Source organism: Marmota flaviventris, chromosome 6 (assembly GCF_047511675.1).
Source record: "Marmota flaviventris isolate mMarFla1 chromosome 6, mMarFla1.hap1, whole genome shotgun sequence".
In the NCBI taxonomy this organism is placed as follows: domain Eukaryota; kingdom Metazoa; phylum Chordata; class Mammalia; order Rodentia; family Sciuridae; genus Marmota; species Marmota flaviventris.
Genome location: NC_092503.1, coordinates 132,488,557 through 132,560,645, shown reverse-complemented (window position 1 = coordinate 132,560,645; position 72,089 = coordinate 132,488,557). Strand labels below are relative to the sequence as shown.

General features: G+C 40.1%; 4 pseudogenes; 1 reads left to right on the top strand and 3 right to left on the bottom strand.

Moving 5' to 3' along the window:
- Window positions 1–28,942: 28,942 nt before the first annotated feature.
- On the bottom strand, window positions 28,943–30,123 carry LOC139706171 (short coiled-coil protein B pseudogene; annotated as a pseudogene).
- A 16,999-nt stretch (window positions 30,124–47,122) lies between these two features.
- Window positions 47,123–50,183, bottom strand: LOC114079481 (protein lin-54 homolog pseudogene; annotated as a pseudogene).
- Window positions 50,184–56,436: 6,253 nt separating this feature from the next.
- Window positions 56,437–63,467, bottom strand: LOC114079482 (melanoma inhibitory activity protein 2-like; annotated as a pseudogene).
- A 1,139-nt stretch (window positions 63,468–64,606) lies between these two features.
- On the top strand, window positions 64,607–66,206 carry LOC114084170 (E3 ubiquitin-protein ligase SH3RF1 pseudogene; annotated as a pseudogene).
- The last annotated feature ends 5,883 nt before the right edge of the window (window positions 66,207–72,089 follow it).

The following is a 72,089-nucleotide window of genomic DNA, read 5'->3' as shown; positions in this document are numbered from 1 at the left end:
CAACCTCAGCCCAGGTCAGCCTTGCTGACAGGCATGGGAGCCTGGTCAAAGGTAGGCCTGGCTCTGTCCCACAACTGGCCGAGCCCCACCAGAGCTAAGGCCAGACCCAGGACTGCCTCTGCCCACAGGGAACACCATCTGGAGCTCAGGCTCATGCCTGATCAGACAAGGCCAGCTGTGCGGGAGCCTGGGCAAGGGTAAATCAAGTTCCATCCCACCACCTGCATAACCCTGTGGAGGTCAGGCTCAGGCCTGGTCAGTCCAGCTGAACTGCATGCCACCCCATTCTCAGGGTAAGCCCTGGTTCAACCAACCACTGGCTGACCCCCTTGGGAGCTGAGACACTGCCCAGATTCACATGGCTAGAAGTGCACAGGAGCCTGGGAACAGAGTAGGTCAGAGTTTATCCTGTCCCTGCCAGATTGCCACTGTAGCTGGGGCTCAGCTCAGGACCGTCTTGCTCACCTGTCTGGCAACAATGCTCAGGGTACACCCGGTTCCATCCCACCACCGGCCGATCCCTGCTCTGACCAGGAGCTGGGCTCCAAGAAAGGCCCAGGTTCTACCCAAGACATGCTGAAATCTGTAGGTCCTTAGGCTTGGCCCAGGACTGCCTCCACTCATCATCAGACAACCTTGGGATCTCAAGATCCATCCAGATCTGCCACATCTACCTGGGGCAGAAGCCTGGCACAGGAGAGCCACAGGTCCTCCTGCCACCAGCTGACCACTGCCTGAGCTCAGGCTTGGCCCAGATCCACCTTGTCAACCTTCAGTGGAGCTGGGGCTCAGTACAGGCCTGGGTTCATCTTACCACCATGGAACCCAGCCTGAGTCCAGGCTCTGCCCAGGACTGCTTCTGTTCACAGGCAGACACCCACTGGAGCCTTGGAAAATTTTGACTTTCATTTCAAATTGAAAAGAAGAACCAGAGTTCTCTAGCTCCCAAAGAGCTCTCTACAAGAGGCAAAACTGTTGTCAGTTGCTAGAAAATAGTATTTTGTTGATGTTCTTGTGGGTGTCTGCACAGCTCACCAGAGCTTAATCACATACCTAGCTCATACAAGTCAAAAAGGAGAAACAAACAGCTGATAAAAATGGGAAAACCCAACAGTGGCTGTTTATAAAAGATGACATACCAAAAACTTAGGTGACTTTCCATGTCACAATATAGTAATACAAAGGAAAACATAGAGTTCTTGGGTGATTTTGCCTATCAAAAACAAAGAATAAAGAGAGTGAGAAAATATAATGTCTACAGTGTTGGAAAATGGAATTGCCAAGCTCTGATAACTGCAATACAAAATTGCCATAACTCTTCTGCAGAGACGTTTCAGAAAATATGCCAAAATTTAAAGTGCATGCTTACCATTAGCACAAGGATTTCAATTTAAATAAGTTATTCATTGTGACTGTGTCAAATTTTTAAATTTTATCCTGAAGTAGTCCATTGCATTCATTTTACATGCATATATAAAATATATTTTCCTAGTTTTTTTTGGGGAGGGGTTGTATTTTGACACAATGCCCTTATTTTATTGATTTATTTTTATATGGTGCTGAGAATCAAATCCAGGGCCTCTCCTATGCTAAACGAGCACTCTACCACTGAGCTACAACAACAGCCCCTCTAGTGTTTTATTTCTTAAAAGTACTTTTACATATCTGTATTTATTTTCCTATATAATTATATCTCAGACACATTTTTAAAAAAGGTACCACATGGGCTGGGACTGTAGGTCAGCCATAGCACACTTGCTTGGCATGTCTGGGCCCTGTGTTCCATTCTCAGCATAAATAAATAAGATAAATTCTATTTATTTTAACAACTAAGAAAAAAAATAACATTTAAAAAATATAGATGGTGCTTTAAAAAAAAGGCTAACATAGCTGCATTTGTACATATTCATTTTATGAGACAATTAACATGTTAATAATGTAAAAAGGAGTATGGTTCTATGGCATCAAAGAGAATCACGTTATTATACAGCCATCACCATCATTTGTCCATCCCCAGGACTTTTCTACTCCTGAATTCAATCTGTCCTCATTCAACACTATCTTGCCACTTTTTCCTGTACCTCATCCCAGATACCACCTTTCTACTTCCTGTCTGTATGAATTTGATCATTTGAAAGGTTTATTTTAACACCACCAAAGTACAAGAGCAATGTGTGCTGGTGTATGTGTGTACATGTTCACACACATGTACAACTCCATATACATACAAAACATGCATTAGTAACCAAATTTGCCTTCTTGCTTTCCACATTTATGTTTAGAAATCCTCCTGTATTGTGTAAACATTCATTTGTTTTCTTCCTTGACTTTGATGATTTATAAATTTAACTCATAAGAGCATCTGGAGTTTATTTTGATGTACATCATCAGACAGGGATTGGATTTCATGTTCTTACCGACATCATTAGGCATCTTAAAAATGGTCCCACTATCTTTTATGGAATCATTTGTCTCTCTCCAAATAATGGAAATGTGACCTTTGTGACATTATAAAGTGTTTTATCTGTGCCCCAGGTTTTCCTGATCTCTCTTTTGCATTCTGTCTCTCTGTTCCCAGTTCCCACCCTTTAGATATTACAATTATCTATGTGAAGATACCTCTTGGTGCTAAATCCATGACTTACTTTATTTTTCCAAAATGATACTTTTGTGTTGGGCATAATGGCCTATGCCTGTGATCTCAGTGGCTTGGGGGACTGAGGCAGGAGGATTGCAAGTTCAAAACCAGCCTCAGGAACTGTGAGGCACTAAGAAACTCAGTGAGACCCTGGATACAAATAAAATACAAAATAGGGATGGGGATATGGCTCAGTGACTGAGTGCCTCTGAGTTTCAATCCCTGGTACCAAAAAAAAAAAAAAAAAAAAAAAAAACACATCTCACACATGTATACTTTTGTGACTTAATTTTTCAAAATAACTTTAGACCTTGTTTCCTCTCATTAAACTTTCTGGAAGGAAGATTTTATACAGATTGAAAGGAGGAAAGTAGATAGCTGGTCAATACTGGTCTCTCTCTAAAATGGTATATTTTACCTATCATGATGTGATTCTTTATTTTTGTAGTTTTATTCATTTGAACCCCAAAGACTTAGGAGAACAACATCTGAGTGCTGCATATAGCTATTTCAGTGGATTTCAATGGGATCTTCCTCTATGGGTTCAACCACATTGTTTATTTTTATTGTATTGGGGATGGAACCCTGGGGAGCTTAAACACTAAGCCCCATCCCCAGCCCTTTTTTGTATTTTATTTACAGTCAGGGCCTCACTGAATTGCTTATGGCCTTGCTAATTTGCTAATGCCGGCTTGGAACTTGTAATACTTCTGTCTCAGTCTCAATGGGACAGGACACCAGCTCAAGCACTTTCTTCTTCACCCACAAGACACATTGATGTGTGCATCCATGTGCTCCTGTCATCTTTGTCTTCTTTCCAGAATGAACACCAATCTGGTGGAGTGAGCTTTTCGTAAATGTCCTGCCTTTCCTTGACCTCCTAGGATTCCTTTACAGTCCTCCTGTTCATTAGGCTTTTTTTTCCTGGTGGATTGAGCCCAAGCATACCTGCGGGCTTCTGCATACCATTCCAAGATCCCAGTACAGTAATGATCTGGTTTTCTGAATGTGGTTATTATCTGCTGATTCTCTGTCATGACCTCTAGCTGGAATCTCGAGTTTGGTCCTCCTGGTTGCAGAACCCTTGTCATTCTTCCTGTGCTAAGGAATCTTCAGGGATATCTAATAGGGGAAAAGAGATGAGTGGCCAAACAATTGACTAATTACACCACAGTGAAGAGGACCTCAAACACCATGATGAGAACTGTGGGACTGCCACAATTCTGGGTTATGGGGACACTGAGCATAATCCCTACCTCCATGGAATTCAGATGACCCCCTTGGAGAGGAAATGGCAGGCACTAGAGCCCTAATGCAGCAAGGGGGCTACTATGGCCCTGCAGGCTCCCAAGTTGAGCTGTGAAATGAGTAGTTTCTGGTGGTCCTTGTGGGCCAGCATAGGGGTTTGGGTTTGATATGGAGCATAATGGAAAATCACTGGAAAATTTCACATTGTGGGTGACATGATCTGTCTACTTTTTTCCATGGTATTGAAGATTATTTTATTCTGGCCACATGTGGACCAAAGTCCTTATTGCTGATGTACATTTTAAAATTTTTTATTTGCTTTAATTAGTTATACATGACAGTAGAATACACTGATGCACTTGGATAGATCATATATAAATTGGGTTTGTTTTTAAAAGGCCCCTTGTCCTGCTGGTTCAGGAGCAAAGTGAAGAGGCCTAGTAAGGCCTGGGGAGTGCCAGGAGCAGGTTCCTCACACCATGCTGGAGGCGGGATGGAGCCAGGTCTACCTTGGGCTTTAGCTCTGCCCAGGAGCCAGGCCCCAGTGAAGGCCCAGATTCTACCCACCACAGCCTGATGCCCCATAGATCCTTGAGCTCGGCCAAGGACTGCCTCAGCTCATCAGCAAACATCCTTGGAGCTCAGGATCAGCCCAGATCTCCCCTGACAACATGAGGCTGCAGCTTGGGCAGAGGGTAGTCACAGGTCCATCACACCTCAGGCTGACCCCTGTCAGAGCTCAGACTCAGCCCAGGAATGACTCCACCAACTGTCAGATGGCCAGCAGAGCTCAGGCTCCTTCCTGCACTGACCCTGCCTACTGGAAGACACCTGCCAGAGTTCAGCCCCAGCTCAGGTCACCTCGGTGACAGGTGTGGGAGCCTGGCCCAAGGTAGGCCTGGCTCTGTCCTGCCACCAGCCAATCCCCACCAGAGCTCATGCCAGACACAGGACAGCCACTGTCCACAGGACAGCCACTGTGAACACCTTCTGGAGCTCAGCCTTTTCCATGATCAGCCAAGTCCAGCTGTGCACAAGCCTGGGCAAGGGTAAGCCAAGTTCCATCCAACAACCTGCAGACCCCTGTAGAGGTCAGGTTCAGGCACAATCCATCCTGCTGAACTGCAGGCAAGCCCAGGCAGAGGGGAGTCACAGGGCCATCCATTCTTGGGCTGATGCCCACAGCTGGGGACCAGGGATATGTATGTGCTCATGCCAAGTCAAGACGTTCAGTTCCTATCTGACCTCTCCCTCTGCTGAAACTCTCTCAACAGCAGGTCTGTCTGGGTTGTCCCATCTGCAAAAGAGTCACATGGACTCCACAGTGTTATGTTACCAGTAGTTGTAAAGGCGAGACACAAGAACACACCCACATGAATGCCACATAATGCACGTATGGGAAATGCTAATGGTATGTTTTCTTTTTATTTTTGCTTAAAGAGGAAATACACAAGAACAGTGGTGGCATTCAGAATGCTTCATAATGGTGGCACAGGCTTGGACCAGCTGGAATAGCTGGATGCTAGCTTCGAAGTACACAGCAAGTGCCCCCATCACCCACACTTGCCTGGCTCATGGCAGAGCCCAGAGAACAAATTTCTAATTTTCAGTGGTCAAGATAATGAGATGTTTTTTTTTTTTTTTTTTTTTTTTTCTGCTTTGATTTTTTCTTTTCCCAGGAGGGATTCATGGATGAGTGTTTCTAATGTAACCACTAGATGGCAATAAAATACCAGGTTGTGGCCACAGATGTGCCCTTTTCCCCTCTCCCAGAGGGCTCCAGAACACCTTTGGCAGACTGGATTTGTCTAGTCTCCCCTGAGAGTGAGAAGGGAGGCTCCCTTCTGTCACCCACCTGGTCCAGCTGGCACCTGTCACCTGGCAGGTTGGAAAGGCACCGCCTCCCTCCTCCATACCACTGCAGGCCCCACAGTTAGATGGATACCTAGTGGTCTTTTCCCCTCAAAAGGTTTTACTATTTTTATTTCTAATGATTGGTGCTCATTATAAAAATTTTAAGCAACATATGGATAAATCAAAATCCCAGCACCCTCAGTATGACTCCCATTCCAAATAGCTCATCTAAGTCATTGTTGTGTAGAGAGAGCTGGCTGGAAAAAGAGATGGGTGTGGACATTACACCTTGTAGCTGTGAGCTTCTGCTCTGCATGCTAGGATTTAAAGAGATATCAAGTCCCCCATTCATTTCTACTTAAGAGGAGAACCATCAACCACCACAAGGAACTGGTTTTAAAACATCTTGCCATGTTTAGGGGGATGATTTTATGGTAAAAACAGATTAGTGATTGGAGCCATTACTTTGTTACTATTACTAACATCACTAGTACCATGACAGCTGCATCCACTCTGTAAGTGGCGCCAGTTAATTGTAGTGTAGCACCTGCACTATCCAATATGAATATTGCAGCCACTAGTTATCTGTGGCTATTACAATAGGAATCAATTAAAGTTAAATAAAATTTAAGTTAGGGGGCTGGGGATGTGGCTCAAGCAGTAGCATGCTCACCTGGCATGCGTGCGGCCTGGGTTTGATCCTCAGCTCCACATACAAAGATGTTGTGTCCACTGAAAAACTTTAAAAACAGTATGAAAAATTCTCTCTCTCTCTCTCTCTCTCTCTCTCTCTCTCTCTCTCTCTCTCTCTCTCTCTCTCTTTAAAAAAATAAAAACTAAGTTAGTTCCTCAGTGGCATTAGCCACATTTTGAGTGCTCTGCAGCCCCCTGGGGTGAGTGGCTGTCACATTTCCCTGGAGATTAGGACATTATACCCGTGAATGCAGGGTGTTGGTTGGTGTGAGTGTTGACTAGCCCCTCACAGATAGGAACAAGCAGCACCTCAGGCTCCCGCACCTTGCATGGATAAGTATTAGTTATGAATAAAGTTAACAAGATACATCCCGAGTGGCATGTGTAATACCTAATCATGTGCATGTGTCTGCACGTTATAGGGATATGGCACTCACAGTCTCTTCTGGAGCAGGGCCTCCACTTCAGCAGCAGTACATTGTTCAGAGTCTTGCTTCCAAAACCAGTTCCTATTGATCCAGGAAGGACTTTTCTCTTTGTCACCGGGGGCTCCTTTTGGTCAAGAGCTTTCTACTTTTCCATACCTTTAGTCTCACACCAATGAGATCTTGAGGGAGGATGAGGAAGTTCATCAGGTGGTCAGCCTGCGATGTTGAACAGGAAGACACCTCTGCCTCCTGTGCTTGGTGAGCATGAAATGCTGAGATTTCAGGGCAATTGGTCAGTCCCTCCTTCACACATGTTGATGAGGGGCTGTGTGCCCCTGGGCTGGGGCCTGGGATGTAAGAGGCTCAATTCTTGACCTCAGAGACATCACCAGGCTCTCTGCCCAGGAACAGAATTCTACATTTTAGTAAAATCTCCTAAGTGATGGAGGATGGGTGCTACCCCAGGACTCAGGATAGAGCTCTGAACACTAATGTCCTGAGGCAGAATGAAGGAGCCATGGTTTCTTAGGACAAAACTGGAGAATCTTCTGGATTCTTTTATGAGGAAAGGAATGAGAACATTTAGAGCAGGCTGAGAGAATTTGCCCTGGACTTGGGGCAGACTTGCCTACCTTTCCCACCTTCCCCCAAACTGCTGCGAGCCTGGGAAGTTCTGCCCTTGGCTGGTGATGACTGTGAGGTGAGTCTTCCCTGCAGGAAGGGGCACTGTGGGTGGAGACATCAGGGTATGGAGGGGCGCAACACAATCTGCCCTCCTGAGTGGGCTGTGTCTCCACCAGATTTTCCTGTGAGCTTCCCTTTGTCCATTTCCAGGTCCCATTGTGAAGCAATTACGAAAAGCCAGGCTGGTTTCCACTGGAGGCAGAAGGAGCCCCCTTTTCCACATGCATCTTGGCAGGCTGGGCCTGACCTTGTCATGCCTCTGAACTCTGAGGATAGAGGACATGGGTGTTGAGGGCCTCATCCTCTGAGGTGCTTCTGACACCTTGCATGTCTTCCTTGCAGAGTGACAAAGTGTAGTCACAAGTCACGGCCCAGCAGGAGCTGCTGTAGTTAAGAGGGACCATTCCCCAGGGACCATGCTATCTGTCTGAATTTCTCCAATGTGGAGTGTCATAGGGAAGCAGAGCAGGTTGGCAGCTATAGCCGCCCCATGGCTGGTCCTTTGGCCTTTCACAAGCTGCCTGAGATGGGGCCAGCGTCAGAGGCTCGGTGAAATGCTGGGCAAGTCAAGACTCATGCACTGCAATCTCTGGGGAAGCCAGTTCACATGTGAGCGAGACCTGAGTCCAGAAGAAAGGAGGTGATGAAGGCAGGGGCCCGAGGGCTCTCTCCTGCCTAAGGAAGGTGTCAATCAGCCCATCCCCTCTTGTTGCAGGAGGCAGAGTCCAGGGCTGCCGGAGCCTCTGGATGTTCATGACAGGCCAAGAGGCTGGAAGGAGATGAGCTCTTTCCACTTTTAATTGCTCAGGTTCAAGAAGGTAATAAAGACATATGTGCGCAGGTGGTGGCAGGTGTGGGGTGGAGTGGAGGGGAGTGGCATCTTCTGGGGCAGGGCCTCCCCACCACTTATTCTGTCCTCCGCAGAACCCAGGGTGAGCAACAGAGGGAAATGCTCATGTCCCAGGGCTGGCTGGCTGCTCTTGAGATCAGTGAGCATTCTTGGACTGTGCTCACAGTGCAGCCAGCATGGCTGGGCAGTGAGGGTCTGATGCCCTTGCTGCCTCAAAAAATTGGGAGCAGAGCAGCTGAGTTAGCCCAAGCAGGCTGAAAGGGTGGTCCCAAATGGACCCTAAGTAACCACCACTGTAGGTGATCCCAGGGCTGGGCAATGTGACACGCTGTGAGGAGCCTCCTTCCTGCCTGCAGCTGCCATGCTCCGCTTTGAGGTAGGGAGGGGGCAACCCCACAGGGAGCCCCAGGCCGCATACATGGGCAAATGTGATGCCTGGGGCTGCCCAGCATGCTTGATGATCACACCCTCCCAGTAGTAGCCAGGAGGCACTGTGTCTAGCCACACTGAGCATCTTGCTGGATGCACTAGTCTCAGTTGTTTTCTTCAACAAAAACTTATTTTGAGGAAACTCGCACACCCTGAAATTCACCCATTTAAAGTCCATGGTTCAGTGGGTTTAGAGCATTCATAGGGTGAGGAAAGCACCACTGAAATTGATATGATCACCTGAAAGAGACCCCATATTCACACACAGTCACTCTCTAATCCCTCCCACCACCAAGCCCCCTCATACTAGCTCACCTCTGTCCTCCTCTGTGTGAACTGGTGTGTCCTCAACTCTTCATGTAAGAGGACTTGTGTGATGTGTGGTCCTGGGGTCTGGCTTCTTGCACACAGTGTGATGTTTTTCAGACTCATCCATGAAATGTGTAGCAACATGTGTCATGATGCCCCCCTTCATGGCTGATAATCTCTGTTACTGCTGCTCAGATGTGTGGCGCTGGCCTTGTCCACTCAGCTGACATCAGCTGGGGGACATCTGGGTTGTCTCTAATTTTTGGCTCTTGTGAATAATGTGATCATTCAGATTCATAAATGAGTGTTGGTATGGACATGTGTTTTTCTTTTTAATGGAATAAACCAGAATAGTGAATTCTTGTTGCCTCACACTTATTTCTAAGAGAACATTTCCATGGTAACTTTTAGGAGCCTTTGGAGCAATCTATACTGCTTTCCATTAGTGTTCAGAATGAAATATTTTTTGCTAGACACTTGTGACTCAAAAGCACACAGGAGCTAGGCATGGCTGAGTGACTGGTGGGGCACCAGGAGTGGCGTCCTGTGCCGCATGGTTGGAGCCTTTGCCATCCACGCAGGCAGCAGCTGCCTTGGAGGATCCTGGGCTCTGTGTGGCAGGTGTTTGGATTTTTCATTCTCTGAGGGAAATTAGAAATGTGGATTTTTATGGAGATCCATCTACTTCCTTTTCTTTTCCCCATGACAGCCCTGAGCCCAGTTGACCTGTCTCTGTTGAGCTTCCTTCTTTGCTCAGGTGCAGGTTTTCTTGCCTCTTCTTCCCTCATGCCAAGGCATCTCTGTTAGGCTCTGGGAGAGTGCACCTTGGTGTCCCACTCGGGGTCTCTGGCTGAGTCCTTCCATCTGGACCCCATTGTTGTGACCAGTGGACAGCTGTGTCCAGCTGGGCTGTCCTCCTGATCCAGCATGTGGTGAGACAGACTCTGCTCCCTTGTGGCCCAGATGAGAATCCGGATGCTGCACTGAACAGTCTCTCACACCAGGTTGAGTGTCTCATTTGTAGTATGGAGGCCTCAAGTGTTCCCACCTTGCACAACCCAGAGAGGATCAAATGAGTCACGTGTGCCAGTGCTAAAAGGTCACCCAGCAGCACTTGGAAGCCCAATTGGTGCTCCTTCTTTATCCTCACCACCATTGTCCAGGGACAGTTCTCTACCTAAAGAATCATTTGGAATAGCTACACCTCACCAAGGGCAAAACCACATGCCCACTGGTGATCAGAGTGACGACCCCCAAAGATGACCACTCCCCCATCACCAACACCCGTGGGTGTTTCTGTACCTGGACAAAGGGGCTTTGCTACTCTCAATAAGTTAAGGACATGAGGTGGGGGATTATCCTGGGACAACTGCTGTGGTGTGAACACGCATCCCTCACAACCCAGCTTGAGAAACAGTATTACCAAGATGGAATTTATTTTTTTAAGCAAGAATATGTAATACCTTTCAAAAGATGTTTAAACATTAAAAAATCCCCATAAAGATCCTGTTTATTTTCTGAAAGCAAAATAAACACTCAAGCTTGCAGTGCATAAGACTCCAGGTCAATGAAAATCCATGTTCCTGCTGTCCCTGGCGGCCTTCCTGAGACCTCTGAGTACTTGCCCTTGGCCTGGGATCTTCCATGCCATCTGGAGAGGGCAACATGTTCTGAACATTGTCTCTAGGGTTGGGCTCCATGGTTGGGAAAGGAAGGAGGGAGAACTGTAGAATGGCTGGTGGATCTCACCCGACTGTTTCCATGTGATAAAGGCAGAGAGGAAGCCAAGCAACTCTTCCTTGATGGGGATGTCTGTCCACTGATGTCCTGGCAATTTTGAGCAGGGTGTATCAGAGGGACAGTGGATGGCAAAATGCTGAAGCACAGTGGTGGGAGCAGATGGGGCAGGTGAGGCAGGAGGAGCAGAAATCCAGCTGATGTGGGTCCCAGTTCCTGCTCCCACTTCCTGGCTGTGACCTAGGCAAGTGTCTGGCAGTCTTTGAGCCTCTGTTTTCATCTTCTAAGTGAGTGACAGTATCTCAGTGGCAGTGTGGCTTCCGAGTGCACAGGCTAGACCACTGTCTGGTCCCCAGCCTGTTCCATTTCACACATCTGTGCATATGGCTCTTGTGGTCTCTGGAAATTGTATTCCATTCTTGGCCAGCTGTGTTTCGATATAGAAAGTTCCAGAATGTATTTGATTGGAATGAGACCATGTAGATCATCTAGTTATGGCAATCTCTGGGGAAAACTGAGGCCTGGGAGATGGCTTTACCTTGGTTCAGAGAGAACTTGCTTATGACCCCCAGGCACGCCGGGGCTGAACTGACCCAAGAGCCCACCTTCCCCTTGCCTGTGACAAGAAGCAGCCTTGGGAGGGTCTCCTGTGCCCAGCCACAGCCTCTGTTAGGTCTTCATCCCTGTGTTCACACAGGGAGGACACAGTGCTTCCTTAGAGGCAGACCAACAAGTGCGGCTTACATGAGATTCTGGTCACGGGGATAGAGGTTGCTGGTGTTTGCACCAGGAATTCACTCTTATTCCACTCTCAATGGATTAGGCTTTCTGCTCTGAATCCATGACTAGTGACTCATTCTGATGGTGTCCCAGCTTAGAGGGTGTCACTGGTAATGCATGGAGGGAAGTTAACTCTGCCTGTGGCATTTGGCTTAGAACCTGCTCTGGGAAGGGTTTACCTAGCTTTTGGTGATTCCAGAGTTTAGGAGGTTCTTTGAGTCCTGTTCTTCATGGGGACAGACAGAATCTTCCTGTCAGACCCTCTATCAGCAAAGGGCTCCACCTTCATCCCAGTGGCTGGGAATAAAAATCTAGGAATTTCCTGGTGGCTTCTGCATGGCCAACTGGTGTCTCTAGGCTGTCAGCAAGTCCTGGAGGCTCTAACCTCCAAAATATGCCCAGAAGCCCCATGCTGCACCCCGTCCTCCTGCAAAACACACCCAGCCACCTCCTTGTCCTGCCAGGAAGGCAGCAACAGCCTCCCGCTGGCCTCCCGGCTCTACTCATGCTTGGAGCTACCCCTTTGGCCCCGCTGCCCACCCACTAGTCAGTCTTTCTAGCTCGTGACAGGTTCCATGCACCCTGCTGCCTTTGGAATCTACCAGCGGTCCGGGGCCACTAGGTTGCTGCATGCTCCCCACTATCTTCTGCCCTCCTTTCTCATCCCCTTCAGATACATTCTGGCAACACTGGCCTCCTTCCTGGGAGGGGCACATCTTACCCTCACCTCTCTGGGACACCAGAGGCCCTCACTCAGGTCTCATGTCATATAAATTCCCCTCTGCATGGCAGTGCTGTCCCAGCCACCCCCCCCCATTACTTTTGTCTGTGTCACCTTCATAGAATTCACACTCTCCAAAGTGATTTGGTCTCACATGTGCCTGGTAGCCTACAGACCCTCTTCACAGGCTGTATCCTTCTCCATCCTTCTGCCAAGAGGGATCTGCCCCCAGGGTCCCTCATGACATTATGACATCTTCTTATGTCTCCAACCTTCAGTGACATCCTCTGTCATTCCTGGTATTGACCATTTTGGCCAACTTCTTCACTTCTGATTATCGTGGCTATTACTTTATCAATTTTAATGATCATCTAAAAAAATCAGCTTTTTTTTGCCTTTTAGAATCCTACTGTTTATTTATTTATTTATTTATAATTTCTAACAGTTGCAAGGAGATACCAGGCCTTCCCCCCCCCCCACCTTTTACTCAAAAGTCGAGTGAGAAGAGATAGCTAACTTTGTTTCCACGTGACCAGGAAGAACAATTTACAGATGCCATTCCACTCCAAAAAAATCAGCTTTTGGTTTCATAGATTTTCACTACTTTTTTTTTTTTTACATTGCATTGATATCTGCTCTAATATTTCCTTTCATCTGCTTACTTTGGATTTAATTGGTTCATTTTCTGGTAGATAATCAGGTGGAAGCTGAGGTGATAGATTAGACCTGGTTCTCTCTAGAGCTAATGCTGTACATTTCCCCACATTCTCATACACCATATTTTCATCTTCATTCAATTCACAGTATGCTCTAATTTTGCTTTTGACACTTTTCTTTGATCCATGGTGTTCCAAAAGGCTTTAGGTACTTTCCAGTGTTTCGGGGATTATCCACATAGGCCCCGCTGTGATTTCTGGTATTTATTCCTGTGTGATCAGAGAATACACTGTAAGGACTTGAGTCCTTTCACTTTGCCTAGATCTGCTTCATGGTGGGAGGGGGGTTTCTCTTATTATGCTCTGTGCTCCTGGGAGGGTGTTTTGCTGCTGAGTGGGGTTTTCCACAGGGTTGACAGGAGTTCTAGTCCCTGAGTTCTTGCCACCTGTTATGTGAATGACTGAGAGAGGGGTTGCCCTCCCACCACTGGAGAGCTGGCTTTTTTCCACAGTAGCTCTGGCTGTTTTCACTTCATGTATTTTGAAGCTGTTGTAAGGTGTAGCACATTTGGGATTGTTAGGTCTCTTGAGAGTAGACCCTTTCACCTTTATGACATGGACCTATTTGCTTATGTTGGTGTCATATGCTGTGAAGTCCCTTTTGTCTGATATTGACATAGTCACTACAGTGTGTTTTACTGATGCAGCATCAGGTAGATGTAGATGTTCCTTGTGTTTTTCACCTCTCTGTGTCTTGGTAGAGTTGTTGTGGGCAGCACTTAGTGTTTTGTTTGCTGACATTACTCTCGGAGTGCTCAGGCTGTTCCCAGTCCCATTGTTGTGTGTGTGGCCCGGGTCAAGATGTGCCCTTGCTTTCTACTTTTATCTGTCCCATCTGTCCTCTAGTCTCCTTTTCTCCCTTTTATCATTTCTTTTGGATGAATCAACTTTTTTATTGTTATGTTTTGTCACTTTTATTAGCATGTTAGCTGTAGCTTTCTTTTCTTATTCTGCAGTAACTTTAGGGCTTATCATGAGCCTTTAGGTTGCCATGATCTGCCTTTGATCACTACCTGCCACCTGGTCACACGTGACATTGCTTCAGTAGTCTCCTGAGCTGCTTCCCTCTTGGTACCTGGGCTGAAGCTTCGCCACTGCACCTTTGACTGTGTCACACACATACTGCATTGTTATTATTTTGGGGTAAACATTGGAAACTCCTTTGAATAGTCAATAATATTAATTCTAGAGAGCTCTCATTTATTCCCCAGGTTGACACCTTTGTCTTTGCTCTGAGTTCTGGTGTGCAGACCAGTTTGCAACTGGCTCATCTCTCCCTGCCCTGTGTGTTCCTGTAACATGGGTACGTTAGGAATCTGCTGATCCTGTTCCATGCCTCTTTCAGACTCTGCTTTGCCTTTTCTTGGTGGAGAGACCCCTCCACTGGCTGTTGAAATCCCTGAGGTACCATTTGACCTGCAACTGGGAGGTGATGTCTGCACCCCTTGCCTGCCTCTTTCTGGCAGGAAGCTCACTTCTTCCTGGTTGCTGATGCTGCTGAATCTTAGATGTCTTCGTCTCTGGCTGATTTCCAGGTTTCCTCTCTGTGCTGGCTTCCTGCAACCCACTGTGGCATTTCTTGCATCTACTTCATTGGTGTTCTGTTGGGATTTGTCACCTCTTTGGATTTTGGGTTCACAGCTCTTGTCACATCTGGAGACACCTTGATGCTTAAACTCTCTGTCCTTGTCCATCTTTGGAGACTAGTTGCCTAGATGTTGGATCACTTGGGTGGCTCTTGACTGGCTGTTGTGCTCCTTGTGTTCTTGAAATGCTCCTCCTCTGTGTGTTGATGTTGACCTGGGGTGTCCTCATCTCCAGCATTGGATCTGCTGCTTGACATCTCATCAAGGGCATTCCTCACGTGGATGAAAGATTCACCTCTAAGCCCTTCCCTTTCCATGTTTCTATTTAAATTTTTAAGTTTAGCCTTTGATTCTGGATTCTTGTGTTTTCAGGTGCAGTCATAACAAATAGCACAGCCAGCTCTGAATCCTCCTGTGATGCAGCATATGGCTTTGCACAGAATCACCCATTCATCTGGCCAGCCCCTCACCTGCTGGGGCTTGCCTGGTCTCACATGTGTTCTTGCATGTTTTCTCCTCACCATTTTATTATTGGTGCCTTTTGTGTAACCCCATGTGATCACACACAGCACTGTTCTGTCACTGCTGTACTGTCCATTTTGACCTCAGCTGCTTATCTCCACTGGCCTTGCCTCCCTGACTCCCATGACAACTAATCCATCCTCCATATCTGTGATTTGGTCATTTGAATAATGTACTGTAAACAGAATAATCTGGTGGGTAACATTTTGGGATTAGCTTGTTTTCCTCAGAATAATTCTTTGGAAACCCAGCCAAGTTGTTCTGATGGTGGTGGCCTTTCCCTTCACTGCTGTGTGGTGCTCTGTAGTGGGCTGGACTGCAGCTGCTCAGCCCTTCTCCTTCAAAGAACAGCTGGGTTGCAGTTTCTGACTGGGAGGAACAAGGCTGCTGTGAGCGTTTTTGTGTGTACTCTTTTGCAAACATAAAATTTCAGTTCCCTTGGATAAATTTCCAAGAGTGAAATTTCTGGGTCAGAAGGCAAATTCATGTTAAATTGGTGTGTGTGTGTGTGTGTGTGTGTGTGTGTGTGTGTGTTTGTGTATTAGAGAGTTTATTTAGACAGTATTCATTTTTTTTTCTTGGCAGGGTACTAGAGATACTTAACCATTAAGCCACATTCCCACCCCATTTTATTTTTATTTTTTTATTTTGACACATGGCCTTCCTAAGTTGCTGAGGCTGGCTTTGAACTTTTGATCCTCCTGCCATATCATCCCAAGTTGCTGAGATTACACACATGCACCATTATACCCACATAGACTATATTCTTGAAGCAGAAGGTAAGAATTTCTCTCAACTTAGTAAGTAATAGCCATTTAATTTTTTTTTTAAATTTTCATTCCACTTTACTGAGGCATACATACTTAGTTTTTTATTTTTTTTATTTTTAGTTGTAGATGGACAAGATACCTTTATACTTATACATGCTTAGTTTTGTTTTTTTTTTTTTTTTTTTTTTAGTTTTTAGTTTTAGTTGTAGATGGACAAAATACCTTTATTTTATTTATGTTTATGTGGATTGAACCCAGTGCTTCACACGTGCTATGCAAGTGCTCTACTACTGAGCAACAACTCCAGCCTCCCATGCATGCCTAATGCATGCACCCATGTGAAACCATCACCAAATCTAAGTGCTTGTTCTCTGTGAAAAGAAGCTGCTTTTCAGGGTGATGGTACAACTGACCATCCCACCAGCAGTATAGGAGCAGTGAGGATTGTCATCATTCTCACTGGCATTTGGTGTTGCCAGTATTTTTTGCTTTAGGCCTTCCAGTAAGTGCATGGTGACGTCTCACTGTGGCTTTAATTTCAACTTCTCCATGGCTAATGGTCAATGTCTTTTCACGAGATATTTTTCACCAGCATGTAATTTTCAATGAAATGTCTTCTTGTAGCACTGTCCCATTTTCTAATGGATTTTTTCTTTTTGCAGTTGAGTTTTGGTGTTGTTCATGTATTCTAAACATATGGGATTGGATATGAGATTCTCAAATATTTTCTCCCGGTCACTAATACATCTCTTCATTTTCCTAACTGGGTCTTTGCTTTGGAAAAGCAAATGTTCCTGATTTTTATAGCATCCAATGTATCTTTTTCTTTCCTTTTATTCATTTTCTTCATAGTTAATATAAGTGATACTGCATCTTGGATTTGGATTTCCACGTTCCTTGTTGGTGTAGGAGTGTGGTTGATCTGCCTCTTTCTTGCTAGAAGGGACAGTGTGGCATCTAGCTCAGGGCCAGCTCCTCCCCCTGGTGGAAGCAGACTCTTCTCATCTCTGTGGCCAGTGTCCCCATTCCCAGGCTGACTTCCAGGCACAGAAGTTCCTGGTGCTGCATTGGCTCTAGGTGCTGCTCCCTTTGGTCCCTTTGAGTGGCTCTTTTCTGGCTTCAAGTGGCTTTCGAGTGGTTGGCAAGCACACTGCTGAGGTCACAGGTTGGCCCTCCACAGATCACTGGGCTTCTCTCTGCAGCCTTTGCTTCTTCATCACTCTTCCCTGCACACCATAGCTGTCCTGCACACCCTGGCTGCCCAGGTCTCCTTGGACCTCAGCTGCTTGTCTTTAGCCCAGGGGCTCCACCAGGTTCTGCCTCAGTTACTCTCCAGAGGTAGACACAGGGCTCATTCTTGAGGGTTTTCTGAACTCTCGCAGTACTGACTTATTGTCTCATTATGGCATATTCAGGTTGTATTTCATGTGTTTTGCTCTTTTCTTGGGTTGACTCAGGAAAGAGAATGGGCCCAGCTCTGTTGCTCCACCTGGCTGGCAGCAGAGGTCCTGAAAGTTTTCTCTCTATTTCTTGTCCTTCTCCAACTTTCCCCAGCATTTCAAATAACTTTGCAGCCTCACCTGATACACATAAGGAGTGGAAATCCTTAGCAGTTTTGTACCTGAATGAGTTAATTGCTTGAGACTCCATTTATGCACTCAGTTGAACTTTGTTCTGGAGAGCCTTGCCCTCTTACCTTGGCCTGGCCAGGTCTTAGTACAGCACTCACCTGGGTTTCCAGGAGGCTTTGGTCTCAGGCAAGAGTGGAACAGATAGAAAATCAATATTTATAATATCACTTTGCATTCTGACAAAGATTTGTAGCTTCCAAAATTGTTATTTTCTTCTCATTTTTGAAATATAGAGGGAAATTGTTCTGGTCCTTGGGAGAGAAAGCATAATGGCCCTCCATAATGTCTTTGTTTCTCCACTCCAACCATACTTCTTTCCTTGTTGTGTCTTTAGAAGTGCTGTGTGGTCCTGCCTCAGAGCCTTTGCACTACCTCTTTTGTCTGGCTGGTCCTCTCTTCCTCCAGATGTTTGCACTTCAATGGGGTCTTCAATTAGACCTGCTCTCTGCTTCTGTTAAGAGAACATGCCCCTGGGCACTTGGGTAGAGCAGCCCCTGGTGCACCTTCTACTTTCTCACTTTATCTTCTTCATAACCATCACCTCTTGGCATTTTGTTCTCTGCTGGTGCCTGGAAGAGCAGTTGATCTTAGAAGTCCTCAGTAGATATTTGTTTCTGAGAAAGAACCCTGGGCTTCAGAGGGTTAAGACAATTGTCCAGAGCCAGAGGACTCATTGTATAGAGACAGGTTTGGAACCTGTCCCTCCTGGTTCTGACTCACCCATGCCACCACTGGGGTTGTGAGCATCAGATAGATGCTCATTGAAACAGCCCTCTGCATAGTGTACCACAGAATGTGACTTTACTGTCCTTGGAAAACTAAACTCGTGTTTGTGTTCAAATAACTACAGATATTACTTAATAAAGTGAAGGGAGATGTGGGAACTGTGGTGCAGGTGAGGTCACTGTGGTGCAGGCGAGGTCACAGAGTGCTGGGAGCAGGAGGTGGGGCTCATGCAGCCCAGGTGCTCTATAGGCAGAACTGAGCCCATGTTTGAGTTGATCAGCTCTGAGGGTCAGACATCTGCATGACCCAGGGGCTGTCAACTCCAGCGTGGCTTAAAGTGGGAGAGGGGAATTTTCCCATACAGAGTGACCGTGGCCTTCAGGACTGTGGGCATCATGATCAGAGGAGGCTTTATACTAGTGGCATGAGGAGAGCCTGAGGCTGCCAATTGTGCCAAGGACTCCACCTGTGGCTCTCCCACCATGGTTAAGGGTTGTGCACAGAGTCAGAGCCTATCCATGCAGCTCACTGCCCCTAGGTTAGTTAAGAACACACCTTGTGGAGAACTTCATGGTTTGCAGCTGCATGCTCTCTGGTGCCTTCTGCAGGAAACAGGGCTGAGACCATTTAGGACTTGAAGAGGCTAGAGAGCCAGGATGGGCCAGCTCACCCATGTCCCACCAGGAACACCCCAGTGTCACTCTCCATGGTTATGGTCTCTTCAGCAGGGATTTTCTTCTTTAGTCTGGATGTCCCTTAGAGAAGCACCTGTTCTCAGACATGGACAGGAGGTCTGTTGGTGCTGGTGCCATCCTGAGGAGCACCTGGAGCAAGATTGCACAATGGTAACCAAGTCCAGAAATGTATTGGAAGTCTTGATGGTGCTTCAGCTTTTTTCTTTGCTACTATGAAGAGAAACTCTCCCCAGGAATAGACCATGAGCATCACCAGAAATTTGTTATATGAAAAAAAATGCTTATTATATCTCTCAGGTTATTTTCTGATCCACTAAGAGACCACAGCCTGCAATGTGAAAAACCAGCTCCTTAGGAGGCGCCTTCCAAGCTAAGCACTGAGTGATGAGGAGGGGGTTCCTGTGGCATGACATATGTGTGAGAGCTGAGAGGTAGGGGTGCTCGGAAGTGGACAGGAGCCTAGCGGAGTCCTGTAGCAATGGCTAGGGGAGTGGCAAAGGTCTGAGGTGTCTGCAATTTTGTAGGGCCAGAGAAGGAGTTGGATCTTCTTCTGTGAACTGTGGGAAATCTTTGGAGGTCACTGGCACTGGAGTGGCAGGCTATGGTTTATGCTGAGCAGTGGTCGTCAGATGGCCGGCCACTCTGTGGCAGAGGGTTGAGGTTTGGTAGGTTGGAGGTCATGGCAAAAGTCCAGGCAGGATATAATGTCTCCCACCTGGGAGGAGGGGGGACTGCTGAGTTGGAGAGGTCCAGCCCTGGGGTCACTTTCAGCCAGGAGCTCCTGAGCTAGATACTCATGTTACCCTGTGAAGAAATGGAGTTCTGGATTACATCTTGAATTAGAAAGAGAAGTATTGATAATAAGCTGAAATTTTTACATCAGAGGCCCCCTTCAAAGTGGCCTTCAGGCATTAGAAAATGGATGCCCCCAAGAAGGTTTCTGAGAGTCAATTACTTGACATCCACTATAGTTTTGGAGTGTGTCATTTCACAGAGCTGACTCTGTGGCTGTTGTGATGTGTCGTTTGTCACCATGGAGTTAGATTATGTTTGTATGTTAACAGGCAGAGTGTGGGGCAGCTGCAGGTGTCCATCAGCTCAGCTCTGCTGTTAAGGAAGTTCAAGATTCTTAGGGAGTGGCCCCAGCTCTGCCAACCACCCACTCTCCAAGGTCCCAGGAACCAGCTCCCCTCATATCCTGCTGGGTGAGTCCAGCGGCTCTTTGAGAAGCTGTTATTCCAAGAACTCATGAATAGGAGGCAGTTGTGCTGGTGCCCACAGAAGGAGAGGAGTGGAGAACAGGGGCCACCTTTCCAGGAAAGCCTAGGCTGCCTCTGCCCTACAGGAATATGGTACAAACCTTTTCAGGGCCCTCCAGGCATCCTGACCCCACTGTTGCCTTAGTCTGAATGACCCATGGGAAACCCAGGTCTGATGGAAGCTCTGATGCTCAGGCCCTGGAGAGGAATCTTATTTTTTAATTCATTGCTAGCTGACAGTGTGGGGTTAAGCACACTTTTTAACATCTCTCTTTTCATATTGTCCTTTGAAAATTCCCATTCTGCTAAAATTAAACAGTGTTACCATTTATCAAACCCTTTCAAATATATGAGTTGCTTGTCAATCATGCAGTTGGGACATGAGGAAGAGAGAAAATGAACACTATGAACAGCATCATGGGCTATTATTGTCAGTTCTGGGTACAGATTCCTGGACTTAGCAGGCCCTGTGCAGGGGTGGTGGGTGGTTTGGGATCTTCTAGCACAAGCCACTGTGGGATAGGGCACCACATGGAGGGCATGGGCTTCTCCCCTCATTTCCTGCACTCTCTCCACACAGCTCTCAGCAGCACACAAAGCTCCCTAGTGCTCACTGTCCAGAGACCAGCTCTGACCACCTTCTACAGTATCCAGAGGGCCCAGCCACACCTCCTGTGAGGGCTAAACGTCAGCCTGAGCAGGGAGGGTGCCCTTGGCCCTGGTGACCCTTCTCTGACCCAGGGGTGGCCAAGCTCTTTCTATTTATGATACTTGTATTACTTAAAATCTTAAAACAAAATTCCAGTTGTCACCCACCTTTTATTAGTTAGTACTTGTTATCTTAGGCATTTCCTGATCAGAGTGCAAGTGTGTTTTGCCCCAGGCTACATGATGACTGTCACGTTACCGGACATGTTTATCTGCTCACATGCATATTGGCATGACCTTAAAGTGATATTAGTTTTCCTTCACCAACCCTTCTTATCCATTTATCAGTTTAGTGAGTCCCCCTGGACACTTCAGGCCTCTTTCCAGTGAATGCAAGACTATTTTCCTTGATGGAATCTAGGGTTGTCAGGATTCCCATAGTGTCTTCCTGAAGCTCAAGATGGCTTAGCTGGTGGTTCCTGTACTGTCTCCAGGGAATCCATGTTAGTGTGTGTTATTGGGCTTCTTCCCTAGATTTGGGGTTGTGGGACTGCATTTGTCACTGTGAGTCCTTCCAGTTGATTTTTCCCACTTAGTTCAAGCGACAGCCCCTGCAGGTGCCTTGGTGGCCCACTCCTGTGCTTGGGGGCTTGAAGAAGCATCTCAGAGGCAGGTCAGAAGTCACAGGGACAGACACCAATCCAAGGCTTCAGGTCCCCAAATTGTTTCCTTCTCTCTGACCACCACTCCTTGCCTAGCACAGAGTGAAACCTCTTTTCTGTTTCTTCTACTCAAGCCATGAGGAAATTGAGGCAGGCAAATAATTTATTTTCAAAATATTTTTTCTCATTGTAAAAATCTGTTAGTTAGACTTTCATAAAAAATAAAATGGAAATACTCCTTTCTCCTCCTGCCTACAGCACATTTTGATGTGATTACTGATTAACCTAAAGTAGTGATATGGAGAAACAATGAAGAACAGAGACTAGTTGAGAAAGACCCTCTCTGAAGGTTAACAAGATGCAAAGACTTGCATCACCCCTGGCTCAGTGTCTTAATGCTTTTCAGGTGTTGATGTTGTTTTTTTTCCTATTAAGCAGAATTGTCCAGGGGTAAGCAGGCCCTGGACTCTGGGCATTGGTAGCAGGTGCATTACTTAGTATTTTGATCTTGCCTGAGGTTTTTGTACATCTCATCTGTAAAATCAGAACTCTGACCCCCCTCCTCAGAGACTTGTTCTTGGAATTATGTTAATAAAACCTATGAGACATAAGTGGTGCCCAAAGTCCTAGGTGTGCATATGTGCACTTTGTCCTAATCATTTTCACTTGCATACCTGGCAGCACCTTGAAGGTTTGCTCAACAACTAGCTTTTTAGATAAGGTGCTTCTCACCAGGATACATCAGTGGACATGAGTATTAAGTCCCTGCTGGACCTCTCTGGCTGAGGGGCATTCATCCCTGTGTCCCTGCTCTGTCAGGAGCTGCTCCACACTGAGCCCATCTCAGTCACTTCAGCCTAATAGTTGCAGGATGCAGCAGTCAACAAGCTGACCTGGGACATCTGGGCACCACTGGGTACACTGGCCTCTTGGCTTGTCTAGATCAGAAGGCTTCTGGCTTGCAAGGTCTGAGTCTCCTTCTTGGCTCTTCCTTGATGCCTCTTTCTACCTTTCTGCATGCAAACCCAGTTGGTCTGCCTCCACTGGTGGCTCTGCTAACTCTCTGCATTTGCCCTTTCCAGTTTGTACAGGCCCCTTTGTCTTTTCTCATTTTATCACACTCCACTGCTCTTTTTCTGTATATATGTCTCTTTGTTTCCCTCTTTCTCTTCCTCTCTCTTTTCAGGACTATACCTCCTTATCATTTGTCTCCCTTTCCTATTCCTTTCTCTTCATCTCTCCCTTCTCATTTCCTTCTTGTTCTACTCTTCCACCTTTCTCACCTCCCTTTTCTTCCCATTCCAAAGTATTTGTCCATCCACCCATTCAATCTTCCATCCTTCCGTCCATCCATTCACACATCTATTCATCCATCCATCTATCCATCCATTGATCCATTTACTCATTCACCCATCCACTCATTCATCCATCCATCCATTCACCCGTCCATCCATCCACCCATCCACCCAGTTATCCATCCATAGATCCACCCAGGAGCCTGACTGAAGTGTTGACAATCAATGGAGCTTCCTTCTAGGGAGGTGACTGCTCCCTGCAGTCACCAAGGCCCCAGCCAGTTCACAGCAACTATACAGGGAGTTTATTCATATTTAAATAAAATTATCACTGCAAGCCTGGGTCTCAGGAGAGCTGTGTGGCGACTGGAAGTTGTTTTACATTTTGATTCAGCTCAAACTGGATGAGAGTTTTTTTTTTTTTTTTTTTTCAGACAAGAGAGAAATAGTCAACAGGATATGTTGTTGTTAGAGGTGTGCTAATAGAGGGCAAATAGAGAAAACACAGGTGACTGCTGTTCAGTGTTGCAGCCGGGGTGTGCAGTGACATGGAATGGAGGAGGAAGCAGGCTGGGAGCAGGGCAGAGCAGGCATTCCATGCATCCTACACCTCTGTGGCTCCTTTGCCTTGTTTCTGTGGCAGTCTCTGTCTCTGTGGCCTTGTGGTTCACTCTCAGTGCTATGTCACCCTCCCTGTCTCTGTCCAGTTTTTCTAGCCATGCCTCTTCCCCTTTGGCCCAGGATGGATGTTACTGCTGGCTTTACAGAAGAGACGGTTGTTGGCTCAGGGTCATCCTCTAGGAAGTCTGTGGCAGCAGACAGTTCTCTTGACTGTAAATTGAGGGTCCTCCATATTGACCTGCCAGAGGTGTGGGGTCCTCTGGGAAAGCTTGCAGGATCCTGTGTCCATCTCTAGCTGAAAAGTGAAGCATTTGAGAATCTGAGGACACCACAACTTTGGCACTATTTTGAAAACAGAGAGGCCCAGGGGTACAATAGAGATAGTCCTGGGATACTTTATTTTCATCTCCATTATATTATTTACCATAATCACACACTTGCTACTAATAATGAGTGGTTTTCACCAATGGTACAGGAAAAAGACAGAGACAAACCCACACATCTGCATATGTCTATCTGATCCTTGACATAGGCAAAAAAACATAGGCTGGAGAAAAGACAGAATTTTTAAACAAATGGTTATCTATATGTGGAAGAATAAACAAGACCCTTATCTCTCACCCTGCACAAAAATCAACTCAGAATCAACCAGAACCCTAAGAATTAGAAATTATGCAACTACTAAAAGAAAACATAGGGCAAATACTCCAATTTTTAGGCACACTGAGTTTCTTGATAGGACCTCTAAAGCTCAGGAAATAATAGAGTTAATAATTGGAATGGCATTAAATTAAAAAGTTTCTGCACACCAAATGAAACAATGAAGAAAGTGAAGAGAGAACCTACAAAATGGGAGAAAATCTGCTAGCTACCCTAGCAGATTTATGACAGAGGATTAATATCTAGAACTAAAAAAAAAAAAACCCAAAAATCAAATAACCCAATTAATAAATGGGCAAATGAATCAAAGAGGCATTTCTCAAAAGAAGAAGCAAAACTGACCAACAAACATGTGTAAAAACGTTCAACATCTTTAACAATTAGGAAAATGCAAATCCACTACACTGAGGATGGAGAATTGGAGGGGTGGGATGATGGGAGATAAAAGAGGAGTCATGATCTGAAATTCAATTTCATGTATGTGTAAGTTTGTCAGGATGAATCCAACTACTATGTACAACCATAAATTTCTAATAAAAAATGAAAACCAAAAAATTAACCAAGATTTCATCACATACCAATCAGAATGGTAGTCATCAAAACAATAAAAAATAATAAATGGTAGAGAGGATATAGAGAAAAATAAACACATTTACACTGGGGTGTAATTGCAAATTAGTTCAAGTATAGAAATCTGAATGGAGGCACTCCTCAAAAGACTAGGCATGGAACCACCATATGACCCTGCTATGCAACTCTACAGCATGGATGGCAAAATTAAAATCATCTGACTACAACGATATGTGCATACACATATTTATAGTCACACAGTACACAATAACCAAGCTATAGAACCAGCCTAGGTGTCCATCAATGGATACATGGATAAAGAAAATGTGGTATTTATACAGGATTATTATTTCTTTTTTGGTGCCAGGAATTGAACTCAGGGGCACTTAATGCTGAGCAAAATCTCCAGTCCTTTATTTTAATATTTTACTAGAGGCAGGGTCTTGCAGAGTTGCTTAGAGCCTGGATAAGTTGCTGAGACTGGGTTTGAATGTGTGATTCTCCTGCCTCAGCCTCCCAAGTTGATGGGACTACAGGCATGCACCACCATGCCTGGATATTCAAAATTTTAATATACCTTTTTCTTTTTTCAACCATAAAGAAATAATGTCATTTGCATTAAAATGGATGGAATTAGAGACCATCATTTTAAGTAAACTAAGTCAATGTCAGAAGGTCAAGGGTCATGTGTTTTCTCTGATACTCAGAAGATGGAAAGGAAAAAATAAAAAAAAGGTGGGAGTGGACCTCATAAAATCAAAGTGATATCTATAAAGAAAAGAGACCAAGCGGTAGGAAGTGTGGAGGTGTGGAGGAAGTGCTGGGGAGTGATATTGGCCAAATGATATTGTTATATTGTGTGCACGTGCAAATATTTAACAACAAATCCCATCATTATGTACAAATATAGTGTACCAATAAAAATGTGAGAAAAAAAATATTGTGTGACCTGCAAATAGTGGCTTAAATATTTAAGTAAGAATAAATGAGAAAATAATAACATCACAAAATAGCTACCATTCATCATATACGAGCTCATTTAGTATCCAACACTTCCCTATGAAGCAGGTAACTTCAAGGACTGTTAGCAGTGAGGATGCAGAGGTTTACAAGGCTAAGCATTGCCACATGTACAGGTCACAGCACTGCAGGCAGAGGCCACTCAACATGTGTCTGCTTGGCTTTCTCATCTTCAAACAGGGATTACAAAACTTGCTTTATAATTATTCCTCAAGCATGTTTTCTTTATAAAAATAAATAAAATAATAAACAATTGATAAGAAATGGAAAGTCATATAAAGTAAAAAATGTTGATATAAGTGCTCACATAAACAAACACTAGGAATAAGACTCTTTTTATAAAACATTCTCAAACACACACTGAGCTTAGTTCCTCCTCTCAGCGACCTGAGATTCTACTGTCCACCACAGACATGAAGAAGCACATGGGATTCAGCTCCTATAAATTTTTGAATCTACAGTAAATGGCCAAGTACAAGCAAGGCACCCAGGTCTCCATAAATCTGCAAAGGCCACACCAACTGCACCCTGCAGGATGGATGCAGCCTTTCACTCAACTTACTTCTTGCCGTGGGGCTTCATTTTTTTTCACTGTTTCTTCAGTGTATTCATCCAATACACTCACATGATATCCTAGTGTCAACAAAGTCCTGCAAAACAAAAGCAAGCATGAGCTATAGGTGTCTTCCCTGGGCCCAGACCACCCAATCTAATGGCTGTGAAGGAGATAGTTTTCCAACCTCAAAACACAGCATAAGTCAGTTGTTTTAAAGCTAAACAAAACTTTTTTTTTATTTTTAATTTTTTACTTTTGAATAAAATGTAAGACCCTTAATAATGAAATTGCACAAAAAGGAATAACTGGAAAGTTTAGTCTCCCCCCCCCCCCCCGGTCTTTCTGTTTAGTGCCTTTTCCTTCTCAAGAGGCACTGACTGCTGCTGGCTTTTGTACATTGTTGAACCCCAATGCAAAGAAAAGACTTACAACTTCATTTTAAAATTAAATTAAAGAAAGCTTCTATTTGTTACACAAAGAGAGCTGATCATCAGTTGTCTCTCCCAACATGGGCTAGAGATTAGCACCCCAGGCTTAAGGAAAGATGTTTTATAGCACAAAATGTTGCAAAGCAGGGTGTCTTGAAAACTTACAGCTAACAGGATTTTGACAAGCATAATACAAAAGCAGATAGTAAGTTATTGAACTACATGGCTCACCATTTCAAGTTAGGAAATAAATTCCGATCCTGACATCAGAATTTATGAGGCACCACTAAATTTTCATAGAGGGTTGTTACATGGTAGGAAAAGCCAGGAATGGGTGAATTCAAGGCAAGGGCAACCATTCCAAGCAAATTTAAAATATCAAAATATGGCCACACTAAATACAAAATCTAGTAATTACATAAAACAGAAATGTACTTTTTGTAGCTTTTGACGATATGGCTTCTGATCTTAAGAGGAAATTAGGATGGGTTTATCAACATCTGCCTAGGGCCTGCACATACTAAAGAAAAATGTGTGTGGGTGTGTGTGTGTGTGTGTGTGTGTGTGTGTGTGTGTGTATGCATGCGCACATGTGTGCTATTGGTTGTGTGTCTTTCCCGCAAACAGAAGTATTCAAGAGTTATTTCTCTATAACTTCCTCTTTTGTTTTGATAATACAACCTTAAGATTATTATCCTTTCACATAAAGCTGGTTTGTTTTTTAACCTCCTGACATATTTCATAAGATGGAAATGTCAAAATGCTTTTCTTTCCTCTGGAAGATATTTTTAATAAACAACTAAGCAGAACTGTAACACAATTTTAAATATTTGGAAATTATGTCTCAAAAGAGATACAAAATGTTTGTAGTTCAATTATATATTCATACAGTTAAAGTCACATATCTAATCTTACACTAATACATAAGATTATTCCATGATTAAAAGTAGCCCAAGTCTAATAACCATAAGCTATATTAGTAGATCTCTTTTCCTCTTATCTTAATATGATTTCCAATACTGAATACCTTACCAAGTGGAATCTAAAAAATAAATCTAAAAAAATTGTTAAAGAATGACTAAACCTTTGCAAATTAAATGGTTCAATTTACAAAAAATTCTGGGAAAATAAAGAGCTAAAACACTAAGATTAAAATTACCATTTTTTGCACATGAATATTCTACAATGTGTTCATGATTCTGTTACTAATAAACTCTCTTAAGGAATTTTGCAAGAGTTGACCTACTGGGTAAATGTTCTTGAGACCAAATGGTAATTGATCTCCCTAATATGTGGCTTACATAATGTTATTCAAACTAAATGTACTTTCATATTTATATTTCATCAAAAAATCTCTTCTGCCAGAGAGAATAAAAATCTGTAGTGAAAGCATTTTAAGTTGCTTTCTACTACTTACCAAGTCCTGCCCAGTTTCTATTTTTTCTCAAGATTTTCTATCTCAAACACACACATGATCAGAACTCCTATCTTTTCAGGAAACAAAGTGAGTTATTTCATTTACGCAAAAGAAAGTTTTAAACAAATATTTCCAGTATGAGACCATTTTTATATTTTTATAGTTTCATTCCATCTTCCAATTGATTAAAGACAAACCAGCAATCCTCTCTCATTATTAAATATCACACAGGACAAACCCTAGCTAAGAGAGTATCTTATTTTTGTTGAGTTTCAACAATTAGAGTCAGGTTACTCTCAAAAGTGGTTAACTATTAAAATTACTTTTCCAAATGTGAAATCATTTTTTGCCTTAGGGAAAGAAAAACAGTAGGCACAAGTGGTGGACAGGGTACATAAAGCTGTGAATTTAGTACATGACTTATAATTTTTCACAAACATAGTGGTTATTTTCTTATATATTTTACTAAGCCTATATAATAAAAGACAGTGCTAAAACTATATATAAAAGCAAATTTGAGAAAACATTCATTTTCAAATCTCATAAATATATGCAGTTCTAATTATAAAGTCTCTACAATACATTTGCATATTTTCATAGACTAACATAATACACAAACTCATGGAAGTCTCTTGCTATGCAGTTAATTTTGCCTAGATCTGCCTTTATCTTCATAAATATTCAATGAAGCTAGAAACAAAGATAATATAACATTTGGAATCTATCCAATCTTCAAAGGAAAAAAAAATGATCAGCAGAAATTCCATAAAACATAAGGGAAACCAATCCTTATTTTCTTTTGCTCTTTGTGTAAGTTGTTTGAAAAACACTGAAAGCAGACATGAGGTTTTCTATATATTGTCCAAGAACTTGGTTTTCTGATTTTAGCTTGAGATTTTCTTCTTTAACTGCAATAACTCTTACAGAGAGATCTTCAAGATCTTCAAGGCAAATATTAAATAACTTTGATGAGAAAGAGTATGTTTTAAAATTAGAGCTATAAAAATTCTGTAAGGTGCTCTAAGAGGGGACAAGAAATGGTGGGAAAATTCCTACCAAAGAAGTTACATAAGTGGAAACAGTGTAAGCAGGGAAGAGGCATTTTGAACATTAGGCAGAGAACTTTCTAATGAAGGGAAAGAGAATAGACAAGGCAACAAAAAGTGAACTCACTGGAGGAGATAAAGGGGGATGGAAGACAGGGAACTAAGGAGGATAAGGCACAGAGATAGAACACCCTGCTGCTCCTGTGACAATATGGGATTTAAGAGCAATGAGAAGCCGCTGAAGAGCTTTCAGCAACCTGTGTGTGGGGGCACACGTATGCATGTGTAAATGTGCAATTCCATGTGCAGAATGTACAGAGAGTGTGGGAGGACCAGTTAGGAGACTGTGGGTTGTCTAGTTACAGGTGGTGACAGCCTACATTGGGGTAGTGGGGAGAGGGTGACAGATTGGAGCTATACTTGGAGGGACTAATGATGGGCTAGACACAGGGTTAAGACAAAAGTAGGTGTCCAGAATGACTCAGGGTTCCTGGCTGGGTAGCCCGATTAGTGGCCCATGAGCTCAGTTGATGAAAGCCTTCAGGTGATGCTGCTTCATCATGCACTGAGGAACACCTGCAGGCTGGAGAGTACACTTCCTCCCCTCAAAGCAGGTGTCTGTGTTAAGGATCAACACTGGGGCACTTTGAGCAACTCTGTGGTAATTAAATCATGGCATGATGAGAACACCTGCAGAGTGAGCTCAAGAAGAATAAAGGGCCTAGGATTAAACATAAAGATTCACAATATTTAGGACTGGGAAGATTGCTGCCAGCAAAAGACCAAAAATAATAAAGTACAGAAGAGGCAGCAGAGGAGGACCACATTCTCCTATAGACAGCAATGATGACATGCTCTTACCTTCTGTCTCTCCCCCTCTGCATTGCTCTTCTCCACTGTCCTATGTCCCTCATCCCCCCCCATGCACATAAATGTACCAATGTCCTTCAAATGGCACTCAAGGAAAAATACTTAGCCAGGAGAAAATCACTGACATCTATCTATGTGTTAACTTCCCAAGAAAGTATTCTACAAAAGTATGTTATGTGTTGGTCAAACACCATTATAATACCAATTGCTGAACCATGACTTATTTATTCAGAAACTAAGATCTGGAATTTGAACAATATTGTATTAACTGAATATGACACCAGATACTAGAACTTGAGCCAGGTGGTCCACTTAGGGACACTTGGCTGAACACTCTAGTGACCTGTGCAGTTCCCAAGGAGATGTCAGGACTTCATGGTGTTCTACAATATGCAAATGACAATTTGGGTCTAAAGTAAGTCATCTGCTAATGATTTACATGGGAGAAAGGCACAGAAAGAGTACCACATTATATTTACATTGAATCGCCCCTTAATCTAAAAGGAGGGTTTGTCAATTCTCAGGATTCAATGAAAAAAAGTTATTAGTCCCTCTGAGCTATGCTATAAAGCCAGCAGGCAGAAACCCGGATGGTGCTTGCTCTGCTGTAAATAGATGGTGCTGAAGGCTTCAACATAATGCTATCACTGAGCCCCCACTACATGACAGGAAATAGATACACTATTATCACCAATGAACAAGGAGAACAAAGTGTAGGATCAGTGAAGCTGAGTTACTTTAGGAAGATCACCTTGGTGGAGCAAGTCTTTGACCCTAGGCTACCCAGTGATAGAGACTGTACTCTCATTTACTCTGGTGGGACCCTTGCCAACTCAGTACATGAATAATAGAAAAACAGAAAACCCCCTATTTCCTCTGGACAATGGAAGTTAACACAGTGTAAATTTGAGAAAAGGAGGGGCTTTACCCCTCTAATTTGATTTTTAAAGAAACTAGTAAAATCGTTTCATCACAAAACCATATAAATAAACACTATGTACCTATAAAGAATATCTGCAAAAAATGCTAAGAATTATCTCATTAAAAGATGGTGTTAGCGTTCAGTATAGGGAAAGACACCACAGTTTATGCAGATAATGATTAATCAAACCATCCACTAGTACCTGTCAGCAATGAGAGTGCATTATTCACAGTGGGCAGGGCTAAGCACACTACACGCAAATATGGCATCTACACTCCAGGGTTTGCTCATTGCATCTTAGCTGCTGATCACTACAATTACAGGGATGAAGCTCCAATTTAACAAAGTTATGTTGTAAACAATGGAGAAATTGTGAGCTGCCAAGAATTATTAAGCATAATGGACAAACCTCTATGACCCAAGGAAAGATAAGACATGCTAAATACAAAAGCCCAGTGTTGAGACACAGTGAACTCCTAATACATGCAAATCTGTCACATGTCATCTTTTGTAGAATCACATAAGTTACTTGATTGGTGTGTATTCCTCATTCTTTTCAGTTACTAGTACAAACTGGGGACACCTCTCTTCCCAGCTACTCAGAGGCTGAAGCAAGAAGATCACAATTTCAAAACCAACTTTAAAGAGAATTTGTCTCAAAAAATTTAAAGGGTTGAGGCAGTAGCTCAATTGCAGAATGCCTCTGGGCAAAACCCCCAGAACCCAAAACAAAACAAAACAAAACAAATACAAACAAACTACTAGAACAGAGACACAGTCTGTGCCTAGTTTGTTTATTTCTCAAATTCTAGAGTCTGAAACAGTGTTTGAGTTTTATGTTCTGGGTCCTTGGTAAAATGGATTCAGTGAAAATAACTCCTTATCCTTAGCAAAACAGAAAATAAAAGAACAAACAAAAATGTACATGGTAAATTAAACTATTTGAACAAAACCAGTTCTAGAAGTCATCAAGAATGAAAGGGTCCAAAAGAAAAGTCACAGACTTTTCAAATTTGTTTTCTGAACTTTTTAACTAAATTTGAAAATATATTCATTTATTCTACCCAGCCCCAGTTTTACCTTTGCAAAGGGAGATGGCAAATTCAAGAGATCAACGTGTAGAAAGCAGTAAAGAGAAAAGTGACCTGTGCAAGATGATTTAAAAAAAAAAGAAAAGAAAAAACAGCCCATCAGAGCTTTTCCCAAAAGAAAAGACTACTGTTCAGAAAGGCAGTCCCAGAGGACTCTCTGAAAAAGGGTGCTGTGACTGAGTATGCCTAGACACAGGAAAGGCTGACTCCACCTTTTCTGGGTACTGACAGTACACAGATGTGAAAAGTGTGAAGTAAAAATGACACTTATTTAACCTTTTAAACTCAGCACCCTTTAAACAGGTCAGATCAGTACTTCTCAAACCACCCATGATAAGGGATTAAAGTTTTAAATTTCCAGTTCTATCATGGTCTGAATCTCTAATAAAATACAATAAAACTTTTAGAGGAATTAACATTTCAAAATGAAGACATAAAGGATACATACCCACCATTTCAATTTATTAGCTTAACAGGCATTGAATTTCTCCCTTATACAGGTATAAAATGTTTAATACTTTACTCGTAATATCTTTGCTCATTTTGTCACAGACCAGTAATCAGTTTTGAGTGGATTGGTTTCTGGTCCCTGACCCACACTCTGAGTAGCACTGCATTGGATCACAAAATTCTCATGTTCTGTAACATCCATCAATACTTGTAAGATAACTTTTGGGAAATGCTGACATAGAGCAAAAAGAGAGAACATAACAGGATTAGAGTCAAATTCCCAACAAATATCCATCCAATCCACCTACACAACATTGGAAAGTTCTAGCTGGTATTCAGTTAACTTCCTAGCTGTGTTAAAGTAAAACATTTCTTTCTGGCTTTTTTTAAGGTGAGACAGATTGAATTATGAGCTGCCAAGAATTACTAAGCATAATGGACAAACCTCTATGAAAAATGAAAAAGTTGAGGCACTCAAATTTTGGCAGTTGTAATTGTGTGCCTGTTCAGGCAGCTTGGAGAACTAGCTGTACCAGACACTGGTGTTGTCTCTTACTGTCATCTCTAACCTGGGACATGACAGGAAATAAAATACTTGCAGGCATCAGACAAGCAAGTGTGCTTCAACGGGTGGCAAGTGGAGACCCAGAGCAAGAAGCAACACTCAGGGCCATGCCAAGGGAAGCTGCCTCAGAATCCCTGGCCCAGGTCAGGTCAAATGTTAATAGTAGGCTATCATACTCTGTGCTTCCTTTTCTTTACCCCCATCCATGCTTCAGCTCCTGTGGGCCTCTGCCATGCATAGTCTTCCCCTGATGCCCACAGTGCTGCTCACTTCACTCCTTCCAGTATTTGGTCAGATCTCACTTTCTCCATGAGGTTCACTGTTCTTGCTCACAGGTCAGTATGCCCACCCACCTTACTCCTTTATATTTGTCCAAGATACTCAACACCTTTAAAAGACTAGATCCTTATCTATTTGTTGGTTTATTGTCTATCTCCTTGCACCTGGAAGAGAAGAACAAAGAACAAGGATTTGCATCTTTTGTTCTTTGAAAAAAAATATTTGTAGACGGACACAATATCTTTATTTTATTTTTAAGTGGTGCTGACAATGGAACCTAGTTCCTCACAAGTACTAAGCAGGAATAGAGATCTACCACTGAGCCACAACCCCAGCCCCGGTCTTTCATTCTTTGATGTTCTCCAAACACCTAGAATGTGCCTGATGCATGGCAGACACTTAGTAAGTTCTATAAACTTAAACAAATCCTGTGTAAGAGAGTATGGTAATTACTTAGTTTTAATTTGCAGTATTTTTTTTTCTTTTTAGCAATAATCTGATTAGAGACATCAATAAACAACATGATTGACTTAGACTGAACTTATGTTCATTTCATCCCTTGAAAGTATTCTCTACTCTTATAAATCACTCTACTGCCTTAACAAAACTGGTTAGCTTAGCAAAGCCAGTTTTCATAGTAATCCTTAAACTGTACACAGCTGTCCCTCAGAATACATAGGGAGTTGATTCCAGAACTCTTCATGAATACCTAAGCCCATGAATGCTCCAGTTCCTTCTTTAAAAAGGCAGTATTTGCATATAACCTGATAACACTCAGCTGGATATATTAAATTACCTCTAAATTATTGTATTAATCTGATGGAAAGTAGTTAATAGGTTAATAGTTATTACACTGTATTGTTTAGAAATAATGACAAAAAAGGAGTCTACATGTGTTCAGTGAATATGAATCGCTTTTCTTTCATATTTTGGATCTGCAGTTGATTGAGTCCATAGATGTGAAAACAAAAGATAACAGAGGACCAACTTATCATCCATGGCATTAAACTAAACTTAATGTTTTAGGAGTGAGGAAGACATTCCTTATCCTTGCATTGGTAACTACATTTTGTATCTTCTTAGAGACCAAATTTATAGCATTAGTGCCACAGTGGCACTGGATGACAGCCATATGCTGTTAGGAAACACATTCCTCCATGGGAATAATTACCAGTTTCTCTAAATGCTATAGAAAAATTTTGCAAACACAAATGAGGACTTTTTGAAAAGTCTCCATGAATCACCAAGTTAGAAATAATGTCTTCATTCTTTTCTTTCTTGCAATCATTAGAAATGAATAGTACTTATACATAAAACAGAGTTTTAAAACTTAGCTCTAGAAATCTCTAATCCTAAATCTAAATATTAAAAAAAATAATTAATTTGTGCCAGTCCCAATGAAATCCCTGCATGGAACTCCACCTCCACTTCTGCTTCAGAGAAGAATGAATGAAACAGGAACCTACCCTATCATGTGGCATTCTTGAATTCTTAATGAACTTTTGCAATCATGCCCTCTGTTCCCAGACCAGGAAGAGGGGGGAAAATCACTGCCCATCCCCTAGGCAGGACTGTACATCTTCCCCAGTGCAGGGACCTTAGAATATTACCTCCCTCCTCAGCATTCTGCAAGCTCTTACCCCTTACAGAATAAAAGCACACAGCACCAAACTCTCTGTGACATGACTTCTGCCTGAGTGGCTAGATTTCCTACTACTTTGTACAGATAGCACTGTCCTCTCTGCTTTGGTACTTAAAAGTCAGGGTAAATGCCCAGTTCCTTCCTCTTCTCACTTTACAGATGCTGGTTTCTCTGCCAAGAATCTGGTCCTGCACTGACTGCTGCCAACTGGTACTGGAATCAGGGTTAACATTTATCTCCTGGAAGCCTCCTAGTTTCTCAGAAAAGTCCTATGTCTTTTTTATTCTCTCTCTGTAACTATTTGTGTGTCTTCACTGAGCTAAACAGGATGGTCCTTAAAGCTAAACAGAGCACCTTTGGGCCAAGGTCTTTCTGAATTTGTGCCCCTAATACCAAGCACAGCCAGGCTAGCAGAAGGCAAGCAATAAATGTTAAAGGGACAGATAAATAACAAAGTGGATCCACCTGGTGTTATTCCATAACACAGAGCTCTTACATGATGCTCCAGTGAAATGTATCCCAGATCAACTACAAAATCTCTGCAGAAAACTAACAATTTAACACATTGGACAGCTAAGCATAATTTACTAAACCCCCACATACACTTGAATACTTTGAAACATTATTTTCAATGATAAAAACTTGTGAATTAGCCTAATCACTGGCCAATACCTTATTCTAGAATCAGAGAGATCTTAAGGTACAGGTCTCTAACTACTGAACTGAAAGGAGTTTCAGGAAAGGTCTTGAAAACAAGCTGGGTACTAGTCACATGTTCAATGAAATAAGAGTGTAAAATGGCCTCACATCTCACTTCAAGGTTCACCCAAGCTGATGACATGGAGCCCAGAGCAATACTTGCCCAGAAGGGATCCTGAGAAAACACAAGGAAATATTTATGGAGCACAGCCCATGAAATGGGCAAATGGCAGTAGGACTTCAGGGACCCAGTCCTCAATCTCTTCCTGGATCCACATGAGGCTTAAGTTCCTTCAAAGCAACTTGGATCAAGAAATAGTAACTTGAGGCAATGGGCTATGCATTATGTGTGTGTGTCTGGGTGGCTGTTCCAATTCAGAATCTGGAAACTCAGAGAGCTTTGAGTACAGCAGGAAGAGCCCTTATGTCATTGAATGGAACTGAACCAGAGTTAACCAGAGGAACAGTCATGGGAAGTTTCCCTCAGTTTTTGAAGAAGATACATAACAAACATTTCACTGCAAAGCATAACTATTGAGGTAATTTATGAGCTTGCAAAGGACAGTGTCTTCATTGAGCATAGCCTGGGAAGATGGCTGCTCTTACCACAGGGGCATGGGAGTTGCTCTTTAATTTTTCTGCATGAGCTATTTTTCAATCTTCTGACCATATAATCATCTTTCCTTAATCTTGAAACTTTTGGTGAATATTGTCTAATTCCTCTGGCAATCAACAGTGTACACATTTACACTGGCCCTATCCTATATGTATGTTTTTGCTTCACTCTCTATTTTTAAAATATTTTTGTAGTTGTAGATGGACATATTACTTTTATTTTATTTATTTGTATGTGGTGCTGAGAATCAAACCAGTGCCTCACACATCTTTCTCTCCTACTGATTTTAACTGCTGGCTCTTTTTATTAAGCATTTTTCTACTTTCTCAATTTTTAAGAGTCAATGCATGCAACACCAAACTAGAAACCAAATAATTGTTTGTTGATGTAACAAACATCTATTTATTGTTTAGTTCAGGCAAGTACTTCATTTTCTGGACATGCTTTGACAAGTTTCGTAGTGAAAACCAGTGCTCAACTGTAAGTTAGAAAACCTGGGTTCCACCACTAGAGATGCTACTGACTACCAGTGGGACTTCTTAAAAGGCATTTAACAACTCTACAAAAAGCTTCAGCTATATATTCAGATAAAAAATAACAACATATAACCCAGTGCACTGTAATGACAACTCAACCCAGTATTCTGTGAGAAAGCAAAGCCATCTTCAGAGGAACACTACAGAGTGGTGCAGAGTAGGTGATTGTACAACTCACACTAGTAATAAATCCTCTTTATTCAGACCTCAAAGCAATAGCCTATTACTTGGAGGGAAAAAATTATATGCTTAATGAAGCATAACAAACTAACACAACCTTTGGGGATATTTGAAATAACAATATTATAAAAATGAGAATATTAACATTGTCCTACTAAAATAGGTCTTTCAATTTACTGAAAAATTCTAAACTAAGGTGTTTAGAAAATCAGCATTTGGAAGCATTTAATCACAGATCTTGGACTACTATGTACAGCTGGAACAAAGAGGAGAGACAAATAAGACACAGGAATGAAAATTGACTTACTTCTTTTACTTCAGGCTTGAGGTGTTATTTAAGTGACTTATAAATGTCTGTCCATTGTCTGTTAATCTTGATTTTAAAATATAACTTTCAGCCCAGACAGATAAATTTCCATGACTTAGGCAGCTAATCCATCCTTCAACGAGCCTACAAATAATCTCCTTCCATCTAGAAAATGAAAGTAAAACCTACACAAAAATTAATATGCTGGAAAAAAAATTAATCCAGTTGACTCATGTCACCTAACAGCAGGATGAGAGAAAAAGGGTTTTAAATTAAGATGAATTAACAGAATTTGAAAATATATTTTAAAATAATGTACCTGAACATATTGCCAGCCAATTTCAATTTTATTCATAACCCACAGTTCATGGATATTCTCCATTAGTTTTTCTCTTATCCTCTCTAGGTGAGGAGGCAACAAAACCTAAAATTTATATACATCAGAAACATGAAAACAAGTAGCAAGGTGCAGGGTCATAACACTGCCTCATAAGCAATTAGAATACAATAGAACTTATTGTGAAATACTTATTTCCACAGCTCTCTTTAGGCAAATACAGGATATTTTTTTTTTCTTGGTGAGTACCTAGGTTTCTGGGAGAATTAAAGGACAAAGTAAAGTAAATGGAGAGTTGATGGGAACTACTGAAGGATTTTAATGGACATGTGACAACCACCAAAGGGTGGATTATTTAAAGAGAAATAACTCCAATGCTCTTACACCAACCTGGCTAGTGTTGACAGGCTAGAGGAATGGCAAGCCAGTGCCTCAGTTATATTCCATGGGATCTTTGAATATATATATATATATATATATATATATATATATATATATATATATATATATATATATATATATATGATTTCAGTAATTTGTGTTTTCCTTTACCTGTAGTATGGTCTTTTCAAGGGAAAAAAAACATTTACCTGTTCTCATTACAAGCAGAAGGAGGAACAGGATCAGGAGCAAGAGAAAGACTGGACGTCTTGCTGTGAGCACTATAAAAAAAACTGAGTTTGCTAGTCTCAGAAGGGCTAGAGAAGGGTGACAGTTTGGGGTAACTTGACTCACAACACTCAAGGACCTCAATTCTGCATGGCAAGCTCCACACTTTTACAGGTCCTGCTTGCCACAGGCACTCTGACCCATCCTGGTCACCACTCCATTTACCCCAATTTGTCTGATGACTCATGTTTTCAGTTGTGGGTGCCCTGTCCTATGTGTACACTGCTAATATCTACTCCTGCCTGAGTCTCACCTTCTTAGTCTCCTACCACCAACTTGGATGAACAGACTATCTTAAGTGGAGTACAATTTACCAGTCCATCTATGATTATTATGGTGGTGTTCCATCAATAAGTTTCTCCTGCATTTTTGTTTTTAGAAAGGTCATGGTTTTACATTTCACCTGAGAGCCAGAAGTCACGTAGTATTGATCTTTGTGTGGGATGGTAAATAGGAGCCAAGGGTTGTCCCTCCACCCTGGGTAGCTCTCCAGCTGACCCTGCAATAATTCCAAACTGAGGATCCACTGTCCTACAAAGTCCGCTACTGAAGTGTCAAGAAAATAACTCAAGGATCTACTTCAACATTTTGTTCTACTGGGGCCTATTTTTCTATGCTCTGTTAACATTAAACTGTCTTATTAAACATTAAAATAAGTCTCAACATTTAGTAGACAAAGACTCCAAATTTGTTTTTCAATATTATACTTGTAATAGTATACTTCCTCATTTCTTGTAATTCCCACTATCAACTCTGTCTATTTTCATGTACAAGAGAGAAAGCCCACAATAGGTTAATATGGAAAGAAGTACCATCTTTGTAATGCCAAGCCTCTTGGTACATGAACATAGATGGGATTTCTCCTTTTGAAATCATCTATAATTCTCTCAAAATGCTTTCAATTTTCTGTGTAAAGATTTACACATCTTTAACTGGAATTATTTCCAGATATATGATGTTTTATATACTACTTAATTGGATTCACTTAAAAAGTTTTATTTTGCAATTACCTTTCCTAACTTATAAAAAAGATAAAAGTAATTTATGTTGAGAAATATTTTTGCTTCACTCTCTATTTTAAAAATCTTTTTGTAGTTGTAGATGGACATATTACTTTTATTTTATTTATTTGTATGTGGTGCTGAGAATCAAACCAGTGTCTCACATATCAGGCAGAAGCTCTAACTCTGAGCTACAACCCCAGCTCCATCGCTTTTTAATTCTAAAAGTGTCCACTTTTTAAAAATATATATTTTTAGTTGTAGATAGATACAACACCTTTATTTTGTTTGTTAATTTTTATGTGGTGCTGTGGATGGAACCCAGTGCCTCATGCATGCTAGATGAGTGCTATACCACTGAGCAACAAGCCCAGACCTAAAAGTGTCCCCTTTTAATATTTGTATTCAACATTGTACTTAGAGAATTCAATATTTTATTGGTTTTTAATTCTGCTGATATTTCTTCCAGTTTAATGAAGTTTCCTTAATTTACTGACATACTAGTATTAAAATGAATGGGTGTTAAATTTTTAAAAACAATTTTATGGTACCATTTTTTATTCCTCTCTGAACATGACACATAATAATCGGTTTTGTGAATTCATAATTGATTTTTAATCTGAACCTCATTATAATATTCGATATATTGATGGATTTGATTTGCTCTTATTTTCTGGAGTGTTTGTGCATCTACGTCCATGATGGATATTAAAGCTTTTCCTTTTCTTGTGAAGTCTTTGCATGTTTTAGAATAAATGTTCTAAGTGGACCTCATAAAATCAGCTGAAACTCTGTCCTCAGAGTTTAAGATTTGTATTAGTGTTTCCTTAACTGTTCAGTAGAACTGTCCAGGAGGGTAACCTGGACAGTTACCCTGGGCCTGAACTTCTTTGTGACAATAATTCTTTTAATTATCATTTAATTTTATTTAATAAATAGAGAGTTTGTATTTCCAACTTCTTATGTGAGATATGGTAAACTATTTTTCCAGAAAATTTCAGTATCAGTGGAGTGGCTTTGAGACCTTATGTCTCTTTGAAGTTCATTAAATTGTTTTCTTTATTATTTCTTCTTTCTACAATTTTTGGTATTTAATATTTACTTTCTGTTATCTTCTTGAAATACTTAGTCAACTATTTAGTTAGTCTTCTGTACTTAGCACCAAATATACTATAAACAATATTTAATGCATCTTTAATTTTAGATATGTCTCATTTTTCCATTATTATTCAGTTTAGAATATTCTATAAATTTCCATTGTAATTAACTCATTCTTTTCATAGATTTATGGGTTTTTTTATTTATCTTTTGGTATTGATTTCTAGCTTAATTGCATAATGGTCAGAATATACTACTATTTTTTTTTCAAAACTTTGAAATTTATACTTGGACCATAACCAATTTTGGCAAATAAGCCACCTGTACTTGAAACAGTTGTGAACTTTGTCAATAGCTGGTGCAGTATCCTGTGTGTTTATTAGTAATACTGTTCAGATTCTATATCCTCATTGACTGACATACTGCTTATTGAAATTGTTGAGATATGTATGGTTATATTGTAAATTGGATTATTTTTTCCTTATACATATTTTCCATTTGGGGCTTTACAAATTGAAAAGCCATGACATTAGATTCATATAAATTCATAATTGTTTTATTTTTCTTATAAACTCCCCAATTTCATCATAATGAAATGTTTGCTTTCCTTTCTAGCAATACTATTCACCATGATTTCTTTTTCAGGTTCTAATAGAAATGTATTCAGTGTCTTTTTCATGCAACTTAGTAATATGTGCAACTTTGCCAACCTATTACTTTTATCCTTTCTGGAATAAAATCTCAAGGTATGCTTCTGGAAAACAGCACACAAATGTTAATGGTGTTTACTCAAGTGAAAAATGCATGAGTTTGTCGCCTCCTTCTGTGCTGGGAATGGCTCAAACTCAGGCCTCCCACAGGTTAGGGCAGCACTCTGTGCTAACCTACAACCAGTCTGGAGTGTGTGTGTGTGTGTACTTTTTTTTTTTACACAAAACTATATAAATGTTTCTGTGTGATTGATATTGGTGTCCTGTTTTTGCAATATAGAAAAGTATATCTGAATAGCTCTACTAAATGTAATCTTTCTACTTTGGGATGTAAAGAAAGATAGAAAATTATATGCTCAAACCTCCCCAAACAGCCTTTTAAAATTGTTGAATTAATATAGCTATTAATGTTGTTCAGCAATTTGATGCAAATATCTAAATACAAAAAGTTTTTAGTGAGTACTACATGGGAAGAAAAAGGCTGAGAACTTTAGATAGTTTCTTGAAAATCAAAAAGTAGTAACATTTGATTACAAACAAGACATTCTTAAGTAATGCCGTCATACATACTCTACAATTATAATCAAAATTTTACATTTTTGCACACTGTATATAAATACACTTCAGAATGATGCAGTTAGAATTAATATGGGATATATACAAAATGAACAATGTGCAGATTTAGACCAAAAACTTAATTGCAATCATTTGAAAAATAACTTGAATACATATTATTTTATATCTTATGCTAATTTACATTTATACAAATTTTAATTAGACATATTAGATTCAGGTGCTAAGAATGTCTGCAGTATCTACATTTAAAGTTAATACACTATAATTTTATAAATCCAAATTTCAAAAGAAGGGTACTTTGATAAATAATGGAATCCTCTTCTGGATTATTTAATTTGTATTACCTATATCTTGCATTTTTATATGAATATATATTATGTATATACACATATTGTTTATATATATATATATATATATATATATATATATATATATATTTGATACATACAACTATGGAGTGCTTGTAGGAAAATAATGATTATAGACTAATAATTATTGAGGATTAAAGTACCTAACAGAATGCCTGAACACCAACATTTTTTTTCCCTGTCATAACATCTGGAGTTCTATTTAAAAAATCCTCTTAAATTCACAGTTTTTATATTACTGAAAATGATTTAGGGTATTTTAGCAATTATATAAAAACACAGCTACTTTCAGCTTACCAAATCACTGGCAAAAATAATGGCATATTAAATATCCCTTATAAAAACAAATCCCACCACAATTTTGAATGCTTTGTTAGGCAGTCCATTTGAGTAAAAAAGTAAGAATCATTAAATGGTTTGAAAGATTTTAGTTCAAAAGTCTACAAAGAGAATTGTATTGATGGAAAATTCTTTCCCTAAACTCATCTGTTACAGCTTCTATATACCTTATTTCTCCATTCAAGCCAAATTTTATACTTAATAGTAATGTGAAGACCTATGTTACCACTGAAAGAATGATCAAGGCTTGCATTGGAGAAAATGCCTGTTTATTGAGGAACAGCTCTGCATATTTATAGAGTAGGGAGTGGTTTGACAGATGCAATGGGTACATTTTGATTGTTGGGTAAGGATCAGGTGAGCCAGCAGGGCTAGTCTGATTGGTGGGTAAGGATCATGTGAGCCAGCAGGGCTCAACATTGGATGGCAGGATCATGTGAGCCAGCAGGGCTCACCATTGTTCGGCTTTTCTTGGGGGATGGGGAAGTTAGTCTTTGCAGCCGGGGCAACTCCCAACAACCACTACATAATGTTTAATTATATTCACATGTACCTCATTTTAACAATACTCAGTAATCACTTCAACAATTTATTGTTTCAAACACATACCACCTCTGAAAGAAAATGGAGATATCCCTAAGCCTGTTAGCCATTCCTCATTAAAGAAAAACTTTCCTCCTCTGAAGATCACTTACTGTACCTTAATATTTTGTGTGCTTTTGAAAATATAACTTCTTAATTTTAAAAATGTGCCTGGGCATTTCTTCCCCTTGTGATTTTCCAAAGTAAAAATAGCATATTCTAGAATTCACCCTAAAAAGCTATTTTTTCTTAAAAAATATATCGCTTTCTTAAATACAAGATGTCATTCAAATATGTTCCATAATTTGTTTATGTAAACATTCTATCTGTGTTTTTTTATAAATCTAGAACCAAAGAATGACTGGGCAATACTAATGCTTCTTTGGCTGTTTCCATTGAACAAAGTCATACAATGCCATACTTATAAATTATATTATGGTGATTTATAAATGTGCTTTGCCAATAGAATCAAAAGAATAGGCCATCTGATTTTTAAGACACTTATGGAAATTAAGAGTCAATATTATACAGTAAAGAAAAAAATTAAAAAGAAAAATCCAATTTAGAAGGGGCATAGAATTAACTAAGATTTAAAATGTCCTCATTTCCTCATTTAAAATTTCTTCTCCTATTAAGGAATTTGGAGCCCGACCACACAATATGTAGATAGGAGCCAACTTTTTCTTCTATCAGACGCAGAGTCTCTGACTTGATATCAAGCTCCTTGATCCATTTTGAGTTAACTTTTGTGCATGGCAAGAGAAGGGGATTCAGTTTCATTTTGTTGCCTATGGATTTCGAGTTTTCCCAGCACCATTTGTTGAAGATGCCATCCTTCCTCCATTGCATGCTTTTAGCCCCTTTATCAAATATAAAATAGTTGTAACTTTGTGGATTAGTCTCTGTGTCCTCTATTCTGTACCATTGGTCCACCAGCCTGTTTTGGTACTGAAGCCAGATTTAAAGTTAGGTAGTCAGTGTAGTTAGATAAATCGGGTCTAATGCCCAGTGAAATCTAAAATGGAGGCCATGCTGGCAATGATTCCGGGAAACGCAGGACAACTCATGGAATGTTAATGAAGTCCCAAAAAGGCCCTAGGCCAAAGTCCACCTCAAAGAAATGTTAATGAACAGCCCCCAGCAAAAAGGTGCTGACTCAGAAGTCCTTCCTGACCATATTACTTCTTTGGCCCACCTGTGTCCCACCCCTCGGGGCCTTTCAACCTACATTCCATCACCAAAACTATAAAAAGGGGAAACAACCGCACTTCCACGGATTCCACCTCTTGGGTCCCCTTCTTCCTCCGGGAGAAGTCTTTTCTGCTGTCCTTTAATAAACTCCTAATTTCTACTCTGACCTTGCCTCGGCGTGCTTCTTTGGTGTTATTCTTTAACATTGGGGAAGCAAGAACTCATCACCGGTCAACAGCGGTAACAGTACCAGTACCATGCTGTTTTTGGTACATTTGCTCTGTAGTATAGTTTGAAGTCTGGTATCGCTATGGCGCCTGATTCACACTTCCTGCTTAGAGTTGCTTTTGCTATTCTGGGTCTTTTATTTTTCCATATGAATTTCATGATTGCTTTATCTATTTCTACAAGAAATTCCATTGGGATTTTGATTGGCATTGCATTAAACCTACAGAGAACTTTTGGTAATATCGCCATTTTGATGATGTTAGTTCTGCCTATCCATGAACAGGGTATATTTTTCCATCTTTTAAGATCTTCTTCTATTTCTCTCTTTAAGGTTTTGTAGTTTTCATTGTATAAATCTTTCACCTCTTTTGTTAGGTTGATTCCCAAGTATTTTATTTTTTTGAGGATATTATGAATGGGGTGTTTTTCCTCATTTCCATTTCAGAAGTTTTGTTGCTGCTATACATAAATGCCTTTGATTTATGCGTGTTGATTTTATATCCTGCCACTTTGCTGAATTCATTTATTAGTTTTAGTAGTTTCTTTGTAGACCCTTTTGGGTCTTCTAGGTATAGAATCATGTTGTTCGCAAATAGTGACAATTTAAGTTTTTCTTTTCCTATTTTTATACCTTTAATTTCTTTCGTCTGTCTAATTGCTCTGGCCAGTGTTTCGAGAACTATATTGAATAGAAGTGGTGATAAAAGGCATCCCTGTCTTGTTCCAGATTTTAGAGGGAATGCCTTCAATTTTTCTCCATTCAAAATGATGCTACCCTGAGGCTTAGCATAGATAGCTTTTACAACGTTGAGGTAAGTTCCTGTTATCCCTAGTTTTTCTAATGTTTTGAACATAAAGGGATGCTGTACTTTGCTGAATGCTTTTTCTGTGTCTATTGAGATGATCATATGGTTCTTATCTTTAAGTCTATTGATGTGGTGAATTACATTTATTGATTTCTGTATATTGAACCATCCTTGCATCCCAGGGATGAATCCTACTTGATCATGGTGCACAATTTTTTTGATGTGTTTTTGTATCCAATTCACCAGAATTTTATTGAGGATTTTTGCATCTAGGTTCATTAGAGATATTGGTCTGTAGTTTTTTTTCTTTGAGGTGTCTTTGTCTGGTTTTCGAATCAGGGGGATGTTGGCCTCATAGAATTTGGAAGAGCTCCCTCTTTTTCTATTTCCTGAAATAACTTGAAAAGTATTGGTATTAATTCTTCTTTAAAGGTTTTATAAAACTCCGCTGTACACCCATCCGGTCCTCGGCTTTTCTTGGTTGGTAGTCTTTTGATTGCTTCTTAGCACAAGAGTTAATAACAAGAATCAACAAATGGGACTTACTTAAACTAAAAAGTTGTTTCTCAGCAAGAGAAAGAATAAGAGACGTAAACAGGGAGCCTACAATATGGGAACTAATTTTTACTCCTCACACTTCTGATAGAGCCCTGATATCCAGAGTATATAAAGAACTCAAAAAATTAGAGAATAAGTTAACAAATAACCCAATCAACAAATGGGCCAAGGACCTGAACAGATACTTCTCAGAGTAGGACATACAATCAATCAACAAGTACATGAAAAAATGCTCACCATCTCTAGCAGTCAGAGAAATGCAAATCAAAACCACCCTAAAATACCATCTCACTCCAGTAAGATTGGCAGGCATTATGAAGTCAAACAACAAGTGCTGGTGAGGATGTGGGGAAAAGGGTACACTTGTACATTGCTGGTGGGACTTCAAATTGGTGTGGCCAATTTGGAAAGCAGTATGGAGATTCCTGGGAAACCTGGGAATGGAACCACCGTTTGACCCAGCTATTGCCCTTCTCGGACTATTCCCTGAAGATCTTAAAAGAGCATACTATAGGGATACTGCTACATCGATGTTCATAGCAGCACAATTCACAATAGCTAGACTGTGGAACCAACCTAGATGCCCTTCAATAGATGAATGGATAAAAAAAAATGTGGCATTTATACACAATGGAGTATTACTTAGCACTAAAAAATGAGAAAATCATGGAATTTGCAGGGAAATGGATGGCACTAGAGCAGATTATGCTAAGTGAAGCTAGCCAATCCCTAAAAAACAAATGCCAAATATCATCTTTGATATAAGGAGAGCAACTAAGAACAGAATAGGGAGGAAGAGCATGAGAAGATCACCATTAAACAGGGTCGAGAGGGGGGAGGGAAAGAGAGAGAGAAGGGAAATTGCATGGTAAAGGAAGGAAACCCTCATTGTTTTACAAAATTACATATAAGAGGAAGTGAGGGGAAAGTGGAAAAGAAACAAGAGAGAGAAATCAATTACAATAGATGGGGTAGAGAGAGAAGATGGGAGGAGAGGGGAGAGGAGGTGAGGGGGGATAGTAGAGGTTAGGAAGGGCAGCAGAATACAACAGACACTAGTATGACAGTATGTAAAAAAGTGGATTTGGAACCGATGTGAATCTGTAATATGTATACAGGGTAAAAATGGGAGTTCATAATCTGCTTGAATCAAATGTATGAAATATGATATGTCAAGAACTTTGTAATGTTTTGAACAACTAATAATAAAAAAATAAAATAAAATTTCTTCTCTTTCATTATTATAATTTCTTTCTGAAAAATGTATTAAAATACAGTAATTGTTAAACTATCTTCTGGAAAGTCAAGCATCCTTAACATTTCTGTACAGGTCCATTATCAGTCTTGTGCAAGAGTTAACAATTCGTGGACCAGGGTCAGTTTTTGCTTTTCCTGCAGAGTTGATGATGCACATCAAACATCATCCCAATGCCTCAAGAAACACCTAATCTGCTGCTTCCTTTGATTCTGTCTTCTTGTTGCCTGCTCTGCCTGGGTGTGAAGCCAATTACTACTTCCTTAGTGATAAACATAAATGGCAGTTTTTCCTCCTCCACTATTCAAAGCCAATGTTGGCCTAGTAAGTAAGTCTGAAATAATCTGAGAAGATAATTTAGTCTTCCTGCTGTTTGTTGCTGCACTCTTACTTCAGCTTCACCTGCCAAATTCATCCATGCCTTTCTTTTGGTACTTTCTTCAAAATTCTTGAGCCAACACATTTACATATTGAGGAACACATTATTTTTGCCTCATAGCAATCAGTAGTTTTTAAGACATTCTGACATTGACAGTTGTATCCCTTGCTATCACATTGATATGATTCTCCCCATTTACTTTCCTTGTTTTAGGCTTAAAATCTTCTGTATTTCTGTCAAAACATGCCTTTATTGTTTTTTGCCTTTCATTTTCATGATACCTATTGTTATAACAATTAATACAACTGCAAATGTTATAAAATTTGCCATTTACAAAGCAATCACAGTATAATTTCAAACAGTGATTTTGTTCAATTACAGGGCTTTCTGGTCTGACTGGCAGATACTGATGGGATTATGCCATTGAATGGAAGACTTGCCTGGGTCTGGATACCAGAAGTTCCAGTAAAGTTAGAGCTGACTGCTATATACACATATGAAGACTGCTGTAGCTGAGTAATGTACTGAGCTGGAAGCACTGCATAACCCAGAATCCCTGTTCCTGGAGCTGGTACCAGGACAGTACCTGGTGGCAGGTTAGGGAAGTTGGGCTGGATCTGTGACAGTGGGGTGAAAGGCATCATAAGCCATTGCTGTGGTTGGCTGTTAGTTACTATTTATGAAGCTGGATTGATGGATTTGGGGACAACTTGTTGGATAGTCCGAGCTTCGACAAATGGAACTGACATCTGCACTGGGGTTGTATTAACAACCATTGGCTTTGCTTCGTATAGAGGCTTAATGCTTGTACTGGGATTCTGACTAACTGGTTCGGTTAAGATACTGGCTATTGTGGCAGTAACAAATAAGAAATAATGAAACTTCCTTCTAAGCACTTGAATCTGCTGGCAATTGCCAGCAGTTCTAGAAGAATTGGGAGCAGTTTCCAGAGGAATACTTGTCTTAAATTGTGATATGCCCACTCCTCCAACAGTGATGGTCTGCACAGCTGAATTTCATTGCCTTATTTTCTGATGTCAAAAGTGAGATGGCTGTTTTATTTGGCATCTGCATTATTGAATTATTATTTTTTTTATTTTTTATTAGTTGCTCAAGACAATACAATGATCTTGACATATCATACATTTGATTCAAATGGGGTATGAATTCTCATTTTTCCACGTGTACAGATTGCAGGATCACATTGGTTATACAGCCACATATATACATACAGCAATACTAGGGTATGTTGTATTCTGCTGCCCTCCCTATCTCCCCTCCCCTCCCCCCTCCCATCACCTCTCTGTACCCACTCTACTGTGATACATTTCTTTTTTTTCCTTCCCCCTCACACCATCATATATGTATATTGTATAATGATGAGGATGTCCTTCTATCTTCCATGCAATTCCCCTTCTCCCTCCCATTCCCTCCCACCTCTCTTCCATGTTTAGTGGTAATCTTATTCTCATGCTCTTCCTCCATACTCTGTTTTGAGTCACCTCCCTTATATCAGAGAAGTCATTTGGCATTTGTTTTTTTAGGAAGTGGCTAACTTCACTTAGCATAATCTGCTCTAATGCCATCCATTTCCCTGCAAATGCTATCATTTTGTTATTTTTTAGTGCTGAGTAATATTCCATTGTGTATAAATGCCATTTTTTTTATCCATTCATCTATTGAAGGGCATCTAGGTGGGTTCCACAGTCTATCTATTGTGAATTGTGCTGCTATGAACACTGATGCAGCTGTGTCCCTGTTGTATGCTCTTTTTAGATCTTTTGGGTATAGTCTGAGAAAAGGAATAGCTGGGTCAAATGGTGGTTTCATTCTGAGCTTTCCAAGGAATCTCCACACTCCCCTCCAAATTGGCTGTACCAATTTGCAGCCCCACCAGCAATGTATGAGTGTACCTTTTTTCCTCACATCCTCGCCAGCACTTGTTGTTTGACTTCATAATGGCTGCCATTCTTACTGGAGTGAGATGGTATCTTAGAGTAGTTTTAATTTGTATTTCTCTGATTGCTAGCAATAGTGAGCATTTTTTTTGTGTGTGTATTTGTTAATTGATTGTATATCCTCTTCTGAGAAGTGTCTGTTCAAGTCCTTGGCCCATTTGTCAATTGGGTTATTTGATTTCTGTTGTTTAACTTTTTGAGTTCTTTGTGTATCCTAGAGATTAGAACTCTATCTGAAGTGTGAGGTGTAAAAATGTGTTCCCAGGATGTAGGCTCCCTATTTACCTCACTTATTATTTCTCTTGCTGAAAAAAAAAAAAAAAACTTTTTAGTTTGAATACATCCCATTTGTTGATTCTTGATTTTAACTCTTGTGCTGTAGGTCTCCTATTAAGGAAATTGGAGCCCGACCCCACAAGATGGAGATTAGGGCCAGCTTTTTCTTTTATTTGATGAGAGTCTCTGGTTTGATTCCTAGATCCTTGATCCATTTTGAGTTAACTTTTGTGCATGGTGAGAGAAAGGGATTCAGTTGAATTTAAATTTGATGCAATAACACCACTTTCAGATATTGTTCTGGTCTTTGATGGATTTCTAGGGGTAGACTGTGAAAGAACATTACCTGCAATGACTGATGGTGATAATTGAGTTGTCTTTCTGTAACTGCTTTACTGTTAATTGATTTTGCAAATATCAACTTCATGATTAATGGAATACAGGTTGGTGTTCCAGGCTTGTTAGCAATCTCATCTGGCACCACCTCTATGATCATTCTCCTGTTAGAATGATTGCAACACCATAGGCACCACTGCCTCCTCACAAGGCATTCCTCCAGCTCCTAGCAGCTGTGGTGCCTCCAAGACACACACCCAGGTTTGTTCAAAATCACAAGCCTCACACCATCCTACCACTTCATCCCATAATACACTATGTCTATAACTTTTAATTGGAGTATTTTGTCCATTTCCATTTAATGTTGTTCAATTCATCTCATATTCTTTTAAAAATTTCTAAAATACAAATTATGTGCCACAAATTTCTCTTCCTTAAATTGCATGGTTTCAATGCTTTAAAGTTTATTTACAAAGTCTTGAAGGAGGATAATCTAATTTCGGAAAAGTTTCAGTCTTATGTATTCTTATTTTCTCTGCTTTCTTTATTCTTTTACATTACTCATATATTCAGATATTACATTTTCCTTCTACTGGTTCTACTTTACTAATCTTTGAGTTAGTACCCTAGAGCTTACACATGCATCTGTGGAATTAATAAATTAATACAGGTTAGTAAGAGTACTATGTTGCGGGATAATGTGAGACCTTGGAACATGTGTTAACAAGCTGAAGCCTTTTCTTTTGTATTATAACTGCTCTGCATCTCAACAACATGCATATTTTAAGCCCTATCTTTCCAAGAGTGTCAGGCTCACCTCAGTGCATTTCTTTTCTCTATGGAATTATGGATCCCTCATGTCCTGAGCTACCTCAGATGCTTCCAAAGCCTCTGAACTCCCCTACATTTTTTCATTTTACTTATTTGATTTACTTATTTGATTATTTAGTATTTGGTTATTTTTGGTAATTTATCACCTCTTAAATAAATCCTTTAAAACTTTTCGAGTTTAGGGAGTTTCTCTTTTCTATAGCCAGAACACTGCCTGGCTGCAAGCTGAAAATGGAATTACTAATACTTTTCTCATATTTTTTCCTAAAATTTTCAAATAAGGTCTCATCCAAACAATAAATATTTAAAACAAATTCAAACAACTTTGTTTTTTACCAACAAGTTTGTTTCCCCCCAAAAGAACGTGAGTGTGATACATGGGTTCCTTGGAGAAAGATAGTTTGTTAAAGAAGTGAACCAACTGCCAGTTAACAAAGTATTAAATGAAAGCCACACTGTACACTTTCATTAAAACATTTGCATGTAGGTAAATCAATTATATTTAAACAGGAAATCAATTTAAACCTTGTGTAAAGGGAAAGAAACAAATATTTGATTAGAATTTGTTAAACTATAAACCAAATTTATACCTACTGACATAGGCTTTGCACTGGTTATTTGTACACTTGCTTTCTGTCTAATGACTAGTATTCTCATTAGTTAGTATGCTACCTTTTTTATTTACCATTTTTCATCTTTGCATGTATTTCTATTTTTCTTTAATTTTTTGTGGTTGTAAATGGACGACATGCCTTTATTTTATTTATTTATCTTCATGTAGTGCTGAGGATAGAGCCCAGTGCCTCATATGTGCTAGAGAAGCACTCTACCACTGAGCTACAGCCCCAAACCCTGACATGCGTTTTCAAATGGCAGAACTATAGACTCACTAGAACTCCAACAGAGCAGTCTCCTAAATACTCTCAAGTACAGGCTGAGTAATTTTAAAATGGAAAATTCAAAGTACTAAATAAGGACACACTGGTACAGCATTGATATAAAAGAAATTATAAATAATTAAATAGCATCTCTGTGTACTGAAATATTGAATATGATCTCTATTTTAAACTACATGATACTGCTGTTATCCTGTTATTACTTTGAAAAATTTACCATAAACTTAATAAGTAAATGAGGTCCCAAATTGAAGTTCAGTAATTTATTAAGACATTTACCCTATTTTCTGGATTTACTGTGGCTTTTTTTTATTAACCAGGTAAAACTCCCTTTTCAGATGTTGAAAAATGAAGCAGATATAGTAGAGTAATCTTAGCACTCTTCCACACTAACACATGTATGATCTAATTCAAGGAAAGATCTTCTAAATTGCATTTGCAAATTTGATTATTTTTTTTAATTAAACAAGTCAACAAAGGTCTATGATCTATCACTTCCTAAATAATCCCTGTTTTAGAACAGGAAAGCTCTTAGAATACTAATTAAATGCTATCTGAATTTGCCCAAACACTCAGGAAAACATGTATACTTTTAACTCACTGTAACTAATAATTCTTCAAATCACAGAATATGCTATAATGGCTCAGGCATAAATTTCCAAGTTAACAAATTCAAATGGATGGATGCTAATAATATAGCAGTCTCTCTCATGTAGGCTACATATGAGAATTAATAAATCCAATCAAATACCATTAACAATTATATATTAAAAGAATCAATAGTCAGGAACAACTTATAGAAGGAAAAAAAAGCAATGAGGGAGGCCCACCATATTACTAAACACTGGAATATTTCTAAAATATCAGATGGTTAAATCACAGCACTTGACAATAAAAGACTTGCTTGTGTGACAGAATACTTAATGTACAGTAACAGCCTTTGAAGGGGAGTAAATTTACTGTACAATTTAAAAGGCATCACAGTAAATATAAGGAAGGGGATTCTCAGTCATGAATAATGATGGGATTGTGGCATATCCATTGGGAAAAATCAACTTACAATACTAATCTCAATAACTCTCAAAACATATCTACCAAGATTTAAGACAAAAACAAAAAAGGAGGAGTAACTCTCCAGAAAGAATATAAACTACAACACCATGCTTTAAGAGAATAATCTTATGGGGCTGAGGTGGCTCAGCAGGTGAGCTCTCACCTAGCCTGTGTGAGGAACTGGGTTGGATCCTCAGCACCACATAAAAATAAGTAAATAAAATAAAGGCATTGTGTCCAACTACAACTCACAGTTTTTTTTTAAAAAAAAGAAAATAATCTTATAAAAATTGATTAGAGCAGTTTTCCTTACTTCTTAGCTTCTGCTGGATCTCTAGCTTGACCAGTCTTAAATTAAAAATATAAATTACAGGTCCTACAAGATTTACTAGGATTATAAAAAAACAATTCAGACAATGTTGTGTTGTAAACTAATCAAAAAGTCAGTAAGAGTATATGTTAGAGGTTATAGATTAGTAAATTTTATAGATTATAGAGGTAAGATTTTTCACTCAATTTTGCTACCTTCTATTAAAAAAAAAAACTGTTACAAGAGCTGTTTCTGAAAAACTGAAATGGAAAGTGTCTTCTTTCAAAAATTTCAAAAATTGTTTTTCTGTATCCACAGAATGTAACCAACTCAGGATATGGTGGTAGTCGTGGAGAGCTACATCCTGGGTTTGAGTACATTCATGGGTCTACATGACTTTAAAATAGATTATTGCCCCTAATCAGCTGCAACCCAGGATATGGTTGTGGAGCATGTGTTTGATGATGTGATTAAGCTAACTGCTTTTTTTAGCCTCTGTAACATCTTTGCTTGTATGATACTGAGAAAAGCCCCTGGATTGTGTTTTTTTTTTTTTTTTTTTTTTTCCATTCTTAAATTTCCAAGACACAGGCAAGGAAATTGTGGTTCTTCCACAGAGCATCAGTCTCTATGGGTGGGAGACAGTCCCTGGCCAGCTAAATAAAGCTCTCTTTTGTGAATTATAACTTAGAGTTTTTTGTTGTTGTTGTTGTTGTTGTTGTTGTTGTTGTTTGTTTGTTTGTTTGTTTGTTTTTGAGGTGGCTGCCTATATCAATAAGAGAAGGGAAAAAAAATGTCTTTTTAAATCCAAACTGCTTGGCTGGCTATCTTATCCATTTTCAGCTGGCTTTATTAACTACTGTTACAGGAAAGAAAGACAAAAATAGATACCAAATGTATAAGCTTTCTTTTAATTTTTTTTTTGTTTTGTTTTGAGAATTTCACAGATTTCCGCATTGTTTATATCTGAACTGACTTGTATCTGAGCTAAAAGTACAGTATGACCTGATGAAGAAGTTAGTATTGTGGCTATTTACATTTTTTAATATTCTATGTTAGTTAATGTATTTTTCTGATCAGTCTTATTTTATCTAACTCTAAATATTTTCACATTCTGTCTTTGTCCAAAGGCCAATTTATCCAGGGTTAACTCTCAAATACATTCAAAAAATTATTTTAATGCATAGGAGAATATAAACGTGGTGATGATGGGAATAAATCTGATAACTATCAGGGACAAATAGCCATCTATCTGAAACCTTTGATTTCAGTGTCCATCATGGCTATTAGATTTTATACCTGGCATTTCCAATTATACAGGCCTGTCCTGTCTATATATTATGTATATATAGACAGGAATCACACTGGCATTTAAAAAATTAGCACTCATGAATTAAAATTTAAACAAGTAAATGGAGCCAGATAATTCAATTCAAATCAATTAATTAAATACAAATATAGATGTCTTTAAAATTCTAACTCACAAAATTTTCTAGATGGCCAGACAATAAAATCTTTATTTCTAAAAAATGTCTATAATATAATATAACATCCATTGCTTCTAAAATTTTTCAACAGAGAAGACATAATTAATACTGTTATTCACATTTTTCTTATATTCTTATTTTATGATTAAAATAAGTAAATTAAACTTAAAATAATTGGGATTAATCTCCATCAATATGTTTTTTTAAATAAATAAATTAGAAATTAATTTATGAATTAATTCCTTATATTTCTATAGCTGTGTTATCCCCTCATTTGGATCCCAATTTACTATCTCTTTTTTTAACCCTTCAAACTCTTTCACAGCATCATATGTCTCCCATCTTCCTTGCTCATACGTACACCCACACCAAGATTCCTGAACCTCTGATAGAGAATAATGCTCACACAGATACAGCTGTGAGATGTCTTTATCTTTTATTTTCAGATGATGTAAAATCTCATGGATTTTTTTTCATCAAAATGCACAATTATTAATGAAGATTTTTCCATGGCTTCCCAAAAAGCTCATGCCAATGTCATTAAATGTTCTCACTGTACACACTTCCAGGCCCCTATGTGGGAATCTGAAAATCCATGAGGCCTACATTCTAATGCCCTTTGGCACATGCATGTTATCCATTTCCCTCCTCTCATGCCTACTTCTTTCTTAATATTTTCACTGATACTCATTCTGGATTTATCTGGCTACTGCCTATTGATCTAAAAATGTATCTGCTTACATTTCTCATTTATTATTCTGCTTTGCCGATATGGACAAGCCTACTTATTTAAAGACAGATAAGTCTCTGCATATGCAACCTGTGCTTTTGTACAATTTTGTACTCATTGGAATATAATTTTAACCGATGGAATTCCCCATTCTACCACAAAAATCTTCATTGAATTAGCACATCATACCCTCTAGACATGCCTCTCAATAAAAAATAAAAAAGGAGACCTAGCCCAGAGAAGAATACAATTTTTAATTTTATGAAAATGGGAATAAAATAAAGGATATCAGGGACAATGGGGACTGAGTGAACTTAAATGTGTTTTCCAATTTCAAAAATTTTTCTGAGAACTAGAATTTTTTTATATTTGAAATCTCCTGTTTACATGACACAGTTGTGTTTTCTTGTATATTCTTAATATGCTTTAGTTATTCTTCTTTTATGGAAAAACTAGCTGATTTCTATTATTATCATCAATCCAACAAGACTTTAAATCAATTAAAATCTTTCACTAAGCATAAAGTTATTTTCACATTTGCTACAATCATAATAAATGCATTTAGTTGTATAAAGGCACAAGTTTTGTTTAGATTTTAAAATATCCCTGACAAAAATATTATATATATATATATATATATATATATATATATATATATATATATATATATATATATATAATATTATATAATATTTATATATATATAATATTATATAATATATATATAATATTATATAATAATATATATATAATATTTCCATTGTTGCTTATGTAAATTAATCAAATTAAGACACTATCTAGAATAATATACAATGATAATTTACTCATAAGATCCATATTTAAACCATGTTTATTTATAAAATACTATTCTAAGAATTGTAATTCCATTAAGCTTCAATTGGAGCAAAAGTATAATCACTTGAGTAAAAGCAGTTAGTTAATCTAAAAATGAGGTATATATTACTTTTGAAGGCAGATCAAAAAAATATTGTCAGAATTCTTGTTGTGCTTCTGCATGTTCAGTAGCAGGCTCATTTGAAGGTGGAATAAACCCTGAAGGGAAGTCACTTCTACTTTCAGAATGCAGGGGGTGGTGGAGGGGAAATTCAGCTCTTGTGGGGAGATAATGAGGAAAATACCACAGTCTCATTGGGAATGCAGGGGGCAGTGGATCCGGTGGAAAATATTCTCAATGTTCCATACATGTTTCCTGGAGGAGATGGAGGAAAAAAAGGTCCTCTTCTCATGAACTGATTCTTTGGATCCATTGGAAACAATGGACCTCTGAGTGGAGGGAAAAGTGAGAAAGCAAAGCTAGATTCAGTTGTTTCATTTTCAGCAGGGAGAGATGAATCAGGCACATGGGAATTACCAAGATCAACTTTTGTATCATTTCTACTGGATTCCATTTCTGAAGACATATGCCCATCCATTTTATCCAAAGGCAGCATAATAGAACTTCTGGGTTCTACTGATCCATATGGTCCACCATAATTACAATAACATCCATCATGCCTTGGTAGAGGAAGATGTGGATCAGAATATGATTGGCCTGGTGGAGCCATCATCATCTTAGGGTTCTATTTCCATGGAGGTGACAGGGGCTCAATGTTATAAGGCACTCTCTGAGGATCAGTTATCCCATAGCCTGAGTCTCTCCTTTCATTGATAATCTGAGGGACCAGAGGATTCTCTGGGCCTCTTGAGTCTCTTCCTCTTACCCTTGGAAGCAAAGGTGAGAGTTTGAGTGGACCCTTTCTTTTCCAAATGTAGAGACTTTATCTCAGATGAAGGTTGACCGAATGGTGAGGGACCATTTGGGGAATTTTCTCTGCCAAAGACTGTACTTGAATCATCAAGTTCAGAAGGATTGTTTTCTACAAGTATAAATTTAAACTCTTTTCCAGTTAAGTTTTGTCTGTCATGAGCATTTTGTTTCCTTAAATCATTGAAGTATCTTTCAGCACTCTGAGCTACCAACACATTATCATGTGCTTTTTTCTCATAGTACATAATGGGCCCATGATAAGAATGAATGGTTCTCTCCAATTCTTCTTCAAGGTCTTTGACTTGCTTTCTATAGGTCTCCAGCTGTTCACTTGCATGGCTGATGTTTTCCATCATTTTGGAAAGCTTCTCTTCTAGCTCTACCTGGTAATTTTTTCTCTTCTATTAATTTCTTTGGAGTTTCATTATATTATTTTCTTGATATATTTCAATCATGACATTAAGTTTCGGCTGAAGATTCTGATTCTCACTTTTAAATTGTGTATTTTTTGACTGCAAAGATGCTTGTCCTGTCAAGATTTTTAATATATTCTATAAGGTCTTCCTTTATTTCAATTAATTCAGAGAATAAAGTAAACATTTGATTTTTTTCTCCTTGTAAGGTTTTAAAAGAGGCATTTAACTTAGTAGCACAAAACCGTTCTTTCAAATCTCCTTTTGGCTGATCCTCTAAGTGAGCAAAAACACTCTTCATTTCCAATTCCATACTACCATCATCTATTAGGACTTCTCCAAGCACAGAAGCCCAATCTTTCATCTGCAGCAAGTGTTCAGTCAGAAAATTAATGTGATATTCTTTATCTCTTACAACTTGTTCTGCATGTACTTTGGAGTCTTCAAGTGTTGTTTTCTGTGTATTAAGGCCATTCACTTTTTCTTTCCATACTTCAGCTTCGTATAAATGCTGTTCTGACTTTCCTGACGTTGATTATTTTCATTCAAAACCTCTTTTATTGCTACCTTAAATCCTCGTTCATTTGAAATAATCTCAAGGTTGTTTTAGCTTCAGGTATTTGTGATTTGAGGGATTATGATTCATCTTATAAGAACTTAATCCTTTTTGATATATCCACCATCAATTTATCCTGTTGAGAATATTTAGTTTCCTCTTCTTTTAGCTCTTTCTTAGAAGGAGTATTTAATCCTCAAGTTTAGATATGGACCTATCCAGATTTTCATATACTGCCTCCAAATTTTCTGCTTCTATTAACTCCTTCTCCAAAATAGCATCCTTTAAAGATGACTCTAAGCCTTCATTCTGTTTTTGAACAAGACTAACTTTTTCAAGTAGTTCACATTTTTCTTCATCTAGTCCAGAAAGTTTTAGAGCAAGATTTTTTCTCTTCTCATGTAACACCTGCTTCTCACAGACGGATAACTTCACTGCAAAAACAAGAAAAAATTCAATAGCTGTATATATCACCAATTCCCATGAACAACAATAACGACTAGGGTGTGTTTCTATGTCTTCAGACAATACTCACCATAACCCTACTAACTTCTTCCAGAACCACCCCAAGTATGGCTGAGGTGCAGCTGTTGCCCCCCCCCATCATGCTAAGGCTACTTTGGCTATTCACTCCACAACCACACCATGCCCAGCCATGCCAAAACAGGCTGTGGACACTCAGGCCTTTGGGCAACACAGCAGACTATTGTGAACCATCAGGTGGGGGAGATGGCTGCAGGAATTGACATGGGGAGCCCCAGACATGGGCTCCCATGGGCCTAGCACTCTCACACTGCCTGTCAGAGAAGTCTTGGCTCCTTCACTATGCTGTGAATCCTAAAGCACCACAGGTTCAAGCCTGTCCCAATCAAGTCTGGGAGAAGTCCTCTCTAGGTCACACACCCATTGGTTTGTTTCAGGCCAGTCCAAGACAGAACATATTATGTGACATTCTATACGGTCATAATATCACCCAGTGTGATGTAACTAAAATGCTAAAGTTCTGTAAAATTTTTAAAGAGCTAGTACATTATATATTTATATTTGTACCACTTGCCCTTTTGTTTTAATGACTAATTCCTTTCTCTCCCCTTGTGTCCCCTCTCTTTTTCCTTTCTTCCTTTTCTTTTTTGCAGTGTTGGGAGTTAAACTCCAAGGCCTTCTACCTGCTAGGCAAGTTCTCTACCACTGAGCTTCATCCCTAGCCCTGTTGACACTTTATACAGAAGTAATATGGATTATTTCTATAGGAAAAACTCTCCTGTTAGACTATTTTAACAGTAATTTTAGAAGAGTTGCTAACATGGGCACAAATCAGCTTTTACAAGTTACTTTTAAAAAGTATGCCATGTTTTTAAAAAAGAAGAAGCTTAAAACTTCTGATGATTTTCATGTCAGTTTTTCTAGATAACTATTTAAGAGTCTTCAAAATCTTTTTCCAGATGTTATTTTCTTTTGAATTCTCATAGAAGGTAAAAACTTTCAAGTAGGCTAGTTGTTATAAATATATGGAAAATAGAAGGATATAATATGACTCTTTGAAATGGATTTAGCTCCTGAAGGTGAATTAAGTTTTTGTTCAGATAAAGAGTCTTTGCTTGATGTAAATAAAGGGTATCTAAATTTATTTTTCTTCCTAGTTGTGCTTAATTGTTAATAAGCCAGATCTAATGTTTGAAGAAAAGAACTCACTAGAAGTCATTGCTTTTCTAAATATCTCTAAATGCATGAAAAGTTCAAAGGCATTATGTCACCATGTACAATTAGAATGATTATAATTCTATGGCCATAGCTGTATCAATGTAAACGAAATCACTTTTCCTGTTTGATAGGGTATGAAAGTTTAGAAACTTTTTGACAAATGTAATTATGTGTGGTTATGGATGTTAATTAGTTTATAGTTAATATTTCACAATGTATATACCTGTGTCAGGATCAAATTATCAAGTGGGCATAGTATCACATACCTGTAATCCTAGACATTTAGGAAGCAGAGGCAGGAGTATCACAAGTTCAAGGCCAGCCACAGCAATTTAGCCAGGCCCTAAGCAATTTAGTGAGACCCTGCCTCAAAACAAAACAAAAAATACAAACACTTCAGGGGACATTACAGATTGAAATCATAACACCATGTGCTATCTTCTACCACCTTATGACCCATTAGGACTCAGCAGATGCCAGTGCCATGCTCTTGAACTTCTAAAGCCAAGAGCTAATAAGTGTCTTTGCTATAACTTACCAAAGATGATATTCAATTATAGCAACACATATCATACAAGGCATACCACTACAAAGCAACAGTTCTGGGACTCAAACCAATTGTCTTCAGTTCCAAACCCCAATAGAAGAAGTTAGCTATCAACTAAAACACACAAAAACCAGGCTGCAGATTCCTCTTTACTTGCCAGAGCTGTTTCTGTTTGGATGTAAAAGTCACTAAATAATAGTAGCTTCTTTGCCAGAGCTGTTTCTGTTTGGATGTAAAAGTCACTAAATAATAGTAGCTTCTTTGCATCTACTACACCTGTATCAAGCTACCTACTTTCAAGTCGAATTCCTGAGCCTTTTCTTCATCTGAATATGCATCTCAATCACACTTTATAGTAATACTAATAATAATATTCACTAATAGAGTTATTCTCATCATTAAATGGACAGACAGAACATACATCAAATGGTGTTCCATTAGTTCCCACTCTTCTTTTCCCATTTTTAACTAGGGAAAAAAGTGAGAATTCTTAAAAATTATTTTTCTTTGAAGGATTATAGGATTTTGAAATGGCAAAGAAACTTTGATAGCATATCAAATAGTAATAAGATACTAAACCACACCCTACTAAAAAGTGAAGTCTGGGGTAATTACCTTTGAATCTTTCCATTCTGTGACATGGGCACCTGGTATTACCACTTATTTAAATGTGAGAAAGTTTTGCACCATTCATGTCATCATTCTCCAGATCACTAGAGATGATGATGACAGATGCAATACCCCATGTACTTCTTGAACATTTCCAGAGTTCAGAAACAGCTATTTGTGCACTTTTCTACAATTTTTAATTTCATTTCCTATCAAAATTCTAGTACTGAATAATTTTTCTTTGTAAAATGCAAGCATTGTGTTGTAGGAAATCAGTAGCATCCAATATTTAGAAAACGGTAAGCTGGATGTGGTGTCGCATGCCTCTAATCCTAGCAGCTCAGGAGGCGGGGACAGAAGGATTGTGAGTTCAAAGCCACTTTCAGCACAAAGCAAGGTACTAATCAATTCAGTGAGACCCTGTCCCTAAATAAAATAAAAACTAGGGCTGGAGATGTGGCTCAGTGGTTGAGTGCCCTTGAGTTCAATCCCTGGTACCCCCCTCTAAAAAAAAAAAAAAAAAAAAAAAGATTAGTGTTTACTTTCTGACACATGTTACCCTAGGAAATGGGGAATCTTCATTCCAGAGAAGCTACTGTGCATAACTTGTTAACTGAGAGATGTCAATTTGCTTGACAAAAGGATTCACCATCACAGTACATAAGGAGTTTGAAGGAGACATCAGAAGACTCAAGGAGAAATGATATAGGCATCCAGGGAGTCCGAAAAATGATTCTTATGAATCCCAGCTGCATCCATGAATCAAATATAACCTGTACATGCTCTCATGATTAAAATTATTGTTACAGTGGAAAACAACTATTCCTCTTGGTAAACATCACTGGACCTCCCCAGGGGCCCTCCACAAATCACTCAGACCACCCAACCTCCAGCACTGTGGCTTCTAGCCACTCTGATTCACTGGTACTTATGCCAAAGCAGTTAAAAATTTATTGAATATCACTCCTGGGTATCATCAAAACTGCTTAAATAAGAATCTTTCTCACCCCTAAAAACTCATATACATTTCCCTTGAGCTATTTGACAGTGTTTTCTTCCTAAGAAATACTAGCTTCTGAAAGTAAGATCCAGCTCTATGAAATGCATCTCTTTTCTATAGTAGGTTTTCATCAAATTATGCATGTAAAATTTTAGAATTCATTCACAGCCTGATTAAAGTCCTAAGCTGTGACACTAAAATATTTTAAACTATAGAGCTATAAGATTTGTACATGGATGGTGCAAATATATGTTACAATACAATTAATCATTAATTTTTTGAAACCATGTATTATTAATCTCTTTTCTGATCTCAAGTAGATTAATAATTAAACAATGATATCAATCCACAGATCATTAATGATAAAAGAAATATTTTGGTTCTATTCCTGGAAATACTCCAGTTTATTAAACTACACAACAGTAGCACTTAGAATGCACCTAAAAATGTAGAGAAGAGCCAAAAAAGTGACCATTTATCCTTCTGCTTTACTTCTACTATAAACTGTATGAATTGGTTAGCACTAGCCCAGTCATTAAGAGAGTGTCTCATGGAAAATAATTAAAATAACCAGACAGACTTTTGAAGGAAAATATCTGTATTTGAAGACAGAAAGAAAAGTTTTAATTTTCAAAAGAAAATAAAAAAAATAAAAATCTATTTGGAAATTTACAATTCACTAAAGACATATCACTGTGATTTCATTATCTAAAGTACATAACAGTGCCATAAAATTTTATTTGCCAAACAAGAGCTTAGAACATTGCCGCTGTCCGGCTGCAGCAAAATAACCAGGGGGTGATGAGCAACTTGTGTAGATTGATACAGCAGGAGTGGGAGCCATTTATTGTAGGACCAGAGGGGTATATATACATTCCACACAGCTTATCTTAATTAACATAAACTAGATACAGCAGTCAACCAATAAGGAATCTCCACACTTAATGGCTGGCTGGCATTACTTCACAAACCACTCCCTCTGGCAAAATGCCAGGCGCCATCCTGACTTGTTTACAGACCCTAACAGAACATTGCCACACAGTTAAAGGTATTTGACAATAAATAATGTTCAATACCAAAGAGCCATGCACAAAACAACTGGTCAGAACCGAAAGAGTCAGAGCTCTAAAGATGCGGGGAGACACAGATGTAAAACAAAGGCTGTTTCCAGGAGCACAAGAGGCAGCCACACAGATCATATTGCACTTGGATTTGTTTTTTCAAGTCAAAGATATGATGAAGTGCTGGGTAAAGCAGAAGGCCAACCCCAAGGAAGTCACAAGTGAAAGTCATTGACTTATCTCCACAAACATGATTTCCAGTACCTGTAAGAGCCACCATCCCATAGCAGCTGAGCACACTAAAATACTCCAGTCTAAAGTGTACTTGCCCCTTCCAAATTCTCCACCATGTTAGCCAGAATGTCCTGCAGGATCTGCAACAAGAGGGACTGCTCCTGCTCAAAAGCACAGATGGACAGGTCCTGGGGAACATTCTGCAAGTAAAGTGGGAGAGCCATAAATATGTCACCAGTGTCAAGCATCCAGGCCCCATCTACCTTGGTGTCATCCAGTTGCTGTCACAGAAAGAGTGATGGTGCTAGCTACTTCTGCACTGTGAGGTGCCCATCACATTGTCATTACTGCTCTTGTTTTATACAGTCTTAAATTCAGGGTAATAATACCTGCCATGTCTGGAGTGTATATCCTGACACACTACACTGGAGCTTGTAGTTCCTGTTGTTCTCTACAACAGGGACTATTACTTCCACTACAGAATAACCAAACAGAGAAGTTGGGTCACTTTTCTAAAGTCACACAGTCACAAAATAATCAAGCCAGGCTTGAAAATGGATTATTCTAATACTAATATATTGGTTTCAAAACTACCAAGCATTCTGTTGACTTAAAAAATAACATTTAAAGCTGGGCAAGTGGGAGGTAGGGGCATATTTTGTGTGTGTGCATGTGGGGGTGGCAGCATAGAGGAGGCTCTAGGGCACCATGGCATCAGAGACACAGCTAACAGTGGGAAAGGGTGGTCTGGGCAAGGGGCAACAAACACAGAAGAGCAGTCAGGGTGCAAGAGCAAAGTCTGAAATGCATGTTACAAAAAATCATTTTAAGAGCTGCACACAACTATGGACATTTCTGAAGACCCTTTCTCATCACAGTAGATCAAGATGGATGAATCTGCCTTGTGGATCTTTTGGAGTGTCCTGTGTGTCTAGAACACCTGGATACTGCTGCAAAAGTCTTATCTTGCCAGTACAAGTTTTGTGAATGATGTTTTCTGGGGATCCTAGTTTATCTCAGTTGTTCTGAGTGGAGGACCCTTGTTGGCTTGCGTGTTCAGGAGCTTCCCAGTAACATCCTGCTGAACAGGCTTCTGGATAGCATCAAGCAGAGACGTTGGACACCTAGCCCTGGTGGGGGCAGTGGGACCAACTGAACAAATGCAGTCAAGGCTCAGGGCAGCACTATGGCTAATTGTAGCACAAATGATCTTTAGGGTTCCCAGTATGGACAGCAGCCTTGGGTGCAAGCCTAGAGTCCCCCAGTGAGGGATACACCTCAGTTACTATGTTCCAAAGCATTATAAACTATCCAAGAAAGGAATCTGTGACTTTAAATTCACCAAAATGTCATCATCATTTTGCAACAAGTTGATGAAACTGGTAACATGGGGAAGTCATTGGGATCCATGGCTCTTCCCCCACCAAAGTTTAGCAGATTATTCAATCATTACCTCAACCCCCACCTCAGTGCAAAGCACTTTATGACTTTGAAGTAAAAGACAAGGAAGTAGACAAAGATTGCCTTCTGTTTGCAAATGATGTTTTTCTAACTGTGATATACAGAGTGGATGAAAACTGGGCTGAATGAATGTTGGCAAACAAAGTAGGAATATTTCTGATTTCCCACATTGAGTTTAACTCAGCTGCTAAATAGCTGATGGAAAGGGATAAGCCTCCCATGATAGGAGTTGATGCTGAAGAATGTCCCTAAGCAACAGTCAAGAGCAGCACTGCCCCAAAGCTCTCTGACACCAAGAAGAACACCAAAAAGCAGCATTCCTTCACTTCCCTCACCATGGCAAAGAAGTCTTCCCATACATCCCAGAACTGCCATTCCATGGAGATTAGCCCTCCTGTCCTCATCAGCTCCAGCAACCCTACAGCTGCTGGGAGAATCAGCGAACTGTCTGGAATTCCTGCAGCGTCCCTTCTCAAATTCATATGAATACCACTGAGTTAACTGTGACCTCATTCCCAAGCATCTCAGTGACAACAGGCTACTCATTCGTTTTCCTGTTAGATGTCCCCCCTCCAGCTGCCCTTGGAACTATGAATCCTCCCCTCTACCACCCCATCTCCTGTCTGTCATTATCCTCACCTCCACACTACTGTTGCTCTTGCTGCTGCTGAAATGGGACCCAGACCCATGGCAGGATCCACTATACAGATTGCACATTTTCAAACACAGACTCACCCCAGTGTGTATGTGGCTATCCACCCATAGACTCCCAGAAAGAAGATGAGCTAGAACTGGGAATAGGGGAGATGATTTCAGTGTTTGAGCATTGCTAGGATGGCTGGTTCAAAGGGATGTCAATGCATACCACTGAGATTGGGGTTTTCCTTGGCAATTATGTGGCATCTGTCAGAAGGGCAGTGATAAATGCTACCCAAGCTAAAGTTCCTATGTCTACTGTGGGTCAGACAAGTTAGGGGATGACAAAGGTCAGTCCCTCCACTGCAGGAGGGCCTTCCCAGAAGCTCCAGAGGAATGGTGTGGCTGGGACACCCATTGTTGTCTCTCCAGCTGTAGTGTCAGCAGCTCACAACAAAATAAGTGGTCAAACTAAGGTCCTGTTGCACATGCCTGGGCAGATTACAGTCAAGCAGGGTTGCAATGCAGTGAGGGCAGTTGCGGCACATAATCAAGAATACCCCACAGCAGCACTGATGCCCATCCAGGTGCAGAATGCTACCTGCATTTGGGGGCCTGCACCACCATTTGCTGGACTCCCCACAGCCTCTGCCACCAATGGCAGGCTCTGGTGCCCATGCCTCTGCTGTCAGTTTCAGTCAAACCGGTACCTACCTGGCCTGTGCTTCAGCCACTTCATTGACCTCCCCAAGTATCACCTTTGCCTCTCATGAAACTAAGCCCAGTGGCCAGATAGTGACCCTGGACTTCCCACAACTCCACATGATTCTTCATCGGCTTGTGGGAGCAGTTCAGCAAGCAAATATGACAAGGACAGTAAAATAGAATAACGGGGTTCCTGAAGTTGCCTTCTGGTGCTGCCACAAAATTGAAGACCTGAGTAACACTTCCAGCATTGCTGAAGTTAAAGTGGAGCTGGAAGCAGGGCTAAATGGTGATGAGTTACCCCTACAGGGAGCCATGGGTCCTGAGCTACCATTTGGAGGGAGGCCATGGCAGGGCCGGCTACTGCCCCATGGATGGTAATGGCCCAGTCACTGTGGCACCAGCAGGAACAGCCTTGAACCAAGCTTTCCATCTGAAGATTAGCTCCCTGGACTTTCAGTCCTATTGCTCCACCTCCTGGTCAGGCATGTTCCTCACTGGGTCCTGTCATGAATGAGTCTAGCCTGTTGTTTGTGAAAGGCACTAGGTGGTAGTTTCCTATCCTCCACAAAGTGAGGCAGAACTTGGGGACTTAAAGGAGATATGTTTATTCATAAAAAAGTGAGAGGATGGCTGGTCCAAAGGCAAATTACAACACAATGGGAAAACTGGGCTTTTCCCAGGAGGCTTTGTGGAAAACATCAGAGGAGATAAACACTGGGAAGACTTAAAATCACATCACACAAATGAAGAGCACAAAGCAGTCTGATGGAAATAGCGCATGTGTGGACTTCCAGAAGTTCAAGAGCTGAGCAGAGGGTTGGTGTGTGGCTCCTGAGTCTTAGCACAGACACACCAGCCAGCAGAGTGAGGCAGGTGTCTGGGTTTCACCACTCAGTTGGGATTGTAAGGTGTACCTTGTGCTAAGCAACCATTTTTGTGTTTGTTTATTTTGTTTTGTCTTTATAATGTATAACTAAAATGGACACTTGTTTACAAGACTTAGCTAATGTATTTGCTTCTTTTAAAACTGAAATTTTCTTGTAATAGATAAATTCTTTGGATTATGATTTTAAGAAATTAATTTATGAAACAAGAGCCAAGGAGAAGCTGTATTATCTCCTGCTTAAGCCAAGAGATTCATTGTGCTGTAGAATGCATCCTCCTTCCCTCAAACCTGTTCCCCATCATTACATATTGCTTCCTTAAGACAGAACTGTTGGTACTCTAACTTGGGTTTTCCTCTTTGGGATATTAAACATACAATTCAGTCAGTATCAGTAAGGGCCTATGGTAGGGAGAAAAAACTCAAGAAAAAAAAGTCAGTGATTCTTTCAAGTTTGATCATGAGTCAATCTGAAGACTTAATCCTCAACTTAATTTTATAGGTTTTTAATTTTCCTAGAATGAAACCAATAAAGTGATGAGAAAAAAAAGCAAAAGCATTGACTAGAAATGTATTCAGAAAATAACATTTAGTTTTATAACAGAAGCAGCTCAATTCATTGGTTGGAAAGTAGGCAACATTAATCTTATTCTTGCTGTCAGGGAGAGAATGGCTATGAAATGTAATTTCCATTTTATCCCACAAACTGTGTGTCCAGAACATTTGTGAGATGTGTTGGTAAGTGGTTCACTTGTGTTCAAGTCAAATGGTGAAGAAACAATGTGAAAAATTTACATTCATCTATTGTGGCTCTTTCTCAACTATCTTGCATGTCCCACAGTAACATGGACATGCATGATGTATACATTTAATTGTAGTTTTCTGCTGAGGTTAGTTTGCATTCAGAACTGAGAAATACAGGAGATGTAAAATGACCAGCATTCTCTACCCCAAAGCCACTCCTGACCAAGGTCTGCTGATCACACTCGCTCCCTCCTTGGCTAAGGTGTCCATCAGCCATCAGAGGAGTCATTAATAAGAATGCTCTTTGTGTTCTCAGCAGACAGAAGGAAAGGAAGAGTTTATCCAGGAGCTGTTCTGTGGAAGCTCTGGAAGGCTTGGAGGGAGCCAGTGTGCCCACCCACAACTGTGGCAGGATCCAGCTTAGCCTACCTTTTTATATTTATATCCATTCTTTGTCATTGGCCTCTTCCACCAATTTCATTATGGTGCCATACAGTCATGGGTTTTCAGAGTCCTGAGAACAAAAGTAGGGAAAGCAGTCTGGTAGGGAGGTAGTTATGACAGTTTTCCCATGGGAACTAAGTACTGAAATGACAAATTAAAAAAAAAAATAACGCTTGGAAATAAAAACATGCACTGAAAAGACTTCATCCAATAGCAAGAGGGTTTATCATCTTAAAAAGATGTAGAATGTGGGGCTAGGGCTGCAGCTCAGTGGTAGCAAACTTGACTGGCATGTATGAGGCCCTTGGGTTTGTTTCTCAGCACCATATATGAAAAATAAAATAAATATCTATCAACAACTAAAAAAAATGTAGGATATGGTTGAAAATGAAATCATTCCTAAGTTAACCACTGATTTTATAAAACACTGTACATTATGTTCCTGTGTGTTGAAGTAAAAAAAAAAAAAATACTGGCATATCCATGTAATATATGAAGTTTGGTGAAATAAAGAAGTTAGGCAAAAAAGCTGATGCCAGCTTTCATCTGTGTAAGTTGACACCAATATGTCATAATATTCTGTATTTTAAGAAATTACTGTATTTTATACAAATTTTAAAAGGTATAAAGACTATCACAGGTTGAGTTAATTTTCACCTGTCTTATTTTCATATTTTAAGCTATATGATGGAATTTACTACTTTAAATTTGTATAAAATTTACTACTATTAATTTGTATAAAATTTCATCTGTAAATTGATCATTAGCTAATATCATATATGGATTTTCTATTGTTGTTTTGAGACAGGAGATGCATTTTGTAAGAAGGGCTTGTTATTAAAATCATAATTCATCATTCCTTTTATTTAATAATTTGAGGACTAAATAAAATGTTTCAAGATTAAAATTTGATGTTCCACATTATAAGAATAAATAACATTTAAGGGACAGGGGAAAATACTTGCCTCAAATTGATAATGCAGTTAAGCAAATATAAAATTGCACTGGTATGCAATATTCATTTACACTGCTTCTGCTTAGGCACAAAGATAAACACTTTCACTGGGTGTCACATTTTGCCTTTAATATGGGGCATAGTCATTGGGCTCCCCATTCTGCACATGTGTGCTGCTTTATCTTCTCATCAATGATTTTCCCTTCTTCTTTCTGTTATCCTTCCAATCTAATCAATACCATACATTCTGGAAGTCTCAAAATGTGACTGCCAAAGAGAAGAAGGAACCAGGATAAGAACTGATAGGTGAGTTAGAGAACTGAGCCTTATTAATCATTGAAGCTGCTGCTTGAGATAACCCGAATCCAGGATGCATATATTCCAACTGGATATGGGCTGGTGCTCAAAAGATATTTTCATAATAAAAGGACATTATAAATACATTAAACACAAAATAAAACCAAGACTGTCTTCTCCATAAAAGGAATATTCTAAGGATAAATCTGATAAACTGATTTAGATACTGAACAACCAACTCCAAGACTCTGAATAAGCTGTTTCTAACATGTCCTTGGAATGATTTCAGACTGACATTCATTAATTTCTTTAAAGTCAGCATAGTAAGATAGCTAAGTGCATGTTTTCTATATAAACGAACCCTCTGAAAAAAAGTCCTGGCCTAACTACTTACCAGTTCTTACCTTTCTATTTTTTTTTATTTCCTTCCCTTAAAAAGACACCATGACAATTATACACCTTCATAAAGCTGTTTTTAAAAATAAGGAGACAGCATACATGAAGAGCTTCTAATGATTTCAAAAACACAGAGAGAATTTAAAATAAGCAAGGGAGCATCACTGGTCTCACATATGATGAATTCTCTCCAGTTGAGGCTCATGAAACACCACTCATTTCTTAATAATTGTTCTTACCTGTATTCTATTTTGACAAATCATAAAAGAACGCAAATCTATGATTATTCACGTGCTCACATCACCTAGAATGTTCTAGTATTTTCATGGCAATTTCTAGATAAACATTCACATGTTGAGATCCGCACCCCTGGTGGCAACTGCTCCAGGACTCCCGTCCTCCTCGACATCCCCGCCTTCCCTTGCGGTGGCCCGCCCCTTCTCTGCCTCCCTCCGCAGCCCAGGCGGCGGTTGTCTCGCCCTGTCTGGGGTGCTTCCTGCGACTGGGCCCAAGGATCCAAGATGCCCGTGACGCCTCCTCTGGGCGCGGGCTGGGGCAAGAGTGGGCCTGGTCCCCAGCCGACAGACAGGACATGCACCTGGAGGAGATCGCCCAGCTTGCTGGGGTGAAGGGTGGGACAGGACGGAGGCGGCCCTGTGAGTGCCAACCCGGCCAAAGTGGAGAGCTACGACTTGACTACCCTGCCACATGGGTGCTAGGGCAAGAGAACTAGGCAGCGGGGAAGCGTTGCTAGCTGGACCTGGGGCCTGGAGGAACTCCAGCCGCCACCTCACTCACAGCTAGGCGCCCCACCCAGCACATAACAACCACGGAGCTGCTCACTGGGGGACTCTTTTGGCTCCGCCCACACGACCCAGCCAATCTGCCTCAAGAGCGGTAAAATTGAAAATGATGTAATAGTTCTGGTTGAGGGTGCTCGCCAGAAGTGCTGGAGGTAGCCATTGGGCTCTAGGGAATTCCTGGAGAGCTGTGGTGGTGCTGTGTGTGTGTGTGTGTGTGTGTGTGTGTGTGTGTTAAAAATAAAGTTCGTTCCTGCTTCAAAAATCCTTTCTGCTTGACAAGTGGCTCAAGAACTGTGCACAGCCAGACTGTGGCATTCATACACTGAGGATTTGTGAACCTTTCATTCCTTTAACTTGAATCAAACTTTTCAAGCATGGACTGCCTGAACAGTTTATGATCTCTTAAAGATCCTCAAACCCCACACAGGTTTGGAACACTTCATTCTGTCAAGCCAACTTCATGTTTCCACAGTGACAGGCCTACTGCAGGGACTCTCAGAACATGTGAGTCAGTGGGAAAAAACCTGCCAGTGACCCTCAAAAGCAATGCTCTGAGACTTGGCTTCTGACTCCTCTCTCTGGGCCACACCCTTCTTCCCACACAAATGTAATAGAAGAGCTGTCAGTAAAAGACTTACACTGTCCAGGCAAACTTGAAGCCATACAAGTCAGAGCTTTGTGACACTGTCTACTTTCTCTCAAGAACATCAGAATTATTTCCACAACTTCATTCCATTTAAAGTCAACTATGGAATGTATTCCTCAGATCAAATCTATACTCCTCCAAATAATCTTGACATGTTTACAGTAATATTCACTATAGCACTGATGCTGAGCCTTTTTCTGCTTCCTAAATATCAGAATGGTCACTGGAAAATAAAGCATCCTGTTCATTAACCAAAACCAACTTAATGGCTCAAACCCAATGACTCCCAGCACCTGCACAGCAGAGAAGGCCTAACATTTGTGGGCATCCATGATGGAAGCTATGACCCACAAGCACATGCACAATATCAACTTTAGTTTTAAATTTTTCCTCCAGTCTCATTACTGAGAAAGCTCATATTTAGAACTTCACTTTCGAAGAACTTTGCTTGCCCTCCCTGTGACCGTGCTCCCAAGTCATGAAAAAAAATTTAATCCTCACAATGGGCTCTTCAGAATGCCCAGATCACAGCAGAACATCCAGCTTGTCACCGTGGCTGAGTACAGATAGCCACTTGCCTCTCAAGAGTGTGCAAACCATTCACTCTCAGTCACAGTGATTCTGGCTGTGTACATGTCTGGCCCAACTTCCCAGAAGAGTGCCCCAAGTAACTAGACAGGTGGTTCATGCTTGCCTTATGGAGACACCAGTTTCATCCAGATATGTGGACTTTGGCAAAAGCTAAAACTTTCACCTAACAGCATGTTCATGTGCCTCCTCTTTTCAAAACTGAAACTGATTACCCTTCTCCTCATCTTGACAAACATCATGCAACCTTAGGAAGAGAAAAGACTCTAAGCCAACCTCAAAGCAGTATCTGGCCTGCTGGCACTGGAG